Genomic DNA, 72,089 nt, shown 5'->3' with positions numbered 1-72,089 from the left:
CAGTACCAGTTTGGGTCTGATTTTTTGTATGTAGAGTGTGTGGGTTCTCATCCTGGTAGGGGTAGGCAAGCAACAGCCTGCTCTGGGCATGTATGTCGCCTATTGGGCTGAGCTGGAAATATGATTATACAAAAGTGTTGCATCTTACTGCATTTTTCAGCAGTGGCACTTGGTGGAAGAGCACTTCATGCCAGTACTGTGAAGTTCAAGTAGTTTTAAAGCAATTTTGCAACAGCTGGATCCAAGAAAGAGCCACTGTTAACATCATTGGTTTGCACTCGGGGTTTTTCATCAAAACAGGATACACACAGAAAAGCTTCCTTTTATGTACATATGTCCCCTAGGTGGAGAGAGGCAATCTGCAAAACCACAGTGTCATTGACTACAGGGTTGCGGTAGGCCACACAGACTCTGGGGAATTGGGTATGCTCTGATATATTTAGTGTTTTATTGTTTTCATAAGCTGCCATGAACAATAGGGCTATAAATATTTTGGACAGAATAAAGAAATCAATAAATATTTCCCCAATCTATCTGCTTCCCAGTGTGTGTGTTTGTGTGTGTCAAAGAAAGACAGACAGGCTGAGATGTAATAAGTGCACCAATGATACCCAGCTCTATTCAATTGCCTGTAAAAGATGTTCCTCTTTCAACAACCCTTCTAAATGGACAACTTTATACCAGTTGGCATCGGTCTTGGATTTGCATTGCTTTTATGTATGTGCTTTTGTTTTAGCTCTCTCTCTCTCCCTCTCTCTCTCTCTCTCTCTCTCTCTCTCTCTCTCTCTCTCTCTCATCTATCTCTCATCTATCTATCTATCTATCTATCTATCTATCTATCTATCTATCTATCATCTATCTATCTATATCATCTATCTATATCTATCTATCTATCTATCTATCTATCTATCTATCTATCTATCTATCTATCTATCTATCTATCATCTATATCTATCTATCTATCTATCTATCTATCTATCTATCTCTATCATCTATATCTATCTATCTATCTATCTATCTATCTATCTATCTATCTATCTATCTCTATCATCTATATCTATCTATCTATCTATCTATCTATCTATCTATCTATCTATCTATCTATCTATCTATCATCTATCATCTATCTATCTATCATCTATCTATCTATCTATCTATCTATCATCTATCTATCATCTATCTATCTATCTATCATCTATAATCTATCTATCATCTATCTATCTATCTATCTATCATCTATCTATCTATCTATCTATCTATCTATCTATCTATCTATCTATCTATCTATCATCTATATCTATCTATCTATCTATCTATCTATCTATCTATCTATCTATCTATCTATCATCTATCTATCTATCTATCTATCTATCTATCTATCTATCATCTATCTATCTATCTATCTATCATCTATCATCTATCTATCTATCTATCTATCTATCTATCTATCTATCTATCTATCTATCATCTATCTATCATCTATCATCTATCTATCTATCTATCATCTATCTATCTATCTATCATCTATCTATCAATCTATCATCTATCATCTATCATCTATCTATCTATCATCTATCTATCTATCTATCTATCATCATCATCTATCACTGTCTGTCTGTCTGTCTGTCTGTCATCTATCTATCCCATCCATCCATCCATCCATCCATCCATCCAATAGTTCTAACTGTTTTTATGTATGCAACTGTTTTATGTTTTTACACATCCTGCAATACATATTGCTTATTGCGGTTGCATCGAATTCACTCCCCCCCACCAAGTTTCACAAGCACCCGTACCAGAATATAATGACCTTTTTCCTAAGTGCAGACTCAAAGGCCTTGTTCAGATATAACCAAAGAACACAACTTCCTTTTAGGAGAATCTGCTGTAGCAGTCCATGGAACTGTGTGCTTTCTCTCCCCTTCACACAAGGGAAGAAGTAAAAAGCTTCTATTTTTGGGTCAGAACAAACTACCATTTCCTTTTACACCCAAATATGAGATGCTGTAGACCTGAAACCACATTGTTATAACCATCTATGTGAGCAAACCATAGTTTCCCACAACTCAATGTAACGGGAAACCATGGTTTAGAACAAATCACAAGCAGGAACTTTAAACTCCCCCCCCCCCGACACAATAAAAAGGTAGAATGGAGGAGGAGGAGTGCATGGACCTGAGGCTTATTACAACACCTTCTTGTGATAGGAAATCATAATTTTCTGTTATGTCTGAAGCAAGCCCAAGTGTTTTAGAGCAACAATATCAAGTATCTATCTGTGGTGCAGGACCTAAGACACAGAGAATCAGCAATTTGAATTCCATGTTATTTCATTGATATTACAATTAGCTAAGAGGAAATGTTCATAAAAAAGAGTCCTTTTATTTATTATGATTTCTTATTTTAGAAACCTAATTTGTTATGCTAAATACTGAAGAAGATGTAGCAAAAAAACCCAAACATTCCCATATAAGCAAAGAAGGACTTGTTGGGCATTTCTTAGAGTAAGGGAAGAAAGTGGAACAAAAATTGAATTATACAACAGTTTATTCAGCAGTAGGAAGAAAAATACTAAGCATGTCTGCTTGGCCTTGATAACATTTTAATAATTTAACAGTGCAAATTTCACCACAAGGAGAAGCTTTTGAGATGGATGATCGAAATGTAGGGGACCATAAATAAACTAGAAAATAAACACTAATTTGCCACAGTCAGAGAAGAATTTGGGCAGCACATACCAGTTTGGGCTGGATTTAGTTACACAGCCAATTTATCAGCCACTGTCAGTTTGCTTTGGGTTGAGCACTGGGACTTTCTGGTGCTCGAATTATTGGTACAGTTGTGGGTGAAAATGACAGAAAAGGAAGGCTGACATTACTGGAATCAGCACTGGACTGGTTAATCATTTATGCATTCTGTCATTGCAAAGAGAAAGGCAGCGTGGTAACCTATTGAGAATCAAATTTGCATAGTCGCTTGGACCATTCAAAATTGTAAATACTAGGGGTGAGGCAAATTGGGACACAACCCATCTCTCTTGGCTCCTTCCTGCTCCTGCTCCCTCCCTGGGCTCTTACCACTCCTCCACCTGCACCACCCTGCTGATGGGCCCTCACACACCTTCACCTGCTGCCGCCACCCACCTGTCTGCCACCTGCCACTGGCTGCTCACTGCTACTGCCATACTTCTGGAATCTGGCACTGCTCAATGATTTAACTTTATTGTAAAGCCTCAGTAATAGCCCCCCAAAATGCTACATACGGGAAAGCCTGAGAAAGGGAACACGGTCCATTCAACTCCCAGACCATTTAGCAGAACACCAACACTCACAGCAAAGAAACCTGAGTATTGTTGAGACTACGCTCTATGGCGCCGCCTCCTAGCTCACCCAACAGACCACCCACACAAGCACTTTCACACTAAAAGAATACCTGCTTATTATAGGGGGAGTCCCCTCTGCGTGCTGCCTTCTGGGAGCCATGGGCCAGCTGTAGAGCGGTAGATAGCTGCTCTCCCGAAGCGTGAGGCAAGCCATTAGCATGGGGGTTGGAGCGGCAACGCCCCCCAAAGCCTAGTGCTCTCCTGAAAAGGCAGGCAGCTGGAGCGAAGAGACAGCTGGGTGCGCAGCACAAAACCAAGCAGCTTGAGGAAATGAGCCAAGAGGAAGCTCTCCAGCTTGCGCCTCAGTTTAAATGGGGCCTGGCCACGCCCCCCAGCCATCAGATTGGCTGGCAGGAGAATGACATGGCTGGGAACCTCTGGGGGATGCAGAACGTTGTCCCCCACCCCCGGAGGGGATTGGGTGGCCACGTGGTCTACTGTAACTCCTCCCCACTGGGAAGTGGAGCAGATTTCTGGGATGTCCTGCTTAAAAAAGGACAGTTGTGTGGTATGGTTAAGAGAGTGCCCCTTGGCAGGGACTGCCATGAGGAGGGCTGCACTAAGGAAGAATGGTGGGAGCCACCCCTCCCCTTGATTGTGATCCTGATCCTGAATCAGGAGGACAGTATAGATTTGGAATAATGGTTTGCAGAGGGGCATAGTTCAGAAGACAAAAGCTGGGAAATACTGGATGGGGTACAACTAGGAGAAGAAGCACTGGAAGAGAGAGGGTTAACAGATTCACAATTGTTGGACAGCATTCCTCTTTTCTCCCCAAAGTCATGAAGAGCTCATAAAGTCTCAGAACAGTAAGCGCAGAGGGTACAAGCTCATATTATAAGAGGTAGGAGTGACGTAGATTAATAGGGACGGGGGGGGGAGTAACCCTTAATTGGGAGCACCGCCATTTCTAGGGAGACACATTCTTTTCCCTCTCACTGATTATTAAATAATCAAACTGGTAAGACGTGCCTTTTGTTTGATCTTATTTTCTGCCACAGGGCAGAAGTCAATTCCCCAAAGCCTGGCACCCCTCTTGGTTGTTCCATTGCCCTCAGAAGCTGAGGGGGTTGTGGCTAATGGGGAAGGCATGCTCTGTGGCAGCCCCTAAGTTGTGGAACACCTTCCCCACAGAGCTGTGCCTGGCATCTTCATTATGCAGCATTCAGGAAATGCTGGAGAGACACCTCTCAGCCCTGGCTTTTAGCATCCGAAATGTATATTTTAGGGACACAACCGATTTTTATGATTGTTTTCATCTATTTTCAGTATTGTGTTTTAATTGTTGTAACCTGCCCTGGGACCTCAGTGTGTAGGGCAGTTAATAAACTAAAGTAATAACACCACAAACAGCAAGGTAGACTGGATCCACCTTCTAGAATACTCCGGTATGTTGGCATCTTGCCCCTTCCTGGATTTTGTCCCTGGTTCCATCTATGTAGATTGTGAAAGAAAGGAAGAAATGTACTCTGGTGGTGCAGGAGGAAAGATGCTGGAGCCTGGATGGGGCGGGGGGGGGAGGGACTCTCAGTTTGAAGTGCACCCACCTATCCTTGGCCAGCTCAACCAGTTTCAATTCCCATTTTAGGAAACTGTCCGGAGCCAAGGGCAAGTATGCAGTCAGCTGGAGGGAAGAATCAAGTACTTTGCTGCTTCAGATTCGTTTAATTAGTATGCAGAGGGCACACTTGGATGCTTCTGAAATGAAAATGCCTGGGTGTCAAAATATTGAAAACTGCTGCAGGAGCTGAAGTTTAAATGCAAAGGCCTAAGGGTTCAAGCTATCCCACCCACATCCGAATGCAGATTTTGGATTAAGCTTCATAATGAAAATGACCTTTTTACTGCCAAACCCCCAGCTTTAATTTGATTGCAAAGGCATATTCTAAAATCTGAATTTTAATCAATTTCAGAACTAGTTAGTAGCTAAAGGGAGAAAGAAGGGGGCGGAGCGGGATGAGGGTCTGGAACCCTGTTCTTGTGGGATCGTGCTGTCCCCCAAACACATGTGCGACTCAGTGAGTGGTAATGTTTGATAAGTCAGTATTTTCAGTCTAACTCACCTGAACATTAGGATCACCATGTGCCATGCTTTAGAGAGGACTCTCCATCAAAATATGAAAAGCCAATTGGTTCAGGAAAGGGCAACCAAAATGGTCAAAGGGATGGAGCAATTGCCCTACCAGGAAAAAATTGAGCATTCAGGACTTTTTAGTTTAGAAGAAAAGGTGAGTTAAGAGGTAACATGATAGAAATTTATAAAATTATGCATGGCATAGAGGAAGCATATAAAGAAAAGTCCCCCCCCCCCATAACACTAGATATCATGGACACCCAGTGAAGCTGGTGACTGTGCTCTGCCAACAGAATCTGTGGCAGAAATGCTTCTGAATACCAGTTGCTGGAAGGCACAGGAAGAGGAAGAAGAAGAAGAAGAAGAAGAAGAAGAAGAAGAAGAAGAAGAAGAAGAAGAAGAAGAAGAAGAAGAAGAAGGGGAGTTTGGATTTGATATCCCACTTTATCATTACCCGAAGGAGTCTCAAAGTGGCTAACATTCTCCTTTCCCTTCCTCCCCCACAACAAACACTCTGTGAGGTGGGTGGGGCTGAGAGACTTCAAAGAAGTGTGACTGGCCCAAGGGCACCCAGCAGCTGCATGTGGAGGAGCGGGGAAGCAAACCCGGTTCCCCAGATTACGAGACTGCCGCTCTTAACCACTACACCACACTGGCAAGAGTGCTTTTGTGCCTGGGTCCTGCTCGAGGCTTCTCCACAGGCACTGTGAAAACAGGATGCTTGCTGGGATGGGCCACTGGCCTGATACAGCAGCTTCATTTTACGTTCTTAAGATAAACAAACCTTAAGTAGGGAGAGCAGCAGGGACCTTGAAGTTGCCCATAAGGAGTTAGCACCTGGTCAGGGTTAAGTAGGGAGAGCAGCAGGGACCTTGAGGTTGCCCATAAGGAGTTAGCACCTGGTCAGGGTCTTCCCCCTATGGTGAGATGTATTATACTTCTATTTAAATCACAGTAATTATGTCTAAATTTGCATTTGTACATAGAATCATAGAACTGAAAAGTTGGAAGGGACCCTGAGGGTCATCTTGTCCAACCCCCTGCAATGCAGCAATCTCAGCCAAAGCATCCACGACAGGTGGCCATCCAACCTCTGCTTAAAAGCCTCCAAGGAAGGAGAGTCCACCACCTTCTGAGATAGTTTGTTCACTGTTGAACAGCTCTTACTGTCAGAAAGTTCTTCCTGATGTTCAGTCAGAATCTCCTTTCTTATAATTTGAATCCGTTGGTTTGGGTCCTACCCTCTGGAGAAGGAGAAACCAAGCTTGCTCCATCTTCCATGAGATAGGCAGCCCTTCAGATATTTGAAGATGGCTATCGTATCTCCTCTCTGTCTCCTCTTTACCAGGCTAAACATACCCAACTGGAGAGATGAATCCAGTCAGTGTAGAGTAGACCATACTTATCTCAATAGAGCAATGGTGCGACTTGAACAGTTATAGGACAATAGGGAATAATATAACTGCTTAAATTAAATGGAATCAAGGCAGTAGAAACGTAAGCATTAGGACCCAGTAATAGGTATTAAAATGCTAAAATTCATTTAGGAATTATATTTCAAGCTCTGCATGGTAGGTCTTTGGCCTTGATGGGAGTGAGGAAACTGTCTTTATTTCTGTTTGTCCATAGATGGCAGCATTGCTCCATTAGAAGCTGCTACGGTCTGGATGGCTGTCATTGTTATCTTTGGCATGTCACTTAAGTGACCCTTACTGATTAAATTTGGGGAAAGGGTTCTTTTTTACACTTAGGTTTTTTTTTTTTACCTCTCAAATCCAAGACTGCTGTTGAGTTTCTGAAAACAGCAAGCGAGAGAGAGAGAGGGAGGGAGGAGGGCAGTGACTGCTCATTTATAGGGGGCATCAGAGTGTCTCGTTCCAGCAATTTCAACCTTTGAACACATACACACTTGGCGTGGAAGCAAAATGCACTGTTTATTGTGGATGCTGTGGAACAAAGGGAGGCAGGACTGAATAGCGCAGCTCCTCTGCTGCTGAGACAGAGGAAACTGGTTGGCAGCTCAGGGACACACAAACCAGTGAGAGGTTTGGGATTCCAGAGCAGACTTCTATCCTCATGATGATTAATATCAGCTGGATCCACTACATTTCCCTGAATAATGAGCAAAGCCAGCAATGAATGGAAAGAGAACACAAATGCAAAGAAATGTGTCCATTGCAATCCTATGCATGTTTATTTGGAACTCTATTCCCAGGTCAGCGTGCATTAGATTGCAACCTGAAGCAGGTGCAGAGCACTCAAAAATCTTCGATAAGATTATTAGAAACAGGGGCTGGAATCCAGAGGATGGCAAATAGAATGCTACAGATGAACAAGGCCTCCTAACTGCTATTAGGGGGATGCTTTCATTCAGAGTCTGAACTCCCCACAAGCTCCGTATGTGGGATAATAATATTCAGTAGAACATTCAGCAAAGCTCTAGATGTTTCACACAGCAGGTCTCCAGAAAAAGCAATACTTGGGGGCTTTCAGGGAACAGAGTATTGGAATCTGAACTGAAAGAATTGTGTCTCAAGTGATGCATTGGGTGGCTGTCACAAGTCCCTCCCTCTTAGTTTCTCCAGCTGTAAAACAGGAATTATATTGATGTGCCACAAAGGACTGTTGTTGTGAATGCTACAATACACATCCACACCATTTACCTGCACCTTTGAACATCGAGCAGCCTCCTCATGATGCAGTTTTGCTTTAAGTAGCCACTGATAGCTTTTTAAAGATGTTCAGCATCTTTTAGTAACAAAATGATGCATACACAGCACTGGAAAGATCCAAGACATAATAACATAAGAATAGCTTGCTGGATCAGGCTAAGGACCCCTCTAGTTCCAGCATCTTGTTCTCACAGCGGCCAACCAGATGCCTATAGGAAGCCCTGAAAGAGAACCTGAGCATCTTTCATCTCCTGCAGTCTCCAACAACTGGCATTCAGAAGCAGAGGAGTAGGAAGGTCAGGTGGTACCTGGTGCGGAAAATTTCTTTTCACCCCCCCCCCCATTGAGTTGTTTTTTTCCTTTTGCCTGCAAAAATGGTTTTAGGTTATTTTATATTTTCTTACAAAGGAATAATAATAATAATAATAATAATAATAATAATAATAATAATAAACTTTTATTTATATCCCGTCCTCCTCGGCCGAAGTCAGGCTCAGGGCGGCTAACATCAGATACATAACATTGGTATAAAATCAAACAATAATTAAATTACCTCCTAAAAACATGTCAAAATCAAATTGAAGTCTAATTAGATGGCTTTCCGCAGGGTTAGGGTTGGGAACAGTAAGTGCTTCACTGAATTGAAATTTCAGCCTTCATGACATAGGAAAACGGCCAAGTAAACAGCTATTTTCGTGGAGGAGGGTCAATATATTAACTGATATGCATGAAATTTCATGTATAGCTTTATAATCCATAGTGTAGTAAGATAAAACCTTTGGAGCAGGCATTTTCGAAAATAAGTTTTTTGATGAACCGCCCTAGTAGGGCAGTAATTGTTCCTTGATAATTTGTCACCCCCCTCCATGATGGAACCTGGGGCGGACTGCCCCCGTCCCCCTTCCTATGCCCCTGTTCAGAAGCATTACTGCCTCTGACAGTAGAAACAGAACATAGCCATCAGGGTTTAGCCATTGTCTTTCCCTCTTCTTCAGTCAGCTAAGTTCGTGGCCACCATTGTCTCCTATGGGAGCGAGTTCCATAGTTAATGTACTATGTGAAAACATAGTTTCTTTTGTCCTGACTCTTCCAACATTCAGCTTCAGGGGGTGTCTACAAGTTCTAGCATTATGAGAAAGTGAGACAAACATTTCTCTGCCCACTTTCTTCATGTCATTCTTTTATACACTTCCGTCAAGTCCTCTCTTACTCACCTCAAATGCTGCAGCCTTTGCTCACGGGGTCTTTTGCCCAAGCTGCATGTGCAGCAGTGAGAATATCTGCAACACTGTTGAGAATATCTGCAACACTGTTGATCAAAATGTCCCCTGAAATCTAGCACAGAGTTGCAAAAGGTTATGCACCGAAAAGAATCCACAAAAATCACCATGTTTTACAGGCCCTGTTCAAAACAGGAGGTTCTCCCCCGCCCCATTTTATCAATCTAGTTCAATTCCACCTAACCATCCAAATCCATTAATTACTGACCAACAATTAAAGGCTACATTAAGCTAGATCATTGCTTGGCATACCTATCACACCTATCTCCTCGTTTTCATTAACAAAGATTTGCCTAGCAGTCCATCCATAAAAATGTACATTATAAAGGAATCCTGATAATAGCACACTATTAGATTCATTAGCATTAAGAAAAGGGAAATCACATATGGCCGCTGCCTGATAATATTCACTATAGAAATCCATTTCGCAAGTTGGATGGGTTGCAACGAACGAGGCAGAGCACTGAATGACGGAACACGGAGGCTAAAAATAAATAATGAACAGCGTCCTCGTTCACCGAACAGCCTGCATGTGCAATCAGATCATTATAGCCACAGAACAGCATGCAATGCAGAAATGCCCAGAGGGCCTTTGCCACTGTTTGGAAGCCTTTTTGTAGCTAGGAAAATGCACATTGTAGAGTAAAATGCAGACATTTACCATTTACTAAGGAGTAAATTAACTGTAGTTGGCATGCAACCACCTGGGGAGCCTGGTGTCTGTAGTAGCCCCCAGTCTTTTCTCCATGCCCCTCATTCCCTGGATAAATTCTATTGTCCACAGGGAAAGATGCTACAACCACCTGGCTATGTGGCTGACAAGCAGAAGCACTTATTTTGCGCAACAGAAAATGAGCTTATGGAACACAATAGCACAGCATGAGCCAGTGTTGTGTAATGGTTAGAGTGTCAGACTAGGACCAGAGAGACCAGGGTTCAAATCCCCACAAAGCCATGAAGCTCACTGGGTGACCTTGGGCCAGTCATAGTCTCTCAGCCTAACCTACCTCCCAAGGTTCTGGTGAGGATAAAAATTCAGCTATTGCTAGACGTTTAACATCATTCCTAATAGTCAGGAAACAGGAAACAGGGAGAGAATGGAGAGGGCAATGGACTGACAATTGTCAGGAGGCCCTTGAAACCATAAAAGAAAAGCTAACAACTTCTCAGTTGCTGCCTGGAAGTGGCCATATATATTGCTAATTGATGCCATCTTGGCAGGGTTAAGTGTTGATTTAGACATAAGCGCAAGAATCCAGGTAATTGCCTCTGCTGGCAGAGAGGCTTGACTGACACGGAAAGGTGCTACTCTGTGCAAAAGCTCAAGTTCTTAGCCCTTAAAAATGGTAGCAAGCTGAAAACATCCCTTGACTTTTTATAGAGGGTAAGGTAGGAAGTTGCAACTGACAGTGCAGTTTGATGCCACTTCCCATGGGCAGTTTGTGACAGCACTGAGGAAAGACCTCATGATCCAGATGTCATGCAGACGCCCCAAACCCCCATAAACCAGATGTAGAAATACAGTTGCACTGGGACATCAGGAAAGACTTTCAGAGACGGACTCTCCAAACCCTGAACCAAATCTCAAAAGCTGCAGGTGTACCAGCTTTGACCCTTCCTGCACAATGATAACCTGGCCACAGCTATCAGGGTTCTAGGAACATGCCTTTGGGCTGCTTTCCCCTGGGCTTTAATTGAAGCATGGCAAGCCGGATGCAGAGTGTTTGATATTTTGTTTTAAAGCCTTTCATAGAATCGTAGGGTTGGAAGAGACCCGAGGGTCACCAGCAATGCAGGGATCTTTTGCCCAATGGGGGGTTCAAACCCACGACTCTGAGATCAAGAGTCTCATACTCTACTGACTGAGCCAACCCAGTGAGACTTAGACTCTAAAAAAAAAATGATTGCTTTAAAAGTGGAAAAGATTTCATAAAAAAAAAATTTAAACCAGCCTTTGGCAACCTGGTGCCCTCCAGATATTCTGGACTACAATCCCCACCAAGCCAAGATAGCATGGCCTTGTTAGAGGAAGGGAACTGTGGTCCCAAACATCTGGAAGTCACCAGGATGATGAAGGCAGGTGCAGGTGATGCTGTGGCAGATGTGAGATGCAGCAGCTCCCCAGGCTCCATCCATCAGTTTTGTGTTGTTTAAAGTGCTTGCTTTTGTTTGTCCTGAATTTACAGCTGATCAATTTCCCCAAGAGATCCCAAGTTATAGTAATATGGGAGAGTGAGAAAAGTGTGTCTCTGGCTGCATTCGCACAGCAAATTATTCCATTTCCCTGACATTTCCCTAACTGTTAATTTCCACAGCATATTTGAGCTTTCACCTGAAAGCTTCCAGAAAGCTAATGTAATATTGCACATATTTAGCACCCATTTCCGTGTTATCTGATTCGGTGGGGGGGGGGGAATATATTTGCGGATCCCTTAACTCAGAAAATCATGGGAGTAAAGTGACAAAATTTGAGGGCGGTATACCAGCATGTAGTTCTTTCCTGCTGTTTTTTTTGGGGGGGGGCATGGCGGAACAGAAGCACACATGTTTGGAAAGGCTGGGATAAGGTGACACTGTCCAGTGATGGAGTTTAGCACAGCAAGTTGGTATATCGGTAAAAAATGCACAATTTTATAACGCAACAGGCACTGCCATGTGAGAGGAATACTGAAAACTGTAACTGAAGCTCTAGCATTATAATGAGGAAAACTAAAACAATATCCCCCATGTCTGAATGCACCCTCCATCTATTTTCTCCCCACTATGCATCAATAACTTTATAAACCACTATTGTGTGTCCCCCCCACCGTAAGTCACCTTTTTCTCTAAGCACTCCCCAGCGCAGGTGTGTTTCTGTGCAGCTCTCATTCTTTGCAATGTGCTGCCACACAAAATGTCCCTGCTATGTTTGGACATATTCCTGCAATGTTTTGCTTGGGATAATAAGAGCGACAAAGCTAACATGTGAATGAGTCACCAAGAGGGTTTCTGGTGGCATATCCATGCATTATGCCTTCATTGCTGATCGTCCTGTTGCTGTTTTTATAAACTGCATAATTATATGTTTTTTTGTGAGGAGGAAATTGTCCTTGGTTGCATGCATCCCATCCCATAATGTACATTTAATAGCTTACCATCTATCACCCACTCTCTTCATTTATTTCCAAGACACATTCTGATTGTTTTGTTTACTGCTTACTGTATTTATTATTATTTTCATGGAAAATGTGATGTGATACATTTTGTATGAAGGTCACTGCTTAGATAGTCTCCATGGATATACTTTATCCAAGCAGCACTGATTTATAATGAACTCACACCAGCCTCATGCTGAGGGGCCCTTCCTCTTCCAGATGGGGGGCCCATTGTAATCTGACATTAGCAATGTGCTGAATAAATAACATAACCCACTGAAATACTTAGCAATCACCGCAGATGGGATAAAGGCCACTGCGTAGTTGCTCAGGCTTAACATTTCATCCAGAGGTTAATGCATTGCCAATAAGCAGGGACACAAATGGCAGTAGAGCGGTGCCGTCACAGGTGGCTCCAGATATGGCAATTGGCAGCGATTGCCTCCCATCCAGCAGTGTAAATATATTCAGGCAAAGCTCTGGAGATCCTAGATGCCAATAGCAAACTCGTTCTCCAAGAGGTGAACCTTAGGCGGGCAGAAATGACACCTCCACTCACCACAGGCAGGTATCAGCAGGCCTGTGCAAACCCCAAGATTTGCAGAAGTACAAAAAAAACCCTCCTTAAGAGGTGAACCCCCCTAAGTATTTTGCGAGACCCCAAAGCAGGTCAATGTGGACTGGGCATACTCAGTGGCCATGGAAAATAAGCAGGCTGTTGGAGGGGGCAGATAAAAAACCGGGGAGAGTGGTGAATGGAATGGGGTATCCAGAAAAAAAGGTATGGCTGGCTGGCTGGAACCTTGAGCTCCCTTTTCTGTTTGATTATGCCCCAAGTGAGCAAAGTGTGCATAGGGTCCCACTTCCTTCCACGAATCTGCACTGATTTGGGGACAAAGTCTTCCTCAAGGGCACCCAACCACTCTTGCAAGAGCAGGAGAAAACTGCCTAGCTTTTATGGAGCCCCCACTGCACCCCCTCCAGTTTGACAAATCAATTGCCCCCTTTTTCTCCACACAGAGCCAGAAAAAGAAAACATGTGTTAAAAAATTATTCGCCCCATCAGATCAGTTCAGTGGAATAATAGAAGAATAACCCCCAGGCATGTCTGGGGATGGAGAAAGGAAGAGTGGAGCACTTCCCCTCTCTCTCTTAGATGTTTTCTATTAGAACCTGTGTCAGTGTTGGGGATTGTCAGCCTGGGGCTCAGAATCTCTGAAATCAACTATGGATGCAGAGTCTGAAAAAGAGCTACCCCAACTAGTGCACACCCTGCTGTGGGATGAATTATCCTGGCTCTGTTACTTCTATGCATGCCTTTTAGCCCCTTGCAGAGCCATGCAAAATGGTACTTTCTCCTGTTGAAGTGGAGAAGCATCCCTGTTGCCACGGTAACAGGCCTAGGCTGTAGTTGCAGCTCCCTTGTCCCAGGCACCAGTCCAATGCCTAGCCTATGCCAATCCCAGCAATATCTGAAGAACACCTGATCACTGAGCAACTCAAAGAATGCTTCCCTTCTCACTCCCAATTTTGCTGCTCTGTCTTCTCACCCCTCCAGCCCCTTAAGTTTGCAAGCTCTGCCCTGGTCCCCCCTTCACACACACCCTAAATGGGACTGGCTGCTTCTCTACACAGGGATGTCTGGAAGGTTGTTGTACAGAAGCAGGCAGGTGAGTGGTGACTGGCTGTTGTTGCTACTGCTGCTCCTCCCCACTGCAGCTTGCTGGCATGGGGCTCGCTTCCTTCCATTCCATATCCAGGAGGTTACGTTTAAACTTTTTACAATACAGGAGGTAACAAAAGGAAGGAGGTGAGGCCTGAGAACAAGGGATGAATGTGCATAAGGTTTGGCTTAAGCTGAATATGTGAATAAGGGGTTAGAGAATAGGATTTCTAGAGAGAGAAAATGTATGACATTTTCAGATTTCTCTATAATCCTTTTGCCAAAAAACCCCTATTGTGGTTGTTTTTACATTAAGAAATGTAAAATTATGTATAATTATGGAATACCCCATTTTTGGACAACTTACCACAAAACGTAACCTTCAGTTGGATATTGTTTGTCATGAAAAATAAATTCCCCCCTACATATTAGTTTCTGCAAATATTACCTTTTGGTTGTTTAACCAGTCAATCTCTCTTTCACACCCACCCACCCAAACACACCCTTCATTTACTGTTATATACCGACTTCTCTCTCATTTCATGTTTGTTTGCTCTATGATTTGCTCCCTGCATTTTCTTTCTTTCTGAAATAACTTGCAATACATCCTTTAAGTTAATATTATGAAATTACAATCCTTTCTAAGCAAACAGGAAATCCAAACACATATTTTTAATCCCCTAAATGTATGCATACAGAATTGTTTCCATTTTGGAGAGGGGTATATATGTCTTAGGAAATAATATATGGATGTAGTTGCATGCTGAAGACAATTTTAAATAGGCAACAACCCCTGATGTTGGCGTTGATAATAAGCAAATCCTTTGTGGGGTGATAAAGTGCAGGGTAAGGCAAAACAGTGTAGAATAAGACCCAAGTGATTGGCAGGCTGGGATCAGGAAGCCCTGACCCAAGTCTCTTTCTGGCTCAGACCAAAATAGCTGCCTCGAGAGATGAAGTATCTCCTCCCTTAGCAGGTGCTTTGAAGTTATCAATGTGAACATTGTGGAGGAAAAGACATTAAGGAGGAGATAGATCTTATTATGGAATGGCCAAAATGCTCAGGATCGGCATAACAACTAAATCCCATGTGCTCACTAAAAGGTAAAGCATATGCTTGTTTTCTCCTGCTCCAGAGGCTAGGACCTGAACCAACATATCCAAGTTACAAGAAAGGAGATTCCGACTGAACAGCAGGAAGAACTTTCTGAAAGGAAGAGCTGTTTGGCAGTGGAACAGACTCCCTTGGGAGATTTTAGTCTCTCCTTCCTTGGATGTTTTTAAGCAGAGGTTGGGTGGCCATCTGTCATGGATGCTTTAGTTGAGAATCCTGAGCCACAGGAGGTTGGACTAGATCAGGCTTCCTCAACCTTGGGCTTCCAGATGTTTTTGGCCTACAACTCCCATGATCCCTAGCTAGCAGGACCAGTGGCCAGGAATGATGGGAACTGTAGTCTCAAAACATCTGGAGGCCCAAGGTTGAGGAAGCCTGGACTAGATGACCAACTCTACCATTCTATGATTCTATGAAATCAGTTGTAGATAAACAAGAAATATGCACTGACTCCGAGGAAGTAGGTGAGATAAGGCTGCCATAGCACTGCTGGAAAAAGATACCCGTCTCTCGCTCTTGCTCTCACCCCCACCCCAGCCTAGCCTGATTAAACAATCAAACCATTAAGAAACCAAACATATTGGTGCCCGTTGTCAGATAGGTGAGCTTGGTTGCCGGAAATGTTGCTGCTGTCTTGTGCATTGTTGGCATCCATCTGTCTTGAGAGAGAATGGAGTGCACCTCTGGGGGTGAAGTCGTTCTGCTGTGCTAATGGCACCAAAGTGACCTCCCATTGGCACAAGCATGGGCAGTGTGTATGGAGGACCTGGGCTGCCTGGACAACAAGACCCCCCTCTCAGCCTCACTGATGTGGCCGAAAGGAAAGCAGAGCAGTATGTTTGGTACCAGCTTGCAAGAGTTGGCAGGGGAAAGCTAGGAAATTATCAGCTCTGGCTTGGAGAGGTGATAATGATGGGTTAACTCCATGAGCATAGGAGAACCATGTGCAGCTCATCCCTGTACCTCTGGTTCCCTGGGGAAAGGTCCTTGTATTATAGACATTTGCTCAGAAAGACAGATGTAATGAATAGTTTCCAATAATAACCAGATAAAGTTCTTTTCACCATTCCTCTCCAAAACCTATCCTAGTTTGAAGTGTAATTTTGGACCTTATATACTGATAAACTATATGCAATTAATTACTGCATAAACATATGATAAAAATGACTCTTAATGCAGTACATTTCACTGATAATTTGGGCTCTGACATAGCTTCAGAAAATTATGCGCAACTTGTGATAATATATTCAAGGTGAATGCAAATCTAGCCAAGCTGTGTTGCTCTGCATGCAAGTAATAAACACAAGTACTGAAACCTACAACAACAGCAACAAAAACCCAGAACACAACTCCTCAAAGCAGAAGCTGTCAGCAGCTTGTTAGTAGGATGTTTGTCACCTATACAGAACATTTCTTAAGGATAGCATGAAAACAGAGAATAACAAGTCTGATATGGAAATGAGAACACCAGCATCAAAAATCCTTGCTCAGCAAACCTGAGCTCACTTGCAGCCTTGGATAAGTCTCTTAATTGAACTCACTTCCCTACCCCCTATGGATTGATATTTGTTCCAATTCAGTGGTAAACATGGCCAAGTGAGGATTTGAACCCTGGTCTCCCAGGTCTCTAATCATTACACCACACTGCTTCTCTGGGCACTAAACACCAACCACTGGGTGCTTTGTAACATGACTTGAACCTCTGTGATATATCAGGGGGTAAATTATTACCAAATACTGTATAATAAATTTCTATCATTGTGGCACATTCCAGTTACTAGTCATTGTTCCTTTATGCTGACTTTATAGCTATGAGTTGGGAGTTGTCTGAAATCATCTTGGCTTTTTGCTCCTGACCCTTTCCATTTAATTGGCTTCACACCAATACATATTAGCAAGAAAAGTGAAAACACAGAAGGTTCCAGATGTTTGGGGACTGCAACTCCCATCATCCCTGACCACTGGTCCTGTTAGCTAGAGGTGATGGGAATTGTAGCCCCAAAATATCTGGAGGGCTGAGTTTGCCTATGCCTGAATTAGATGAACTTCCCTGAACATTCCAGCACCCAGAAAAACATACATGCCCCAATCCACAGGCTCAGGTGTACATATTTAGATCACCACATGAGCAAGGATAGTCCCATTCCCTTCAGCTCCAGGCAGTGTCAGGGACTGGACTGAAGAGGAAGAGGAATGGTGGGGACCCCCCCCCCCATTCAGAGGCATACGAAGGGGGTGCGGTCCACCCCGGGTGTCATGACTGAGGGGGGTGACAAAACGGCAGGCGAGTGGGCAGCACACCTCACTCCCGGCAGCAGCAGCTCTTCTGACCCAGAGGCAGAGAGCAGCTCTCCTCAGTTGTGGGGAGGCACATCCAGCCACAGCAGCTCTGTTGCTGGGTCATGTCTGACCCGGCTGCAGAGGAGGACAGTGAGCAGCAGCTGCCCTGCCCCTCTCCTACACTGAACTGTGGCATGTGGGAGGGCACCCTCCATGCCACGCCCCCTTGGGAGCACACCTGCCCTGGGAAGAAGGCAGTCTCAAATTATAGCAGGGCTTTGAGGAAGATAACAGCTCAGGGGCAGGTGAACAGCAGAGTTATGAGGTTTAGAAGAAGGAGGAGGGGAGACAGAGCAGCTAGCGGACGTCACTGGACAGATAACTGACCCCCCCCCCTTTCCCAAAACATGGCATTCATTCAGGGTGCAAGAACAAAGGGCACAGAGACAATTGTCCACTGGAGAACGGCGTAGAGAGAGGTGTTGCTGCTAGAAGGGAAGGGGGAGGGGCTCAGTCATTGTGGAATGACTGGATTTCTTGTCTTTCACCGTGATGACTGAATAAAATCATAAGTAAGAGCTTCCTTGTTTTCTCCCTGCTTTTTGGTGCCACTGGAGGAGGGAGAGGATTCCTCAGGCTAGACAGGGAGCATTCCACGCTGTGTGCACTGAAACCAATAAGAACTATATGCAGAGTTGCACATATGCATCAAAATCCCAAGACACAAAGGCTTCACCATGTCATAATGAGTGTGTAGTTGTGAGCACAGCAATAATTCATCCGAGTGCTCTAGTGTCACTGGTGAGAGGCCGGATTGCAGTTCATGCCTTCCTGGGATCTTGTGAAACAGTGGGATGCTCTAGATTGGGGCAGGTGGAAGGTAGCCTCCCTACTGGCCTGTGACCTTTGCACAAAGAGGCTATCGAGCCTCACAAATTCTTGTATTATGACCTCGCCACTCAAACCTACCTAGATTTGGCTCCTGTGGTCTGCCTGTGTACTTCTAAAATATTTTCCCTCCTCCATTTTTCAACCACCTGCACAGATGTATTCCGCCACCGAGCCATTAAAATGGAGAAGGGATGCAATTGAAAAGATAGAACCACGAGGAAAGAAGTGAGCCGCGCTGAGGCATTCTGGACATGGAGAGTTGCCAGAAGCAATTAGCAGGCAGCATGAATCTTCCACGCTTGCTGACCGACCATGTGCAAATGGGGCCGCTTGTCCTGTGGGCTGCGGAGCGGCAGTTTAGCCTGTCAAGTTGCACTGAAGTTCTCTGATTGAAGGGGCTAGGACTGTGCTATTACAAAAACTACATTTAAGAAAAACACTCTTAATCCCTATTTTATGAGGCACTCATGAAAAAAGGCAGCTCATTCCTTTGTGGGGAAGTAGCAGCATCAGCAGTTAGCAAACAAAAACGCATTTGCAACCTCCCGGTTTTGAACAAAGTCAAATTGGAAGCAGCAAATAAAGGTGTTTATGAACTCCCGAGACCCTAGGTAAATATCTCAGGCTTTTACCAGGCCTGAAATAAAAACACAATGAGCTATTGATTTTTGTACCGTTTTGCTTCATTATTTTTTTTTACCCTATAAACAATGTAGTTTTCTTTCATAGTTCCTGTGAACCGGAACACTTGATCAATCCCGACAGGGGCACACCCAGTTCCAAAAGAATAACAAAGACTCATTATACTGAGCTTCATGTGCGTCCTTGATCCATTTCATAGACTTTGAACAATACCATGCTCTTAAGGTTTTCACAAAATGTATGTGATGTGCCCCCGTTAGCTGGGTTGGCTGGTGCATTAAATCCGTAGTAGTTGGGACCCATTAAATCAATCATATCTCTGGAGGTGCAGAGTGACATTTGGTTGGTTGCAGAAAAGCCTCTAAATATTTATGGGAAAGATATGCAAGTGACCCTCACGTTAAAAAGTGCCTATGGCTGAAATCACAGTGGGAAAATAATTGCACAGCAGTAGCAGGCAACTGTCAGGGAGAGACGTACTGGATTTGTCAGAACACAGAAACCAACAGGATGGACACTGAGGTGTGTGTGAATTGCATACAAGCACACACACACACACACACACACACACACTCATACTCACACACAAAAGCGATGTACATAGCAGACACTCCAAGTGTCCCTATTTTCCAGGGACAGTCCCAGATTTATGGAAGTTGTCCCAGTTTCTGATTTGATCCCAGAATGTCCCACTTTTCCTTTGTTGTTGTTTAGTCATTTAGTAGTGTCCGACTCTTCATGACCTTATGGACCAGGGCACGCCAGGCACTCCTGTCTTCCACTGCCTCCCGCAGTTCGGTCAAACTCATGTTGGGAGCTTCGAGAACACTGTCTAACCATCACATCTTCTGTCAACTCCTTCTCCTTGTGGTCTCAGTCTCTCCAAACATCAGGGTCTTTTCCAGGGCTGATTTCCTTAAGAATGGATAGGTTTGATCTTCTTGCAGTCCATGGGACTCTCGAGGGTCTCCTCCATAATTCAAAAGCATAAATTCTTCAGCGATCAGCCTTCTTTGTGGCGCAGCTCTCACGTTTCCTTAGAATGTCCCTATTTTCATCAAAAAAAGTGTTGGAGGGTATGGACTAGGACGTCCCTATTTTCATCAGAGAAATGTTGGAGGGTATGACATAATCCACCTCCAGATATGTGCAGATTTTGTGGGGATTGCTCAGTTTGGGGGATAGGGAAACCAGAAACTCTTCTCCTCCACTTTCTTTATACTTCCTGGCCAAATGATTTCTGTTCTTAGTGGTGTGTGGCAGAGCAGTACTTGGAACTAGCCCTTCCCACTCAGCCATAGTTAAAAACCAAGTGAGGTCACTTGATTTAGCTATCAACTTCAGGGATACTGAAGTAGATTGGGGCTTAAGCTGGGTTGCTGCCTTTTTCATGACAGAGGCTTTCTGCCTGCAAGAGCTTTATGACAACTGAAATTCGGCAGCTGTTGCTTTCACCATCAGTACCACAATAATACACATAAGCAGAGCTCTGTTGAATCAGACCAAAGGCCCATCTAGTCTGTTTTCCCACAGTGGCCAAGCAGATGCCAATGAGAAGGCAACAAGCAGGACATGAAAGTGACAATCAGCTTTTGTGACAGATGGGATGAATAAGGAACTGACTGGTTCAGATCATACACACATCAGCCAAGATAATGAAATAAAAGGTTAATTCAGGGCTTGATATCATTAATCATGGTTCCATGCGTGTTTGGAACTAAGTCTTTAGAGTAATTGTGCATAGAATTGCAGCCTCAATGGGATTAAAGTTGCATAATAACAAGGTAAATGTTCAGTATAGTCACTATGGGTCAGATTTAGCTCACAGCTTACAGAAAAAATAGTCTTTTGAATAGGATGCAAAGTGCTTTACCATCATTATATTAATCTTTTTTGCAACAACCTTGTGAGACAGACCCTTTAAAATTCCCATTTAATAGGTGTAGAATTGAGGGGTAGGAGATGGTGACTTGCTCCAGTCCATGACAGCCCAGTTAAGGGGAGTTAAGGCTGCAAGGGCGAGACGGTTGGATAGTGTTCTCAAAGCTACCAGCATGAGTTTGACCAAACTGTGGGAGGCAGTGGAAGACAGGAGTGCCTGGTGTGCTCTGGTCCATGGGGTCACAAAGAGTCGGATGACTAAACAACAACAAGGCTGCAATGCTGTACACTAGGGTGGCTAACCTTGGGCAGCTTGAGAGCTACATTCAAAATTGGGCAACCTACCCATGCTACCAAGCACACATCCACCCTTGCTCACGCATACATACATACTCACAGAACATGCAGATCACACACTTTCCCTCTCATTTACAGACATACAGAAACACACACAGAGAAACACACACATGTAATCATACACCAGTCATACACTATTGCAGTTCTGGTCTCATGCCAAATCACCCTAGCCCAACATTGTAATGAGGTGGTCTCTGAAGGGTAGAGATAACTATTGTCCTCTCCATCACCATAACGGGGAGGAAAATTGGGATCAAATTGATTAGCAGGCCTGATCTGGGAGCAAGCCCTTTTGAACACAAGGGAGTTTACTCATGAGCAGACATGTACAGAATTGCACTGTGAAAGATCACCTGGAAAGGAATCTAAGAGCACTGCCCTGAACTTTGCTGTTCCCCCATTGATAGCAGTGTATATGTGTCTTTAATAATGGTATATAGTGGCCTCTCCACAAGCCTCTGCCAGCTCCCAGCTTCATCCAGTTGGCTGAGATGCTACTGCCAGTGGTTCTCCCTTTGGCAGTAACCAATGGAAAGCCTTGATATCATGTTCTGGTCCATGACGTCATGAAGAGTCGGACACGACTAATTGACTAAACAGCAGCAACAACAAACCAGCAGCTATGGAACTGCTAGCTTCAAAGTCCTACAGGTCCTCATGCTTGGAGCTGCTACAGCATTTTCTTCTTTTAAACCACCACCACCTCCTGCCCTAGCTAGCATGAGCTGGGAAGGCTTGGGATGCAGCAGCACAGGGGCTGCCAAACTGTGGTCTGTGGGCCACAAGTGGTTTGTGAGCTTCATTCAGGTGGTCACACAGCATCTAGCACAGCACATGACAATTGCTGCAACAGGCAGAAAAATTACTAAGTGGTTCTCCAAGACCCTCAGCGATTTTCAAGGGGGTCTGTGGGGAGAATGTTGGGTTTGCAGTAGTGGATCCACCAGTTAATTACTTGCTGGACGGTGTTAGGATTGCTCTGCTAGTCTCAGAAGTACAAATGCAATGCTCCATCCATTAATGGATGCAAAAACTGTTTCGAACAAGTGCTCATTGGGAATCTGTGAGTTCTCAAGGCTCGTTATTGTTGAAATTAAGCCACTTTTGAAGATAACCCTTACAATTTACAACTTTCTGATTCTGCTTTAATTGTTCAATTTTTTAAAAAAGAAACATTAGCAACAGGCAGAACAAATAAAAAGAAGAACCTATCTACTACACAGCCATGAAATTGACTCTCTTGGTGCTCTTAACTCTGAAACCAGTGGGCTGATTTCCTTCAGACCTGACACCTGATAATGTGCACTGTGGTGAAACTAATAACTCACCTGAGAGGCAGCAAAGTTACGGCAGAAGAGTCAATTTGTTTTATTCATGGATATGCTCTCTCTTAAGGTTAATTTCTGTGTTGGGACTGTAACTCTTAATGTAATCACCTTTCATTGATTAGCAATTTCCTGCCTTTGCTCCAGCAACCCTTCCCAGGACATTTGGTCCCTGGGTTTGAGAGTACTGTGCCCCCTCAATGGTTGCCAGCCTTGAGAGTATGAATCTTCACACTGATAAAAGTAGAGGTGTTCTTTATAAACCAGGCAATTGGGAAAGATTGGAGATATTCAGGGCAGCTTCAGATGTTACAAAGAAGTGGCAACAGGAGAAGCATCGCTTCATCTTCCTGTGTTACATGAGACTTGGAAACTGATTCTTCTCCCTCTGTAGTGAGGAGCGTGTGGAGAGATGCATGTAGCATTCCTGTACCTCAGTGTAGGATAGAGGTTGCATGTTCTCTGTATACACATAAAAAAGTATTGTGGGAATGAGTAGGATACTTTTTAAAAACAACATTTTTTTATATATATTTTTTATACTTTAAATCTTATCCCCTGGGAACTCTTGTTGACTATAATTGTTGAAGTAACACTGAAATGGAAATAACTTTGAATGTGTATTGCTGAAGGTTTAACATGGAGAATTCCACTGGGCTATAGACTAAGGCTAAGAAGAGCTCTCTGAGCACCTAAATGGGTTGATAATAAACCATTTATGTTTTCTGCTCTCTCACATGGGGTTTAACTCTAGATCATGTGTGCAGGTTATTCCATTGCAAATCTCCATCTTAGGGAGTTGTCTTTGAGACTTTTTCTGGAAGCCACAGAGAACAAAGGATGGGATAATGAGGTCTCTCCTGGAGAGAAAACAGCTCCAGGCTAACGGAGTCTGTGTGGAGAAAGACAGACCTCTGATTTTAGCTCTGTTTGAGTAATTTCATTTTTATAAGAAGCTGAACCTGTTGTGGACATCCACATCATATTACATAACTAATTGGATGTATCACTATTGTTTTATGTTCTGTTTTGAAGAAAGTTCTGTTAGGAAAGCTTTGAAACCATAATATGGGTCTGGACAATTTTTATTCCAAGAGGAGTCAATTTGTATTCATCTAATTATTTGAAGCTGTGCAATATTAATATCTACAATAACTCTAGCTATCTACTTCTAATCCATTTTCCTCCTGACATTGATTTATTTATGATAACACCCAGACATCTTTTGAACTGTGGTACTAAAGCTTGTGGGATTATTCCGGCTGTGGATTATTTAACATTCCTGATCCCTCAGGTATATTTCCTGGGCTGAACATTTGGCCAAATGAACTCTGCCAAGCCCACAGTTTGTTTTACAGAGGGTCACTGGTGAATTTGGTTAAAATGCCTAGTTGTCTTTACTCGAACTGAGCAAACAACAAAACAAAACAAAACACAGACTACTACAAAACCCATAAAGCAGTGAACCTGTGAGTGAAATATGCAGGCACAAAAATTTCTGTAACTTTTATGTGAAATGAACTATTGAGGAGCAGGCTCACAAGTTGGGGTGGAATTCAAATGAGCAATTCAACAAGCAGGTGGATTATTATGTGTGTACTATTATTAGTGTGTACAAATGGGGATTTGAATTCTTTCTGGGAGGTTTCATATCCCTCATTCTATATAAATGAAATGTTGCTATATTAGGAAAACTGCTGAACAATTAGAATCACTAGGAATATTATCTAACCTGCCTTTTCACTGGCTCCAGATAGTATGAACCTATATTCAGAACTTTTAAAAATGTCAGTATTATCACATTGCTTTCTATAAACTGGGGACATTTTATTACAAGGGGAATTGGAGGCATAAACTGACTGGTCAAACAAATGCATCATCATAACTTCATTATTAGGGTATGGAAGATGCAATGCTAGTTTCAGTCAATGTGTGTGAACTTTTTGATTTAAGAGAGCAACTATCCTGCTGTTCACAGCAGAACTGTGTGGTGAAGGCCTGGAGCATCCAGCGTTCAAAGCTAAATTATGGCATTGTAATGTAAAGAGATATCTCAAAAAATATCCTAGCTGCTTCTTTATTTAAAAAAATTAACATAAAAAATAATCAGTGTACATGGCAGGAGGGATACTAGCTTTCTTCAATTTAGCTGGAATATTTTCTTAAGGCAATAAATTTGAGCTGCTCTGGATTGAAACACCCCCCCCCCCCAAAAAAAAAAGATAAATGAAATGAATAATCTGGTATGAATAAAAGCAGATTGGCCTGAGTCACTCTTTCTGGGTGTCCAGAACTGAGAACACTTAATGATGGTGCATGTTTTGTATGAGCAGCCCGACAGATAAATGCAACCAAAGGGTTTGCAAATGAGATGATCAATGAGGCTGCAAGTATTGCAAACTGACTGTGAGGCTTTTTGCATTTCGTTGTTGTTTTAATTTTTTTCTGCCTCGGCCAAATGGCCGGTCATCCATTCTGATAGCCTGCACCAGAGCTTCAAGGGATGGGAGTTGAAAAGTAATGATGGGCATTACTGTGCTATAATTGCAGCCACAGCAAATGGGTTGTGAAATAAAAGGCATTTGATAGTAAGGCCATCCAAAAGGGATTCATTGGAATGCATTCTTGTTTCTACTGCACTGAGTTCGCATTTCTTAAACTGGAGTGTTATTAGCATAATTTTGATCTGACACCAGAGCGATCTATACTCCTCATCAGATCAGTGAGCAGTGCTCCGTTTCTGAAGAAGAGGAAGAGAAAAGGAATAGGGGCTGACATAGAGCCAGTCTGTGGCCACCTTGAGGTTGATGGACTCAATCAGCATGGCCAGTGGTCAAGGATGATGGGATCTACAATCCAATGACTTCTGCAGGGTCACTGTAGGAAGCTGCCTTCTACTGTCAGATCCAGGAATGGCTGCCATGGTGGGGCACAGCCACTCTCTTGATACTGGCACCACTGCAGCTTACCTGAATGGTGCTGGGGTGGGGCAGAGCAGCAGCAAGGTCAGGGCTACATGGAGTGTCTCTGTTAGTGCATCTACATGACCCCAACCCTGCAACCATCCCATAACCTAGCATCATCCAGGTAGGATGCAATGACATCAATGTTGGATGGGTAGTTCTGTGACTTCACCACACCATGCCAGCCATTACCAGGTAGAGCGGTGGTCAGTTCAGTACTGTGGATAATGACTAGCACTGGTTCTCCAGGGTCCTACCTGAGGATGCCAGGGATTAAACCTTTTGCATGCAAAGTAGATGCTCTGGCACTCAGTAATGGACCTTCCCACTTTGCAAAAAGGTGGAACATTTTGACATTTTAACTTGCAACAACCCAGGATTCCTTTTAAGTTTCTGGTTGTTTTCCTGCTATAGGTGATAAAAAGTCTGGCTTTTGATGAACTGCTGTTTGAATTTTTTCACAGTAGGTGAGGAATATGCCGATTCCCTTGTTTTCTGTATAATTTTACGTCCTGTGGTATTCTTAGTTTCATAGTAAACACCAGAAATTCCTTTATTTTAATTTGGAAGGGAGTTTAGGAAGCTTGTTATGTGTTTCTTCATCATAAGTGACTGAAGGAATTCATGACCAAGTTGTAGACATAAAAAGTGAACTAGAAAAATTGCTGGCAGTTCTGCACCCCTAAATCAAGACAGCACAATATGCCTGTTTAAAATTTGAGGACAGCAAACTCCTAAAAATTACCATTTTTGAATGATTATGTACATTGATGAACATTTTGGTTTGTTGTTATAAAAACCTACAAATTTGTTCTGTCCTGAGGTCATCATGGGGCTCAACAATGAATGTGCATACCACAGGCAATAATCATGCTACAATGTGATCTTCAAATCCATGAAAACCTATAATCTTCACAAGCCTAAAAATCCAGATGTTAGTTGACGTCTTCTCCATCCATATTGAGGTGGAGCAGAGTATAATCTCTGACTTGTGCAACTATACTGGAAGAGAAGTAAAGAGCTGAATGTGTTTGGGGATGGATGTCATCAGGTCTGTTCCCTGAGGTGAACATTGATTTACACTAAGCCTGTCCCTTCTGATATATGAGATACACTCCTTTCTAAAAGCTATCCTGCATGTTGAGATCGCTCAGTTTGGGACAGCTGCCCAGCCTCAGCAGAAGCCCCCAATTTCTTAATATCAGCTGAAGACATGGATGGAAAGAGCCCTCCTGGCTCTTGCTTGTGAGCTGATGAGTGGATGCTATAAATATTCTCCGATTCTACCTGCAGCAGAAGTGTACGGTGTCTATAGATGCTTGTTCCTGGACAAGTTGACAGCTTACTTCTGGATTTTGCTCATCTGCTGCGAGGGGAGTTGCGGTGATGTCCCTGCCTGGCCCCAATGCAAGTCCTAGTTGCTAGACTTTGAAAGCTATATCCCTTGTCTGTGACTAATGCCTGTTTGAACTAGATTTAAGTTTGACCTGCGCTATATAAAGGGCAGCAGTTATATCTCCGGAGCACCACATCAAAGTCACTCATCCATATCAACAATTTTCTCCATGCCAAAGCACTTCCCAGGGCAGAAAAGGGGATAAGCAGTGATTTCAGTTTTCAAGAAAAATAATCTTGCTGTGCTTAATAGAAGCTGCTGCATGGGATCTATCTCTTGGCAAAATCCCACTGCCCCAGAGTAATCTGCATCACATCCCTATGATTCAACAGCTTTAAATCTCATAACCTTCTGCTGCCAACAGCCCCATAACAATTGCCTCAGTCATTGTTTTCAGTAGGAAAATGCACATGTAAGTGGTTTTAAGGGTCATATTATTTATTTATTTATTATTATTTTATTAATCATCATCATAATCATTTCTTTACCAGCATGATCACAGTAGGTGTTTTCATATACCGTACTGTTTAGCATGCAAAATATTGTTGCAATTTGCCAGCTTGATTTTAATTGTGTTCCTGTCACGAGCAGAGCAAATTAGATCAACACTGTTGCTGTTAATCATTGCTACTATTTAACATTCTTATTTGAAGGCAAATTCACAAATATGCATGTTTGCCCTCCAAAAACTTGAACCTGGGTGACCTGCCTACAAATTACCTTCAATTCAGCGTGTGCCGTAAAATTGTTTGCAATCTTGCTTTTTTTTTTTTAACTTGGTAACTTTTGTTATCCTCAATATTATCATAATTAGACTTGCATTACCAGGACAACAATGTATTTTGCAACCTTAATTGCTCTTATGTGAGGCAAAACAAAGCAAAGACTAAAGATTAAATATCGAGTCACCACTGAACACAGGCAGGAGAGAGAGAAAATAGAGGTTTTCTTATAGCATCAATTAATGTAGCGCTGGAGTTTCATGTGGGTACATCAATGACTGGTCCGGTGCAAACATAGGTGCCAAAATCCCATGAGCTCCCACATTAGCAATGTATTGTCAATGACTTGGAGAGAATGCCTCTGTCTGTACTTATGGAGAAGGGGAGCAGAGGTACTGTAGCGGTCTTGTGTTCCTCCATACATTTTTCATTTGTATATCATGAGTTTCTTCCAACACAGGACCCAAGGCAGCTCACAACATGAATTAAAACAGATGCAGTTAAGAACACATCAAACAACATAACTATTTTTGTTGTTGTTTAGTCGTGTCCGACTCTTCGTGACCCCATGGACCAGAGCACGCCAGGCACTCCTGTCTTCCACTGCCTCCTGCAGTTTGGTCCAACTCATGCTGGTAGCTTCAATAACACTATCCAACCATCTTGTCCTCTGTGGTCCCCTTCTCCTTGTGCCCTCCATCTTTCCCAACATCAGGGTCTTTTCCAGGGAGTCTTCTCTTCTCATGAGGTGGCCAAAGTATTGGAGCCTCAGCTTCAGGATCTGTCCTTCCAGTGAGCACTCAGGGCTGATTTCCTTAAGAATGGATAGGTTTGATCTTCTTGCAGTCCATGGGATTCTCAAGAGTCTCCTTCAGCACCATAATTCAAAAGCATCAATTCTTTGGCGATCAGCCTTCTTTATGGTCCAGCTCTCACTTCCATAACTATTACCTGGTTTCATTTTTTTGCAACCATTTCCCTCTCACTGCAATCAATGGGAGGGAAAGGAGACGGAGAAATTTAGACATGCTCCTATAGTTCTGGGAGCATGTCAGTGAAATGGACCATTTGTTTCCTTCAAAGCCATTTTCCAGTCTTCACTCCTGCATGCCCCCCATTTTGCCCACAGCGTGCCACCCCTTTGGCCCTATAGATGTGGCAGCTCCATCATTGGTTGGGCCAGGACATCAGAGGCTTCAAGCCACAGCAGGAAAGGGGAATCTGACTTGATATCTCTCCCCCCCAAAAAAAACTAGAGCTCTGTCTCCAGTGTCAGATGGGGGTATTTGATCTGTCCTCTGCCTCCTGGGATGCCCTCTCTTGGCGGCATCCCTAGGGCGGCAGCAGAAAAATCTCGGCCCAGCTCTGATCTCCAGTACCTACACTAGTCTTTTGAAAGTAGAGATTTGATGTCTATTTTAAACTTCTCTCCCACCTGAATCAAGTACACAAGTTCTAGCAGCACTGATGAGATCCCAGGAGCCTCGGAATTCTAAGGTATTCTCTTGGCCCTCCACTGACTGGTTATCTAAAAATTAGATGCTAGCACTAGGGCATCTACAGTTTGCTATTTGGGCTTAATGGCGATATCTGCAATAACCAAAAATTGCTGAACATCATATATCACAAAGTTAAATTTGAAGCCTAGAAACTACAACAAAACTGGGTTCATGAAAAAAATCCACCATGCCCATATTCCTGACTTAGACAGAGCTATCCATTCCTCCTAAGAAAAACAATCTATTTATTTTATTATTGAGGAGGGAGCATAGCAACACAACCTACTGTTACCCTCCCTAAGCTAACTTCCCTTCCATTTTTATCTGATCCCTGCTTTTCCTTAACACCCCTTCCCCAAATATATGGAAATAAAAATAATATACCCTCCAAGGTAATATACCAGTCAGAAGGCATTAACTCTTAGGGAGTTGTCCTTTCTTTAAAGCAAATCACTTCATGACAGCACCTGCCATTGATGCCAGAATGCAGAGTTCCAAGTTAGAGCCCTGCTTCTTAAAATCATCTCTCGTTCTCAGATGAGAGGCACATTTTGAACACTCTGCAAACCAACAACAGTGCTTGAGAACGTCACATGCGCCCCATTGTTGAAGCAACGTCCTGCTTTTTTAAGAGCTCTTGCAGAGCCTGTCCTGCCACTTGGAGCTTATACCGATTACCTCCTTCCCACATCTGGATTATTCTTGTTGAAGCAATTCCCCTCAGGGCTTTTTTCTCCTGGTATCCTGTAGGTTCGCAATCCGTCAACAGAATAGAGATTCTGGAAGCTCTATGCATGCATAATGAGACTTACCACTGGCCTGGAGTTTGCAGAGAATACAAGATGTTGCAAAAACAGTCATCTTTGTGCATGTGCATCTATCTGTTGCTATAGCCCTTCACTTTTTGAAGGAAATTAGAAAATATGCATGTGCATGGAATGGTGATGCTTTCACCCTTTAGGGCTTATTCACATATCTGTTTGCCCCACAATTTCATCCAGGGAAACCCAATCTTTAGTGCTGAAACCTGGTTTTCAGGTTTCCTGCAGATTGCCATTTGTTCTGATTTAGCAGTAAAGAGTGGGTTTTCTAAGGGACATGGATGGCACTGTGGTTTAAACCACAGAGCCTAGGGCTTGCCGATCAGAAGGTCAGCGGTTCGAATCCCAGCGATGGGGTGAGCTCCCATTGCTCGGTCCCTGCTCCTGCCAACCTAGCAGTTCAAGAGCACATCAAAGTGCAAGTAGATAAATAGGTACCGCTCCGGCAGGAAGATAAACAGCGTTTCCATGCGCTGCTCTGGTTTGCCAGAAGCAGCTTAGTCATGCTAGCCACATGACCCGGAAGCTGTACGTCGGCTCCCTTGGCCAATAAAGCGAGATGAGCGCCGCAACCCCAAAGTCGGCCACGACTGGACCTAATGGTCAGGGGTCCCTTTACCTTTACCTAGTGGGTTTTCTGGGGGAAAGTGGCACATGGATGCACACCTTCCTGTTAACCATGTGCCACAGCAGTGATTCCAAGCAAACAGCAGAATAGTTGCTTTATTAAACAGGGAATGTACAGGACTAGCTTTGAGGGGCAGCTCATGCAGAACTAAACTGGCAGAGGGCTGAAATTCTCTCTCTCCCCCCTCAATCCCACCCACTGTAATAATACAAGCAATAGGTGCAGTTCCTTTTAACCCTTTACCACCTTATACCATGGATAGAACCACCTGGTTGTACCAAATTATTCCCAATAGTTATTGTATCCAAATAGTTATGCCTATCTTTACAACAACCATCTCCCCCAAAATTTTATGTGCCTCAAAGTATCTGAACAAAGACAAAAGGTGTACGTTAAGAAAGTAACAATAGCGTTTGAGAAGTATGAAAGGAAACATTAGAGAACACGTTTCTCACTTTCTCTGAGAGAATAACCCCGCTGCTTCATGAATATTTTAGAAACAGGAAGGTTGGCTCTGACCTGTTGTTGTATAAATTTGCACAGTTCTTCCCTTTAGAGATATTGCATTTTCTTCTTAGAAAACAAAAACGAGGAAAAATTACTTATAAGGCTTCTGAAACCTTGCCTCTTGCTTTTCAGTATTGGCTCATTTGGACTGCAAATGATATATGCGACTGCATAATGAAGATAGTTTGCTTCCCTCATCTTACAAGATTTCCAGACTTGAATGATATTGGTCTAGAAAAGAAGCAGTGTCATAAATATTGCACATTTGTTGCTACAGAAGCACAGCCCCAAACTGCTACTGCCTAAGTAAAAAGCAGCAGAATATATATATATATATATATACCCTCTCATTTTATCAATATCTTAGTTTTTCAGTGTTGCAAGCCTTCTCCCTTCCAAGCTGTTCTCTCAGGAATGAAAGGAATTGAATTTTTAAGAGCATCACAGGGCAGATGTGAAATTGAAGAGCAATGTTTAAGTAAGGACCTGAGACATTACTGTACTTTCACAGCTAGTTTCCATTATGTTGGTCTCCTGTAAATACCAGCAGTGATGGCACCACAATTCAGAATTGCATTGCTGGTGGAAGCAGACTCCTCCAATTCTGAAAAGGAGACCAAGCCCTTCCAAAGTTCAGGTCTGGTTTGTAATGGCTTGCTCACCTCCAGCAAACAGCACTGGCTTCCCTGCTTTTTGGAAGCATCCATTTGTGAGCCTGGGAAATAGAGTTTCCTATGCCCCCTGGCTTAATCAATTTCCTAGGCTCTGCAGTGGCAATGGAAAGCTATGTGAGAATCTAGACCTCAAAGATCAGACCTCTGCTGCTACTGAAGCGTCTCCCTGCCCTGCCTCCCCATGTCAGGAGTGCATGCAGGAGCCAGGCTCTGCGACCGGTAGGGCTTTGCAGGACCGGGGCTTTCCTAAGTTTGTTCTGAAGAGGCAAGGCACGGCCGCACAGGTGAGGCCAATTGGTAACTCACAGCACCTGGTGGCAAGAGCTGGGAAGGGATATAAGGTCAGCATTTCCCTTCAGCTCTTTGCCACAGCAACACGCTTCCTGCCTTGCTGTGTTTGGCTTCTTGACTCCTTGCTTCCTGACCCTCGGACCCTTGGTTTCTTGACTCCCGGCTCTCTGACTTTCAGACCCTTGGCTTCTGGACTCCTGGCTTCCGGACTCCCGTTCCTGCTCCCACCCTGCCATCTTGCCCCCAGTCCTGATGTCCTCAGATGGGACTTTGACCACCTGTAAACCGGACCGTGACACCCCACATAAGGGTGCATTTCAGAAGGAGAATTTGTGAGGAGCTCCCTAGGCTTTAGGGGAAAATGTTGTTTTCTCTAGGAAGACTTAGAGTCTGAGCAGCATTCTCATTAAAAGTTCAGAAAAATCAGGCTAGTTATGGAGTATGGGGCTGAGGTGGCCACAGGTTTTCCCTTCCCTACAAACGATTAGTAGTGGACCAATTGCTGACGGCCAATGATGACAAAACAAAATGGGTATGATGAGATTGCAGGGTGAGTGGCCTTATGCAGAATTTGATGGACTATTAATACAATTGCCTTGATGGCGGTGTGATCTATGTTTCTTGCAACATTGTTCAAGCAAATCTTACCATGTTTGGGTGAAAGTGAGTTGAGTGGAGGCTGGGAACGTGGTAAAGCAGAGAGCGGGGAGAGGGAGAGAGATGCATACCAAACTCTACTGTATGCTGATAAACCACATCTTCAAGATGGTAATTTGTGTGAATTGACCCTGAGAATAATCTGGGTGAGCCAGCTGTGCTATTACAGATGATCCTAGCATGCAGTTCTAGTGAGCCACTTAGTGGCATGACACGCTGCAGCTACAGTGGCATTCTGCATGCAGAAAACAGGGCAGGTAGATTCTGCTGGGCTGCATGCCAGCTGCAATATCAGTGAAATAGCTTGCTTTCATAGAGGGTGTCGTCAGGTTTCAAAGCAGCTTATTTTCATGTCAAGCTACACTCCATTGAAGGAACCAGGGAGGCAGTTAAATTACATCCACTGCTTTCATGGGAGATAAACTGAAGCTAATTCTATAGCTGTTAATGGACCACGTGAAGTCCTGTTCTGCCCCTGTATGTTTTTATGAGATATGCTAGACTGATGGGTACCAAGGAAAGGGCTTTTTTATCCCCACACCTACAGAACTCCCTCCCACTGGAAATTAATGCAACTCACAAGAAGGTGTTTTTTGTCTTTAAAAAATACATTTTAATTTCAGTCTGCATTTTATTAACGGTGTTGCTTGGATAAATTTGTGCCATTTGTTTGGTGAAATTTGATAATGGCATATGTTTTGCTTTACTCTAGACTTTGTGCAATGCCTTGTGAAGGCTATTGTGCTGGGAAAGACTGGCCTAGAAATCTTGTAATAAATTAAAATAAATAATTGTAATGCCCTAATAATCACCAAAAATATATAGCAATTTATTCAGTGAATTTTGCCGTTATATCTTGCAAATTGTCTCCAAGAAAAGCACTCGGGTTTCATGTTTCCTCCAAGACCATTTTCCATACATTTATATTTCCCTAGAGTAAGATAGCTATACAGCTTGCTGGGAATGTTTGAAATTCCCACTTCAAGATACTTCTTTTGGGTTGAATGAATAAACAGGTCCCATTGTATCGCATCTTTCACCTCCCCAATTGAATTACAATATTTGCTGAATAGCATACTGCTGAGCTCTAGACCTGAGCAAAAACAAATAAAACTGTATTTTTACTTTGTCTCTTCTCGCTTTCTGGTCAATTTTTAAATTGCTGATGGAAAATCTCTTGCCAGTCTTTCACGAGAAAACATTTTGGCCTGAAACACATTGGAGCTGTGGTGTAACACATGTAACACATAGTAATTTAAGCTGCTATTAGCAGCTACAACATCAACATCTGTTGACCAAACAGAATGTTATGTCAGTGTTGTTTAGCCCTAAGCTCCAAACTGCTCGAAAATGCTTCTGTTAATCCCTGCATCAGCACTTACCCACCCATGAGGCAAGATGAGGCGACTGCCTCAGGCAGGAGCCGCAGTTCCCAGTGCCAGGAGTGAAGGAAGGCTCACTGGCACCTGGTACGGGGTGTCAGGGGTGGGGCAAACTGCCCGGCAGTGCATGCGCATGCACCGTACGTACAGCTCATGCATGGTGCCTTTATGTATGATGCATGCACACGCTCCGCCAGGGGGTTTGCCTACAACACCGCTTGAGTGCTGTACGGACGGCAGCGGGATCCTCTGCTTGTGGCTGCAGCTCTGAGAGAGCTGGAGCTGCAGAGCTGTGTGCAGCCGATGGCTAGTGGGTAGGCTTGCCTTGGGAGTCATCGCAGGTGGGGGCACCCCCCCCCCGCCCACGACTCCCAGGCCTACAGCGAGCCGGGGAAAGGGGTGAGCTGCAAAGCAGTGTGCAGCAGTTCCTTCACAACTTTGCCGGTGGCGCTGTAGGCTTGGGAGTCATGGGGGGGGGCGGAATGTCACCCCCATCAGGATGGCACCCGGAGTGTGCCACACCTGCCACACCCACCTTGCCCCACCTCTGCCCAGTATCAATGTTTCTTCCCCCCTTGTTCCTGATGTAGATCTTCCCTCACCCCTTCTTCCCTGGTGAGGAAGGGAGCACCATTTTGGGGTCGACTTCAGGTGCCAAAATGTATTGGGCCAGACCTGTCCTGTGACTGTTGCAGACCTCTGGAGTGTCTGTGTGGTGTCTCCTGATGCTGTGCTGCCTGGGGCAACCTCTACCCAGGCTGCGTCAGGCCGCATGGTGTCTCCTGATGTTGTGCGGGGTGGGCAACTTCCTCCTAGGCTGTGCCAGTCCGTATGACATCTCCCGGTGCTGCGCAGCCCGGGGCAACCTCCAGAAAGGCCACATCAGGCTGTGTGGCTTCTCTAAAAGGCTTCAGCAAGCAAAGAGCTACTGTGCTACTGCATTCTGTAGCACCAGACTTCCCCACCATTTCCTTTTAGCTTAACAGTGCAGGTACCAAAGAGAGTGGTGAATATAGCAGGATGGAGTGCACCACACTGGGACAGAAAAGAATGGATTGTGAAATTTTCAATTTACCAGCTTTCACAGCCAAGGGATTAGAGTAATAGCATGAACGGCACTGGTATCTTGTGACCAAAGGAGAAGCATGGCGGTGATGTTTAGGTTGGTAGAGGGCCTTCTTGGTGGTGGTGCCCACCCTGTGGAAACCCTCCCATCAGATGTCAAGGAAATAAACAACTATCTGACTTTTAGAAGATATCTGAAGACAGCCCTGTTTAGGGAAGTTTTCCAATGTTTGATTCTACTTTTAATATTCTGCTGGGAGCCGCCCAGAGTGGCTGGGAAAACCCAGCCAGATGGGTGTGGTATGTATAAATAAATAAATAGGAGGAGGAAGAGGAAGAGGAGGAGGATTACAGGGTGGAGGAGCTGTTATGACAAATGAAAGGATTTCAGAAGGCCAACGGGTGGTTTTCACAAGGGGTATTCAGGTCCAAATGGATCTGGCAAATGGAGGCATTGGTGGTGCTGATAATACTGGCAAAAGAAAATACCCAAGTAAATTCCCTGCCCTTTTGTCTATTTATATGATCTGGTGCACAAGAAACACAGATTCCCAAATCTTACAGTGTTAACTCAGAAGTAAATCCTACTGAACTCAATACAGTTGTACCTTGGTTCTCGAATGCCTTGTGACTCGAAGGATTTTGGCTCCTGAATGCTGCAAACCCAGAAGTGACTGTTCTGGTTTGCAAACGTTCTTTGGAACCCGAACGTCCGATGCAGCATCCGCGGATTCCGATTGAGTGCAGGAAGCTCCTGCAGCCAATCGGAAGCTGCGCCTTGGTTTTCAAATGTTTTCAGAAGTCGAACGGACTTCCAAAATGGATTCTGTTCGAGAACCAAGGTACGACTGTATGACCTTAGAGCAACAGAGTAGAAAATATGTGGAAGGGTACCAAATTAGGACAGGGTGTGATCTTCCTTTCTTACCTCACCCTCAACATTTGTGATGGCCCTTTGGCCTTGGTTGGAGCAGTGAGTTTCCAGGTCATTAGAGCCTCATGCCTTTGATACAAGAATTTAAGCACCAGGAGCTGAAGCATTCAAATGTTCACCCATTATAAAATACCTTTGCAGTCTTTCAAACAACCTTTTTGCTGAGGAAATGAATATTAAAATGGCACACAGAGAGAAACAGATTGAAATTCTGCTCTAGTCATATTTTTGCAAATCTACAGACAATGTAAATTCCTTTAGAGCACAAAATGGAATGCCTTATTCAGACTGGTGCAAAATAGCTGTGGGTTTTTTTTTATTTTTTATTAAATACAATACATGGTAATCCAGACAAATCCATTTCACAACTAATGACTCCTCTATGTCCCTCTAATCCCTGTAGGGAGAAAATCATATTCAGGAAGTTTATTAGAAACATCTGTTGAAGATACCACTAATCCCCTATTCTGAAATCAGTGGCTGGATGTAAATGAAACAGCCTTGCTTGTATTAAATGTGTAAAAAAAAATTAAAAAAATTAAACAGCATCTTGCTTAAAGTGCCTTTTTTCATATGGGCACATTGCTCAGATCCTGCTGGTTCCCCCCCCCCTTTGTGGGGTGGGGGTTCTTTATTCTTGTTTTGCTTCTTGAGACTACAGCTGCTGCAAGCAAATTATCCACTTTAATCTCAGACTTCAGAATCCACACCACACGCCTGGCTTCTACTGATTTTACATCAAGTTTTAACACATGGCACTACAAAAGGAGAGGAAATAAGTTGATTATGCAGAGAGCACCCCCCACTCCCATAAAGTCCCCCACTTGTGTAAATCAGCAATATCAAATTAACTTTATCCTCAAATTTCCTCCCCTAGCAATCCGAATTGCCATCACCTTAAGTATATCTGCATACCCTGGCAAGTATTGCCCATAAGGGAAGGAAACAGATGATTTAGCAGAAATAACAAGCAGGGATGTGTCTCCTGAGTGCTGAGTCATTGATTCCTCCTCCTGCCTATATAATCTGTTCCTTGTACTACTGTGGAAATTGACATCTTTTAAGACAGTTTGAAGCAGCATCTGACAATTGCATTCTATTTATTGCTAGAGCTGAGAGGTAAGCTAATAAAAAATAAATAAATGTGAATTAAAGGACAATTATTTTAATGGTACTGTTTACAGATATAAAGGATTTCTAATGAAAGCCTATGATAATAACGAGGCTAGCAGACTCTTATAATACCAGTACTAAACAGCCATTTTCTTTTTCTGTTTTCTTTATATAAAAACCCCCCACTGCAAATAATCCAATGTAAGTTATAAAGCATTCATATGTTATATTAGTAAGTTCAAAAATTCATGACTGGTGCCTATTCAATGTATGGGATTTCCCTTGCCCCATTTATTAAAGATGGATGAAGAATAGAAAGACTGCTTTAGTTTTTAAGCCTGTTGCTGAGATTCCTGCACTGGAGCAGAAGGTTCTTGGATTGTAAGGTCCCAGTATAAGATCCTGGTTCTGCTGTAGTTAGCAGCTTCGTGTATTGCAAGACAGCTAGGGTGAAATGCTTGCTTTATAACCGTTTGGACACTGATCTGGCACTTTAGAAACCATCTGCCTTGATCCAAAATGCTTCAGAGACTTCCCAGTTCAACTCGTAATCTGGGGCAAAGCCCCTCTGGGGAAAAAACAAGGCTTTGTCCCCCCCCCCCCCAATGCTTATTGGGGGAAAAAAATCTGGCTGCAGAAATAGATGGAATTTGTAGACATAGTGGCCTTTCTAGAGTAAATAATGCCTGCCATCTTACATTTAAATAGGTCCAGAGATTGTTTGTGCTAGGCTCCTTAAAACTATTTTGGCGGTGCTATTTAAAAGGGAAACATTTCTCACTACAGTGGTACCTTGGGTTGCAGACACTTCAGGTTACAGTCGCTTCAGGTTACAGACTCTGCTAATCCAGAAATAGTACCTCGGGTTAAGAACTCTGCTTCAGGATGAGAACAGAAATCATGTGGTGGCAGCGCAGCAGCAGCAGGAGGAGGCCCCATTAGCTAAAGTGGTACCTCAGGTTAAGAACAGTTTCAGGTTAAGAATGGACCTCCAGAACGAATTAAGTTCTTAACCCGAGATACCACTGTATTTTGTTCTTTTACTTTGGGGTAGAATTTGATGAAATTTGCAGTCATGGTAGATCCTTCTGGGGAGATGAATCTAGCGGCAATGATTATCCAGTAAAGCAGCCATAACCATTTTGGGATGGGAAAAAATGAAATCAGTTTATCTTCTCTAGTGTTTTGTGGGCAATTGGTCTGAAAATAGACAGGTATGACAGAGATGTTTCTAGGTAAAAAAAGAAGAAGGCACTTTTGAATTTGATTTGGGGAGGAGACTTAAAGGGGTTTGCTTTCCTCCTTGTGATTTATTTGTTAGTTTGCAAGCTCCATTTCAATGGCATTGAATAGGTAGTATTGCACAGAAGGAAGCACACAAAGTGTTATGATTTGAGGAGTGGGCTCATGTGAGCTTTGGGAACTTCCATTTTATGGATCTATACTCTCCTCACTATAGGCACCCCCCTAAGCTGCTTTGACCACTTGTTATGGGGGGTGGGGGAGAGCTCGAGAGTTAGAGGGGGCCTTCTCACTGTGAATCTGCCCTGCCTCTTGTCATTCCCTCACTCTTTCCTAAGCAAGAGGGACTGGAGTTGTCCACATGAGGCGGCTGCTGCTGGTGTAATGCCCAGGAACCTTTCCTCTGCTCAGTTGTTTCCTACAACGCAGGCAAACAGTATTGCTGGGTTGCTACCTCAAAGTGACCCTAGGCTATGCTGTGCTGCTTGCTTCCACTACTACCACAGAAGCCCTGTCCCCTTTTCCACACCACCATTCTACCCATAAAATTCAGTGACTGGACTCCCTTTTTGTTCCTCCAGGCTCCATCACTTCACAAGTTTTAATGTAAGTCTGTCACCTTTTGATTCAGAGTGGGACAAAAGAACAGCAGATGCTTGCAGCTGAAAGTTATCCCTCAAAAGAAACTAAGGAAAATGTTTAGATCTAGGACACATCACTGATTTGCCTTGTTTCTGTAATGTGCATTTTACAAATTCCAGTCTGTTTCTGACTTGCTCCACTTTGATGTGTGTTTCAGGTTTCAGGCCACTCTGTATAACAATGATGCTCTCTGCTTGCCTGTTCACCATAATGAGGAATCTAAGGCTATAACTTTTCCCCTGGGCTGGGGGGGGGTGGTGAATCAGCAACCAGCCCACAGAGAACTCTGGGAATAGTAGCCCTGGAAGTGGAATAAAGGTCTCCTAGCAACGATCAGCATCCAGAACAAACCACAGCTCCCAGAATTCTTTGGGGGAAGCCATGACTGCTTTACGAAACGTCATAGAATCATAGAATTATAGAGTTGGAAGAGACCACAAGGGCCATCGAGTCCAACCCCCTGCCAAGCAGGAAACACCATCAGAGCACTCCTGACATATGGTTGTCAAGCCTCTGCTTAAAGACCTCCAAAGAAGGAGACTCCACCACTCTCCTTGGCAGCAAATTCCACTGTCGAACAGCTCTTACTGTCAGGAAGTTCTTCCTAATGTTTAGGTGGAATCTTCTTTCTTGTAGTTTGGATCCATTGCTCCGTGTCCGCTTCTCTGGAGCAGCAGAAAACAACCTTTTTCCCTCCTCTATGTGACATCCTTTTATATATTTGAACATGGCTATCATATCACCCCTTAACCTCCTCTTCTCCAGGCTAAACATGCCCAGCTCCCTTAGCCGTTCCTCATAAGGCATCGTTTCCAGGCCTTTGACCATTTTGGTTGCCCTCCTCTGGACACGTTCCAGTTTGTCAGTGTCCTTCTTGAACTGTGGTGCCCAGAACTGGACACAGTACTCCAAGTCGTAGTGTTGTTGGTGTCAGTGTGGCCTCAGTAAGACTAGCAAAAGTTTTTTTACTGGGAGGGATTGCAGATGCCTATTTGAGTTAATTCTTTTACCAACAGAACGTAAGTAACACTCATGCATCACACCTGGCAACCAAATACTAGAAATGAGAAGGAATGTACACCATAGCTATACCAACAGGTGAGTGTGAGTGATGTGGAAGAAGTTAGTGTACTGAACACTCCACATCCACAAACTTGTAAGATCAATGCCGGTTGTTTCTTTTGAGCAGTGGGAGATATTATATAGAGCTTTCTGAAATTTTGCATTTAACAAAAGCATTGAGACTCCTCAATTGATTAATTTTAGGATGTTCCTTGTTCACTTGAATTCATTGGTGGACATAAGCATGCGAGAGAATGTTAAAACAAAACCTAAAACATTAAAAACAAGACCCGAACTGTAACTTCTCTCTCTTTGCATCCGGAATCTCTTATATCAGTTATATAAATAAAGACTTTCATCTTTGGCTTTTATTCTGATAGAAGAGACTTTGAAAATACTTGTGAGATAAATGAAAGAACTTCAGTAGAGAAATTAATCTCAGCAAAATACATATATTTGTCACATCTTTGAAAGAGTATTTATCTATTCAAATGTCATTTGATTGCTTTGAAAATGTTCTCTCTAGCAAACTTTAAGAGCCTTACTCCTAAGCAAAGCAGAGCTGGACTTGAGCTAGGAATGCGAGGTAGTGTGCTAGCCAGTGAGGGGGGGGGGGATGACCCTCTACCTTAGGGCTATTCTTGGCCTCCCTTGCTTGGGGACCAGTATAGAAAACCTTTATCCATGTTGTGCTTCTATTTATTGGGAGTTTTTATGTGGAGAAGCATCAAAAAACATTCCCCCATCTACTGCCTGAAGTGATACAGTTCATTCTGCCATTTTGGCACTCCGCTCTCCAGCTTCCACCTGGTTTTACTGCATGTAATACTTTGCCTGAGAATCAGCTGCAGGAGGGGGTATCCTAAATGAATGTGGCTACCAAAAGGCATTGAGGATTCTTGTTGGATTGTTTCTTTTTTTTAACTCCAGGGTGTATCTTTTTTCTATTAACTTGCTGCTTGCATTTTTACACAAGAGTTTGAAACTATGATAGCAGCATAAGTCTTCAGCTTCTAAATTCTCTTCTGCCCCTGACATAAGCATAATATTGTTAATCATTAGCTCCCCTTATAGGAAATATTAATCCCTGCTAATAAAATATTGATCAATACATTTTCTTGATGAATTCTTCAAATTAGCATTCTTCAGCTCATCAAAAATGCTGCTGCTTAGAATTCGCTGCAGCATAAAGCATATATTAATCCATTTTTTTCCCTTCAGGCTGTGTGAAGCCCCTTTAATGTCAGCCTCTGACTCCTCTTCACTTACCAGGCACATTGAAATCCTCCACTGGAATTTTCTGCAACTCACTGAGATTTGCACAACTTCTGTTGGTAACTGTAACTGTTTCTCCCACCTCACAACCAAGGCCTTCGTGTTATGAAGGGCAGATGTTGCTCTTTAGCACTGGCATATTAATAATTCTTTAGCCAATCCATGGATTCATCAGATTCTTTTTTCTTTACTTTCTCTCATTTATAATTGGCACTGCTGCAGGTACAATTGCTGTGCTATTAAGGCAGACCCACACAGCAACACCAGGTAATTAACAGCCTGGCTCACACATCAGTGCAAGCCTGAGTGCCTGGATTTAAGCTGATGGACAAACTCATCTGATGCATATTATATACTGCATATACAGTCATACCTCGGGTTACAGAAGCTCCAGGTTGCCTTTTTTCAGGTTACAGACCTGCTGAAATCCAGAAGTACCCGAATGGGTTACTCCCGGGTTTTGGTGGCCACGCATGCACAGAAGCGCCAAATCGCAACCCGCACATACGCAGACGCGGTGTTGCAGGTTGTGAATGCTGCGGGTTGTGACCATGCCTCCCGCACGGATCACTTTCGCAATCCGAGCATCCACTGTATTATATACTGAGATGCAAGGGTAAACATGTCTTATTCCCAAGGAAGTAGGCATAGCATTACAGCCAGATCCTGTACTGCAGTGACTGGTTAGGGTGTTAGCTAGGGGAATCCACTGGTGGTTCCATGGCTATTGAATCAATATCCTACAGTTATATTGAATGGCTGGGGGGCAGCTAGTACCAGGTGTATTCACAGTTGCTGTCTGAACAGTCGCCCCTGCTGATGTCAGCAACTTTTGGTTGCATGGGGTTGACTCAGCATCCCCCACAAAGAAGCACCTTCCTTGCCACTTATCAGAGTGCATAGGTGAGGTTGACAATCACCCATTCTGAATTGCATCACATGGCTGCAGGCAATTTCACTTAGTGCTCTGTTTCATGGGCAACTGCTGATGCTGCATGTATTCACTTGGATATAAGTCCGGCTGAATTCCACAGGGCATCCTCTGATGTGCACCTAGAATGATGGCCATGCAATGTGATCCTTGACCAGTGTGTTGCAGCTGGAATTGGAAGATGCCTCTCATGGTCAGATCATATTGAAGTGTAGGTGTACAGTATCATGGGTCTGAGAAGTATCACACTCTATCCTTGCAAAGGAACCATAAATGGTTATGTGTGTCTTTTCCTCTTGGCTAAAAACAAGCAGTTGGAGACCATTCATAAGAACCCTGCTAGATTCATAAGAACTCAAAGGACCGTCTAGTTCAGCATCCTTTTCTCACAGTGGCCAACCAGTTCCTAATGGGAAATTTGCAAGCAGGGCATGAAGGCAATAAAGCTCTGATGCTGTTCCCCAGCAACTGGTCTTCAGAGACATATTGCCTCTGATAACTGGAGTTAGTCATCATGACTAGCACTCCATAAATCCCCTTTATCCATCAGTTCATAATCATAGAATTGTAGAGTTGGAAAGGACCCTGAGGATCGTCTAGTCCAGCCTTTCTCAACCTGTGGGCCCCCAAATGTTGTTGAACTACAACTCCCATCACCCCTAGCTAGCAAGGCCAGAGCTCAAGGATGATGGGAGTTGTAGTCCAACAACATCTGGGGACCCACAGGTCAAGAACCGCTGATCTAGTCCAACCAACCCCCTGCAATGCAGGAATATGAAGCTATCCTATACAGGGATCAAACATGCAACCTTGCCAATGATCACACTCTAACCAATGGAGGTATCCAGGTTATAGTGAATTCCAGGAAAGAGGGCCAGGGAGGAACTACTTATTTCAGGGGTAGCCAACATGGTGCCCTCGAGATGTTGCTGAATCTACAATTCCTAGCAGCTCCAGACAGCATGGCCGGTGGTAAGGGAGGATGGGAACTGCGGTTTTGTTAAACATCTGGAGGACACTCTATTGGCTACTCCCGGCCTAGACCAACTGTAAGGACAAAAAATGGTCCAAAGGTGTCGCATGTTGAATCCAGAAAGTTTAAATATTAATCAGTAACAAAAGATCATGCCTAAGAATCAAGTAACAGCCAGCATTATCACACTTCCCTCCACCTGCCATTTGATTCTACTCGGTTTTTCTTTTGAATATGGAATTTTATGTGTAGAATATGCTCAGTTAGGTGTATAATACGACCCAACTGTGCAGAAATGTCATGCATGCAAAATCTATGCAAAGTCCCTACTACGCTGGTGCCTGAATCAATTTAAAGAAGATGCTCCATCAAATAGGATAAAGGCAGATTAAGCACATACAAATGAAACAGTGTGAGGGCATGGGGCTTATCAGAATTTGTTGGCATGCGTGCGGAATACAAATGGAGAAAAAAATTGTGTTTGGTCTTATACAAAACTCATTTAGTGACTACATCTGAAGAGGTCAGAGGTAACTACAGAAATATACAAAGTGGAGCGTTCTGCTGAAAAGGTCATGAACAAACTGGAGAGAAGCATGTCACAGACAATCCCATCTTCACTTACAACACACCTGGCCTTGATGGCATTGGAAGGTCTGGGCATTCAAGGTCTCTCCAGTCTTGCAATTTGTCCATGACAACTTGTCTAAATCAAAATTGGTTTTATTATAGATCATATAAAGTGACCAGTACAATCTGCACGTTAGCTCCCTGTGCCATTTAATGTCCAGCCAAGTATTATTACACCCCTCTTTGCCCCTTATTTTGTTGTGCTTTGGATGTTTGAATTGACAGTTTCTTTTAGCTTTGAAGCCCACAGCAGGGATGGGAAAATCTGTCCATTTCAGTTTCTGTTCCTCATTACTTCACATCTCCACATTTTTGCATCAGTTTGAATTTTTTTTTTAAAAAAAAAAAGGTCATGGGAAAATTTGTGCATTTTAGTTCAAGTTTTCTCCACATTTTGTAGGCAATTTTACTTGATAGAGTTTGCATGCAATCTTCCCTAATATAATCCATTTTGTATTTTATTTTCACTGAATCCTTGCATTTTTATACACACTTTCCCCTAACACAACACATTTATGTACACACAGCTTGGTTGGAGAGCTTCACTGCAAAATTCAGAGAAGTGCAATTTTTGAAGCTCCTGTATTGTTTTGGGAAGTGTGAATTAGGTAGGTAGGTCCACATAAAAATGCAAACCAAACCACATTTCTCCCTCATCTGAACTCTATAGCAGTGTGCTTGAGGTTAAGCTAGCCCTGCCACACAAATGTTCCTATCTACCAGCCACAACATGCTCAAACTAAAGTAAGCACATATCTAGGAAGTGAGAATTGAAAAAGTAATCTCCATAACACTGCAACACAAATCTCTTCACTTTGTTTCAGGGTGTTATACCATGGTCTCTCTCCCACCCCGGTGTTGGGGATAAGCAGTGTCCAGTGCACAGCGGAATGATGAGAAGTATATGCCAACATGCTCTATACTACTTTATTTACAGCTGGTAAGTTACAGAAAAACATTTTCCCTCTGCCGGAGCAGAGAAAGCGTCATCTCTCCACTAAAGCACGGAGAGAATCTCAAACTGAAACTGCAAAGAACAGTGAAAAAACAGGAAACCAGTGTACGTCACATCCAGTCTCCCGTTCCCGTGGGAAAACCTCCAACAGTACATCCTGTGGAATGTAAACATTGTCTTGTGACAAGCACTTCGCTGTTCAGTGAGGAAGCAGAAACCAACATCCTCCCCCTTTCTGTGAACATCACTGGACAGCGTGTTCGTACAATATCAGTACAAACCCAACTTCTGCACATAGGTACAGTGTTGATCCCTTGATACAATCTTGGACAATACATCAGCAGGAATTTCATTGCCTGGCATATAGGACACCGTTACGAGTCCCTTCTGAATACGTTCCCTAGCATGTTGCAACTTCAATTGCAAGTGCTTCGTGCTTTGCTTACAACCTTCAGAATTCAGCAAAGCCAAACATGCTTTGTTGTCCTGGTATGCCTGGATTGGACATTTGACAGGAATTTTCATGTCTTTGCACAATTGTAACAACCATTCACAATCTTTAAGTGAATAAGACAGTGCATTCAGTTCAGCTTCACAAGTACTTAAGCTAACTGTTGTTTGCTTCTTGCACGACCAATCAAATAGACCCTGATTGTACTTATAGCAAACTCCAGACGTACTTTTCCTGTCTGTAGTGTCACTTCCAAAACTTGCATCTGCAAATATCTCAAGACCACCAGACTTCTGATTGTTGAATCTCAGTCTGTAATGCATAGTGCCTTTCAAATACCGCGCTATGCGTTTCAGAGCTTTCCAATCCTTAACAGTAGGATTGTTGACTTGTCTGCTTAGCAAATTACAGCTTACAGCAATGTCTGGTCTTGAACATCTGGCAATGAAGTTTAGCTTGCCTAGCACACTTCTGTACAGTGTAGTGTCAGAAAATGCTTCTTCAGTGTCATCTACCTGATAACCTGTTATCATCGGTGTGTCCACAGGGTTAGCATCCATCAGGTTTAGCTTGCTTAACACATCAGCAATTTTCCGTGACTGGTGTACTAGAATGTTACCATCTTGATCTCTCTCTATTTCCAAAAGAATAAAAGATCATCAACATAAAACAAACAATACAGTTTCTTTTGCCCCTCCTCTTTGACAAATACACATGGATCAGCTTTCCCTTGCTTAAAACCTAGAGAAAACAATACTTCAGTGAGTTTTGTGTGCCAACACCGTGCACTTTGTTTGAGACCATAAAGGGACTTTTTCAGAGCACAAACAAATCCCTGTTTTACCTGTACGCCATCAGGTGGAAGCATATAAAGTGATTCACCTAGAGATCCGTACAGAAAAGCTGTATTCACATCATGGTGACTAATGTGTAGATTTTCCTCTGCAGCTAGCTTGAGCATAAGCCTAATGCTCTCATACCTCACTGTGGGTGAGTAGGTCTCGTGATAGTCTTCACCTGGTACCTGTGCAAAACCTCTGGCTACCAACCTGGCTTTGTGTCTGACTATCTTGCCATTTTGATCAGTCTTCGCTTTGAAGACCCATTTGCTTCCAAGCAATTTCATTCCTGGAACTACTGGAACAAGCTCCCATGTTTTGTTCCTTTCCAAGGAATCAAGCTCAGCCTTCATGGCATTTAACCATGGCTCAGCTTCCTTTGAATCCAAATCCTGGATTTCTTGGAAACTTGAAGGTTCAAAAACCTTCTTGGAGCTTTTAACAGCTGTTACTGCTATCTTAGCAAACTCATCAGCAAATCTCTTTGGAGGTCTGCCTTTTATGGCTCTCTGTGACCTGCGAATTAGCCTTAAGTCTTCAACACTCTCCTCTTCCTTCTTAGGAGAAAAGTGACCTATTGTGAACAATGGTTCCTCCAATTCTTGATCAGAGCTTTCAGAGGGTCGCATAGAGGCTTTCGCACTCTTGAAATCCTCTGAATCATCTGATTCAGTTTCAGACTCAGAATCAGAACCTTCATCAGTGGGTGTGGGTTGTTGCGGTTGCTTTTGACTATCCCCAGTCTCATCACTGTCATCAGGATAACATTGGAAAATTCCCACATTTTCCCCCCACTTGGCATTGTACTCAACACTTCTTGTGAGCTTAATTTCCTTAGAGTCAGTCATCATTATTCTGTAAGACCCTTTCTGATAACCTAGAAAGATACCATGCAATCCACGCTTGTCTAACTTGGAGTTTTGTGGTGAGCGAACCCACATGTCAGAACCAAAAATTTTCATGTGTTTGATGTATGGCTTCTTGCCAAACATCTTCTCATAGGGGGTACAACCAATCGCTGAAGATAACCTGCGATTATAACTGTAAGTGAAACATGAGAGAGCTTCGGCCCAATAACTCTCTGGAAGATTTGCATCATGCAGCAAGGTTTTTAACCCTTGAAGCAAAGTTTGATTTGCTCGTTCCGCAAGTCCATTCTGCCATGGCGAGCGAGGACTAGACAAATCGTGTTGAATTCCTTTCTCAGCCAGAAAAGCTTCAAACTGCTGAGAAGTGAATTCACCCCCCCCGGTCAGTGAAAAGAATCTCTATCTTCTTACCATGCACATTTCCCAACCAAGCACAGAATTCCTTGAACCTAGGAAAAGCCTCTGATTTCTGCTTGAGATTGTACACAAAAATATACCTGGAAAATGCATCAATAAGAACCATGAAGTACCTATTTCCACCCAAAGAGGGCGCTAGTGGTCCAACCAAATCAGCATGAACAATTTGGTATGGTTCTGTAGCTTGCCTACTAGACACCTTACCTTTCGCAGCCATTTTTACCTTGTTTGCTGCGCATGCCTTGCACTTCATGTGGTACCTGCAGGGTTTAATAGTCATACCTTCAACCAAGGCAGGCATTTTAGATACTGCTTCAAAATGCAAATGTCCAAATTTTCGATGAAAATCGTGAATACATTCTGCATGCAAACTTTTGTTAGAACCTGCAATGCAACAAGTGTCATCCTGCACAACATCATCATAATACAAAAGAAACAAACGATCAACAAATTCAGCATACAATTGATAATCATTTTTCTTGGTGATGATGCATCTATTGTTTTTAAAGGAAACGTCAATCTTCTTCTCAATCAGCTGTCCAACGCTGAGCAGATTATGTTTTGCATCCGGCACATAAAGAACATCCTGTATCGATAAGTCCAAACTGTGAAGAACAACAGTTCCGTAGCCTTTACTGGGGATAGTGTGGTCATCCGCCTGGTGAATCGCACCTTCCTGCGGTGTAAAAGACACGAACAGTCGCTTATCGTTGCACATGTGGTGCGTTGCGGCCGAATCAACAACGAAGAAAGATCTAGACGTCTTCTGGACCTCTGCAACCTCTGCAACCTCTGCAACCTTTGGAGCGAAGCGTGAGACCATTGCCTTGTGCTGCGTTGTCCTGGACACCGGACCTTTGCCTTTGCCTCGGCCTTTTCCACGCGATGAGCTTTCGCTGCGCTGCTCTGTCTTGGCCTTGGGATATTTGCATTCCCTCTTCATATGGCCTAGACGTCCACACGAGTAGCATTTCACTGCCTTCAAAGCTTTGGCGCCATCTGGTGGTTCCACTGCACTATGGGATGACGACTGTGAAGTCTCCCCCTTGTTGATGCAGCTATCACCCCGCCGATCTGCTTCATTCTGAATCATGGCAGTATCACAAGCTACTGTGAGTTGAGCATTTGGCTGATCAGTGGTATCAAATTCCCCACTTGCTTCATCCAGCCTTCTGCAGCTAGCCATCATGACCTTGGCATTTGCTGCTTTAAATCAGACTGCTTTAATCCAAAGGCAAATCAAAACAGCCTCTGCTTGTGAGCCTGAGCCTCTTTGCTTATCTGCAGCTGCTTCAAACTGCATTCCCAAAGGCAAGTTCAATAGCGAAAGTCCCCAAGTGCTTTCTCTATGTGGCCCTTTAATTCTTGCTGCGTCACTGAATTCTGCAGCTGCTTTGAAACAACAGCATTTGTAAAAGTTACTTTCACTTTCCCAGCCATCCAAGCCACTACGCTTGTGCCGTGGAAAACGGCTTTAAAAGTTCAAAGTCCAGCCATAAAGCCATTAATTAGAAGCTGGCAGGCTTCCCGGAGCAGTAGCACATACCTTCATCAATCATCTTGACGTGCAGAGCAGATACCGTGCGTTCCGTCTCTCTGCCGCTGTTCCGATGCTCCATTGTTCCTTTGCCAGGAGCCCGACTTCTGAAGTCCATCCTCAAAACACTGCATTTTTCTGGGCCCGAAACCAAATGTTGGGGATAAGCAGTGTCCAGTGCACAGCGGAATGATGAGAAGTATATGCCAACATGCTCTATACTACTTTATTTACAGCTGGTAAGTTACAGAAAAACATTTTCCCTCTGCCGGAGCAGAGAAAGCGTCATCTCTCCACTAAAGCACGGAGAGAATCTCAAACTGAAACTGCAAAGAACAGTGAAAAAACAGGAAACCAGTGTACGTCACATCCAGTCTCCCGTTCCCGTGGGAAAACCTCCAACAGTACATCCTGTGGAATGTAAACATTGTCTTGTGACAAGCACTTCGCTGTTCAGTGAGGAAGCAGAAACCAACACCCGGTATATCAAAATGCATATCTATTTTCCACCTAGCAGTTGGAAAGCCCGTCAAAGTGCAAGTAGATAAATAGGTACCGCTGCGGTGGGAAGGTAAACAGCATTTCTGTGCGCTCTGGTTTCCGTCACAGTGTTCTGTTGTGCCAGTAGTGGTTTAGTCATGCTGGCCACATGACCTAGAAATCTGTCTGATAAGTAGATAAATAGGTACCGCTGCGGTGGGAAGGTAAACAGCATTTCTGTGTGCTGCTCTGGTTCCCCAGAAGTGGCTTAATAGTCATTCTGGCACATGAACTGGAAGCTGTCTGTGGACAAATGCTGGCTCCCTCAGCCTATAGAGCAAGATAAGCGCGCAACTCCAGAGTCGTCTGCGACAGGACCTAACAGTCAGTTTACCTTTACTAATTTTATGAATTGACACCTAAAAGATAACTATCAAATCAGAACCCCAGATCTCCCAACCACCATACCCAGCAAAATTTTCTCTCAGGCTTGGAGTACCTCATATCAATCTACCCTGTTGAAGATGCAGAATCATAAAGGATGAGGGCTGGACTCTCTCATACCCACCAGCATTTCTCTGACGAAAATAGGGATGTCCTAAGGAAAAGCAGGATATTCCAGGATCAAATCAGAAACCTGGATGGCTTCTGTAAATCCAGGACTGTTCCTGGAAAAAAGGGGCACTTGGATAGTCTGCTCTCTGGATCCAGTTGTAACTGGAGCATGACTCCAAAAAGTCCTAGCTGAATCTCTTTGTGTTATTCTCCTCAGCATATGTTTCTGTTGCCTCCTTTTCCTGAAGTTAACACTGCAGGGGTAAAGGGTGAAAATGAAGAGTTGCGCTAGGCCTAGACACAGCTATGAGCATGTGCAACCACATTTAGAGATGCTGGAAACTATAGGAAATGTAGTTTCTGTGGCTCCCAAAATTTCTGGACTCTATTCTGAGTGTGTGAAGCATTTCATGTCTCCATTTGTGATGATCCTGAAAATACTTTATGGGCAAAAAGTGCTACATAAATGAGAAAATGAAGCCTTTTTGAACATTACGTTTGCCTCAGTATCAAGGGGAGTCATTTAGGCAAAAATGTCCTGGTAGAATGGCCTATCATATTATTCAGGAAAGAGTTGTGCACACAAGTGATCAGGTATCCAGTATCCAACTTACAAACTCCCTCCTCCACACACTGAAAAAGTTTAAAATTTCATGAAGCCATCTTCAACTTAATTCTTCATTGAGGTCCATTGGAGTTAAAAGGAGAAAACAGGATTCTGATACATTTTACCTCCCAGCAGAAAGCGAAGAAGAATAACTAAGAGCTGGAGATAGCTGAGTTGCAGAATTTGTAAATAATGAAAACCAAACACAGGGATTCTCTGCTAACTTGATTTTTATTCCTCGCTAGGCAATGCATAATGCCGTAACATTTTTCAGCATACATTGAAAAACACTTCACTGTTTTAGAGCACAGGTATTTAGGAATAGGATATTTCACTGCTGAATGTGAACAAAAGCAAAATGAGGTAATCTTTAAGGCTGCAGTTTGTTACTTACCTTGGAGTAAGCTGCATCAAACTCAGTGGCTCATACTTCTGAGTAGACATTTATAGAAATGCCCTGTTAGCAACATAAACCTGAAGATGTATTTTGCAAATTGCCACAAGCAAGATGTCACTAGAAAAAAATAGAAAGGCTTTTTGTTAAAGAAGTGTGACAGCTGAAGGTCCTTTGGGTTTAGGTGTTGTTGTTTTTAAATCACTCCCTGTTTAAATTTTAAAAATATATATTAAAAAAAGATTGCATTGCTCAAGTAGTTTGTTCAAGCCTCTTGGAATAGCTTGAGTTACATCCTGTGTTTCAAAAATGTGGATCTATCTATGATCTCAAGGGAGAGATGCCACAGAAAAGCTGGAGAAATCGGAGACCATGGACAAATAGCAAGCTGTGATGTCTGATAAGTATCTGCACAGGGTTCTGAAGTCGTCCAACCCCCTGGCAGGTGCAGAGACTAACCAATATATCTGTACCATCCGTCTCTAGAAGAGAGAGGTAGAAGTTTGTTTGGGTTGTCTGTCTTGTATCCAGCAAGCACAGAACTAAAACAAATAGCAGGTTTTTGTCTATGTTTTGGGTGATGGAGGGAGCAGAGACCACCCCTCTCTCCCTACATCTCCAGCTGTAGCCAATCAGTTTTGTTATGGAAATTGCAGGTATATGGCCCAGGATGGGGTGATGGATGTCTCTTTATTGAACCAATAATTAGTGTGATGGGTTCACTTTCAGCCCTGGAATGTCAAGGGCATCAGCTTTTGGAAGATGACTCATTCTTCCTCTAAGGCTAAGCTAAGAGTGAATCTTAAGGCCTCTGTGTAAAAGAAAGTAGAACATGAAGAAGACACAAAGTACCCAAATCCATATAAACATTGTATTTTAGCATCAAATAAATTTAGAAAGATGTATTCTGTGGGAAAACACATTCAAAATAGCTATTTAAATATAAATCCTGTATGGATTTTTAATTTTTTTAAAAAATGCAGGTATGAGATGGAATACTTAGAACAAAAGAAGAGCCTGCTGGATCCGGCCAATGGCCCATCTAGTCCAGCATCCTGTTCTGACAGTTGCCAATCAGATGCTCTATTGGGAAACCCCTAAGGAGGACCCAAGCACAGTAGTCCTCTCCCTTCCTCTCTTCTGAATAAAGACATGTAAAACTATGTTTGTTTGAAATGCATTTGCGTTTTCTTTGTTGTAAGCTATACTGAGCATGATTCTTTTATGTGGAAAAGAAGCATACAAATAAAATTGGGAGGGGAGGAACCTGGAAGTGACATGTCCAGAAATCCACTGATAACCAGCACCTCCTTCTCTCCCCCCCCCCCGTCATTGCCTGAGAATGGAAGAGGTTGCGCCATTTCCATCTTACCTGCAGGGCATGCCCGCCGCACCGTCTGCCCTCTGCTCATGCCTCTGGCCTCTCACTACTGATACCATCCACTCCTCCTATTAGGGGGGAAATGGCCCACCATTTGTGCCTGCAATGGAAGCAGAGTGACTCTATCTCAAGCATCAAGCTGTGGAGTGCTTTGCTTCTGAGTGGAGGAAAGGGCAGTGACCAAGCCAGCTAGCCAATGGTGAAGAACGATAATATATTTGTATGGTTTGCTGATATGCTACATATACACATACATGGAAAAAGAGACTGTCATGGCACTGGGAACATGCCTTAACCTGTTTCTTTGGTCTGTGGTGGCCGTTAGGCTAAGAAAGAATGACTTGCCTGCTGACTGTAGGTGAGCATGGACTTGAATCTGCAGTTATTTACACCCCAAGAAAAGCAGCTTGCCATGTAGGGTAAAGTCACTGTGCTGGTTTCCTGGCAGGTGAGTTGCTGCTGCTTAAAGGGAGGGAGGAAAGTGAGGCATTGGGGAGTTTGGTGCTGGTCCAACACAGGAGCAAGAGCACCAGGTAGGCTCTGCTGCTGTGTTTGCACCAGAAGCACCAATTATGCAGGGTTGTGGGTGCTCCCACTCCCACAACATTTCTCATGACAGGGCTGGGCACCCACAACTTTTGTGTTGGGGCCATGCATGCTGTGGCAGCATGCACATCCAACGTCAGCACACCCACTGACGTGCTCGTCTAATGTCAGATGCCCACATGCCCATGGCATGTGCAGCCCCAGCCACCCACGGTTTTGGGACCAAGCTGGTGGGCCTGGTTTGCACCACGCAGATCTCCCCTCCACTTCACCTCTCCTAGTAAGCAACAGTGACTCACCTACCAGGAAGCTAGCATAGCAGCTCTGCCCCACCTGGTGAACCACTTCTGTGCCCAATCACAGCATTCTGTAGCTGTACCACTATAGCAGCTTTTAAGAGCCCTAGAAGGGTCAAGAAGTGAGCACTGCCTTGAGGTCTTGTTCGTAGCTTTTCTCCTCTGGGTGTGCTTGAGCACCTATTTATCCAGCCACGAAATGGGATGTTGCTGAATTCCTGAAGCCGTAATGGGTCCATGGAGAATCAAACAGTTGCATTTAAACCTTTTGGCATGTAGGTGAATTGTTTCATTTTTCTCATCCACATCATCATTTCCTCCTCCATTCTCCTTCCTTAAATAGTCATTTAAAATGAGAAAAATATAAGTGGAGACCTCTGACCTCTGTGTTTAGTTAATGATGTATTGGCTCTCATGCCCTTAAGGAAACAGAAACCTTCAGCATGATGGCTCCTCATTGTTGCAAAGCTCAGGGCAAGGCATTCTTGTTTAGCCAAGAGAAGCCCACAGTGCCTCCATTCATTTCTGTAATGGCTTGGTTGACCTTCATGAAAAGAAAGTTACATTACGGATATAAGCCATTTTAGCAAGAGAGCGATAATAATAGTATTTGATCTCCTTTAGAAGCTATCCTGCATTACCATATCTGCAATTTACTCAGGATCTTTCTGCAGATGAAGACATGTGTGTGTTTTGTGGGAGAAGGGGAGAGGGATAGAAGGAAGTGGTCCTACCCTGCAATTCCATTCATTTTTTGCAAGTTACATTTGCAAGGTGCCCAAGATGGAGCTAATAAAGTCCAGTAGAAAGGATGATAGCATTTGGAGGAAAAGAGTGTTCCTTAGCTGCTTGTGAGAATCATCTCATCATTTTGGTTCTATCTAGAGTGATGAATTGTTCACACAGAGTCTTCTTCCATTTTATAAATAGGCACCCAGGGTATACAGGATCTTTCTGTTCTATGAATTCCACCACCCATGTGCTGTCAGCTTTGCTCCTTAGAGTAGCAGCACCCAGCATATACTCTCTCCCTGCCCCACCCAGCCTTCCCATGAAGGAGACAAGCTAGATGGGATCACTGGAGACCATTTGTGAAGTGGAGCCCAGCAGTATGAATTTTCCCTTTTCCTTGGGTCCTACTTTCCTTGAAGGCGCTTTCTAGCCAACTGGAGTTCCAACCATCTGACAAAGACAGAGACAAACTTCTGTCATTCTCCTCGGATTCATAAGTGGTTGAGAGACAGAGAGAAAATGGACTACTTTAAAGTGAGACACAGCCCTAGCACTACCTAGCAACAGCACTGGCTCCACCCAGTATCAGCTCCTGCAGAAATGTGGGGAAATGAATTTAAGAGTGGAAAAATGAAAAACTGAAATAACTGAATTTCACATAGCCTTCCATCCCTATGCTGCCCTTAACTTTTATCTTGCATTGGGAATTAATTATAGAATAATACATGAATGCATGGCTTTCTCTGTCTCTTGCCAATTCTTTTTTCTCATTTACAAGTTACAATATATACACTGAACTGCATGAATTCTGATAGAATACTTGGCACTTTTAAAAAGTGTTTGCATGACTCCTCATGGATGAAAACATTACCTTGGAATTTCGTTCCCATGCAACTTTGCTGATGCCAGATCATGAAATAGAGGCTTCCTGCAGGGATAAAACAACCTGCTGACATCATTCTCTAGATAAATTGTGTGGTTGACCAAATCTGATGTAATATCTTTCCAGTTCTATATGATTATAGAATAATTTTGCATGCTATACCCGGAGCAGAAAAGATCATATAGGAGAAATAAGATGATCTTTCCCCTCTGACAATTCTTTGTCTGTTCTGACTATAAGAATCTGCACTGAATTTTCATGAGGCATATTTGTGCCCAAACTGGGGGTGCGTAAAAAATGTTGGTGAAAATCCCCTACTTGCATTATTTCTTAGTTTTCTGCAGCTATTTCCCCCAATCTGCCTTTTGGTGAGGGAGAAGAAAATGCCTAGAGAACATGTTGACATTCCCTCTCATTGGGACATACATCTTAATGTACATCTCATTGTTCCTTTCAGTGGGATGAACATCCCAGTGTTGGCCAGTGTGCTCTTGGTTACCCCAGCACTGAGGGTTCATCAACAGCGGCTTACTCCCTCTTTCCTTAAAACCCTAATGGACAGTTTCACATAATTTGAACACATGACATTTCTCCACACCTAGTCTGATCATCTAGCTTCATATTGTCCACACTGACTGAATACTCCAGGAACTGAACCTAGAGCATATGATCTATCACTGAGTTATAGCCTCTCCCCCAAATGAGGGTCAATTAATATTCATTACCACAACTGACTGTTCCTGCTATGCAGAGTTAGAATCATGTGAACATACAGTATATGGCTGTCATCTGCTGAGTCAAATTATTGTTTGATGTATCCCATTGTTGCTTCTTCCACCTGGCAGATCTCAAACAGAGGTTTTAGCCTTGTTGAGACTCTTTAACTTGAAAACACTGGAGATTAAACCTTAGTCACATAAAACATATCTTCTGCTATTGTGCTATTGCCTTTCCAATCCACATCTTTCAGGGATCAGAGACAGTACACAACAGTGAAAGCCGTGAAACAGGGTTGCACCATTTAGAACAGTGTCACAGCAGCTGGGAAGAGGCACGGCAGTCATTGCAGTGGAGTAGTATTGGGTTCCTACTAGCCGCCTTAAGCTTATGACTACTTTAAGCAATAGTGTTTTCCTCATCCTCAAGCAATGTTTGCTAACTTATCTTGAACTGCCTCAATACGTTTTGCTGCAATAGTGGCTGGCAAGGATGGATAGCAGCATGCATCTAGCCTCCCAGCAGCAGTGTCACTGCAGCTTGCTGGAAGGCAGAGACAAGGCAATGCGGAGTGCTATGTGGATGTACCAGGCAAAGGTCTGGGTTGTTTTCACTGTTGTGTGGCGCAGCACTGACCTCCTCACTATCTTGCCCCTCTCCTTCCTGGTAAGCCACAGCAACATCAGTGCTGGGAGGTCTTGTGCACATCCCCAGCCCACCCCTCTGGCCACTACTCTTTTGCTGCCTGAGGTGGAACAGCATGTTCCTTCCCATCCTCCAGGCACACAGAACCCAAGATTTGCTAAGTTATTTTGGCAGCCAAGGCAAACATTTGTACAAGCACCTCTCTCTGGGGATAAAAATTCAATAACAAATGAAGAATTTGCTACCTTTTCACAATGCCCCAAACCAGCTCCCCAAGGCATCTGCTTTACTCCACTAAATGGTAGGACCGGCTTGGCTTGTAGGAGCCATTTTGGAATGCCCTGCTCTGTTGTGAGGGCTGAAGAAATTTGCTGAGCCTGGGAAGAGAGAAAATATTTGAAGCAACACATTAATTCTCATTCTCCCCCCACCTTTTTTTGTCTGTTCTAGAAACAAAAGGGAGAATGAAGAGAGTCTGTTTAATTTGTGAATTTCACAGCTTCAGCTTCGCGAGACGGCGTTCCCCACTCCCACTCCCCACAACAACAGGCATGGAAAGAGCTCTGAGTATTAACAGTGGCTGATCAATAACTAATCCGCAGTGTCCCAGTTACCAGCTTGATAGAGAAAATTCACGGTGCTTAAGTAATTCTAACTAATCTTAATGAATGCTGCCATACTCGCATGCCTGCTGAGCACTGTGAAATTTATAGAAAAATGTCATTTTGCTGCTCTGTATATTTTTCTCTCACTCATCAAAGCAGCATAAAAAATGCCCTTAGAAATCTGCTATCTTTGGCTGCCAGATGAGGGCTTCAGAAGGCAAGCACTCATTTTTGTGTGTGTCATAAGCAGAGAAGATTATGAATACATTATCAAGTTAACATTTTTTAAAAAATAAAAATAAAAATCAAAACACCTAATTTTACATTCTTACTTATTCATTCCATGCCCATAACCACCTCAGCCCTCTGTCACCTCCTGCCCATTCCTTTCTGAATAAAGAGCGTAATGCCAAACTACGGACCTGCTACAGACAAGACCTGTTGACACATGTTTGTACTCTATTTTTTATTATACACTTTTGCTTTGAAAACAGCTGAGAAAAGAGCAATCTGGTATTTCCAAAATGGCTTATTTATGTATTTGGTGCTTTCAGTTGGGACTAGCATCTGCTTGCTACTTTTCTTAGCGAACGGTTGGAGAAATGTAATTGTAAACACGATCAGTTTCCTGGGAAGCCAGAAGAGAAAATGCTGAGGGTGGGGGGAGAGAGAGAGACCCTGCTGGAAAGAGTAATGTGCCTCATGGCCTACATTATATTAAATCAAATGACAAGAGGGGCACCTACCCCAGGTGCAACCTAGACAGAAGTGCAAAATAGGCTTTGAGGTTCATGTGATCTTATTTATTTGATATCTTTTTAGACCATTCAAATGCATAAAAGGTAATCGTGTAACATCACAGCACACATGCACACACACTCAGAAGCCAATAAAATGCCGAATATTAAAACCAGCCGCATTGCCCATATATTCTATCATTTCCCACATTCTTTCTGTTCAGCATCCATAGCTATTATACTCTTGATGTAATCCAGCTGTTTCCACCTATGCTTTGAGACCGAGGTTCCAATTATTTGTTTGAGGGAGCTATTCTTTTAACATTTGTGCTTCAGGATGGAGGGGGCTTCTGCCCTTCCCACTGCTGCAGAAAAGGTAGGAAGGTGTGGCCGTCACGAGAACCCCTGGCAGGAGGCACCTTCCACACACACCTGACTCCTGCGCACATGTCGGGTGGCAGTCAAATGAGAACTATCACAAAAGGCTTGGTATGGACACAGTGTGGCTGGCACAGCTGGAATGTATGCCAGCTGCACAGTGAGCCCATGGCAAGCGACCTGTGTTCCTAAAGACTAAACAAACCTATTGGTGTTTTCAGGACACAAGCTGGATTTTGACAAAGCAGGTCAGGAATGTTTGTCAGGAATTAATACGGAGTGACTAAATGCTGCTTCTCTAGATCTTCCTGTTTTCTGCTCAGGAAGCTGAGGAGTGGGCCTGACACAGAGGGAAAGTGTGTAACAATTAATTAACTTCAATTTCTCAGTCTTCCCCAGGCAAGAACAAGATTCAGCTTTCCCCTAGTTGTCGCAGGCTCCTCTCCCTGGATTTTGTGTCTCTGAAACTCTTATTACTCTTGGTGACACCTCACTTCAAAAGCGTTCTCCTTTCTCCCTGGATGCCTTCAGGGCCCAACTTTGGTGGTACAAAATATGAGCAGGATTATTTTCTTCAGTAATCACTGTAGTTCATAACTAGGCAGGCTGGGGTTTTATTAATTTTAACGGCGTTGTTCCCCTTATGAAATATTCATCCCACAGGATTTCTGCACACATGAAGATTTTGAAGAAATTGATCTGCAGTGCAGTCGCTCTCTTAAAAGAACCATGGCTTCATTATCTCTCCATTTCAGTGATACTGTATAGGCAAGTGGGAGCTGATTAAGTGTGCAATCAATCTTGGGAAACCAGATAGATCTGTTTTTAATTGTGAACTAATAACTTACTTCCTCGGAGAGTGAATTCCAGGGAACATCAGCCACTATTGTGTTCTGTGGCTTTATAAGCTCAGGCTGTGCCCATGGAATAGAGAGCAAAGCCCCAAGCAGCACTATTGAAGCTCAGTCCTGAACATGGTGCTGTATGAGTTTTGCACTTGAATAAGTTAAGCCTTTGTGAATGGTTTGGAACAGGGACCCTTCTTTCCTTCCTTTCCTAAAACATATGCTGCAGCCCATTATGGAATGCATGAAAGGAGTAGACTCCTCCCTTTAAAGATGGTGTACCCCTCAAATGTCCTGGGAAAACCAGGACACCCTGTTTCTTCACGCAAGAGCACAGCAGCCATTTGGGGCACTGCAATGCTTTTTTCAGGGCCGTGATCTCATGCAGTCCTGCGACGACGTCCCAGTTTTTCACTTTGACCTATAAAGGAGGGTATAGGAAGAAGAGTTTGGATTTGATATCCCACTTTATCACTACCCGAAGAAGTCTCAAAGCGGCTAATATTCTCCTTTTCCCTTCCTCCCCCACAACAAACACTCTGTGAGGTGAGTGGGGCTGAGAGACTTCAGAGAAATGTGACTAGCCCAAGGTCACCCAGCAGCTGCATGTGGAGAAGCGGAGACACAAACCCGGTTCCCCAGATTACGAGTCTACCGCTCTTAACCACTACACCACACTGGCTCTCAGGAAAGTGGCTTAAGGCAGAAAGAGAGGTACAAGCAGAAACTCAGCCTTTAATTATGGGGGAACAGTTAGGGTGTCCTTGGAGAAATCTGTAAGCTGTATTCTCTGATTCACTTCCATTTTAGCTTATCATGTCCATTGCAGCCTTCTAAAATAGCTAAATGGTTAGTGGGGAAGACTCACGTTTGAAGCTATGGGTTAACCCTAGCTATGTGTACTTTGCCCTCCTTAACTGCTGCAAAGCCACAACATTGTATTGTTGACCATAGTGGCTACAATCCAGCACATGCTTTGGAAAGGTCTGGTGTACAGTGCTAGAGCATCTGCCTCACATGCAAAAGGCCCAGGTTGAATCCTCAGCATTTCCAAGAAGGGATGGGAATGTCTCCTGTCTAAAACACCGGAGAACGTCTGCCTGTAAGTCTAAACAAGACCGAGTTAAATGGACCAACTATCTGACTTGGTAGGTGGCGACTTCTGTGCTTATGGATTTCAGCGGACTGTATTGTAGACCGTATGACTGGCTATAGCTTCTTTGTTTTCTACACCGGTGTCTAGCATTTTTATTTCTTATATTAACTGAATGTGACAGTTTATATCCTGGCTTTCTCTTTCAACAAAAATGTTTGAAGCAACTAACAATAAAACAAAGAAATAGCAAAAGATACAATAAAAAAGGAAAAATAACAATAAACTAAGATGTAGTAAAAAAAAAAAAGTAGATGGGGTTAAAAGTAGCAGATATCAACAGGTGATAAAAAACCAATCCACTAGCACATTAAAACCACGAAAAAGAAAAACTCAGAAAAGTCTTCATCAAATGGTAGAATGTCATCAGAAAGTCTTAGATGGTGGAACGCAGCAGAAAAGAGGCAGTGGGAGCTCTACTAGGCAGGAACAGAGTATGTCAGCCAAAAAGGCTGTCTCCCACATCCCCACCACAGGAGTCTCAGATAATGATGGGGTGCAAAGAAGAGCCTCACCAGAAGATCTTAGTATCTGGGCAGGTTCCTATGGGAGAAGGTGGTCATTAAAGGAACCTGGTCCTAAGCTAAGGTAGAGATGGAGAACCTGTGCCCTTCCAGGTTTTGAAGAACTTCAACTCCCATCATTCTCAGCTAGAAAAACCAATGGTAAGGGATGATGAGACTTGTAGTCCAACAACATCAGGAGGGCTCTTGTTTAGGGATTTTTACAGCATTTTGAATTGGGCTAAAAAATGATCTGGGGCTCAGTGCAGCTGCTGCAGCAAGGGAGTCCCAATATAACCTGATCCTGTTAAGAACCTGGCTGCCACATTCTGAATCAGCTGAGTGTTCTTCAAAGGCAGCCCCACAAAAACTGTGTTAAGGGTAGCCCAAATAAGATGTCACTGAGCAATGTCTGATCAATAATACAGCTTGTAATATTTGTGCCATAATTAGTGCCTTTAATATTCTTCAGTCAAGGGCAGTTCTAAGGCCTTGCTTGTGCAATAGGTACACAACAGTGTGGCTGCATACACACCATACATTTAAATCACATCCACGCCTTTAAAGCACTTTGTGAGAACTATGGTTTACCCCTTACAAAGCTACAATTCTCAGCACTCATAAATATTACAGTTCCAGGATGCTAAGATGCATGCTGGGTTTGATCCAGACTTCGCCATGGTTAGAGAAGACCTATTGAAATCAATGGTACTAAGGTTGTTCATAAATCTCACTCTCTGTTCTGAGCTTCACAAAATTTGAATTCAGTGCCATATGAATACAGACCTTCTTTCCTTCTCACCTACAATCAGTTTTTGGCAGTTTGAATTATATGTTTATCATGGATATTCCATCTAATAGATGTTATTCCTGTCCTATGTATATTTCTTATTGATGATCACCATGTATCATAACAGAAAATAAGTCCTCGAGGCTAGACTGGAAAAATTATTTGCTTCTCTTATCTCAATAGTCAGGTATTTTCTTCTGTAGCCTATCTCCTTCTAATTCTAGAGTTTATTTTCATGGTCAGATTTTGCTATAGCACCTGTCATTTATTCTTTATAAATATGTATTGAACCACAGACAACTGTGGTGAATGATTGCTCCAGCAATTTTTTTGTTTTTGTTTTTGTTTTCTGGGAAACTCTTTATCTAAATCTGGGACAGAAATAGTACCAAGTTCACCATTTAATATAGAAAAAGCTATTCTGCTTTAGGGATGACACAGAGTAAATGGTTCTTCCAGGATTCACTCACCTAGGACTTGTTTCATGAAAAACAATGCACTCCATGAAATCTCTCTGATCATGTATTCTGGCAAATTATATTATCAATTGTGCATTGCACGTGCATGGATAAATACATAATCTTTCTCTACAGGTCTCCCTGGCTTTCACATTTTCCACAGGTTCAAAAGAGTACAAGAATCTCTTTGCTTTATCAAAATTCCTGCTATGCAGAACCGGTGCTGTTTTTCTAGAAAAAAGAGGTGCTGGAACTCACCATGAATGCTTCCATTGCTCTCTTATAAAGGCAATGGCGCACACCTGAGGGGTGCCAGAACTGAGTTCTCATGAGTTACGGCTGAAAAAAAGCCCTGCTCAGAACAAAGGTGTCTGAGAATTCTGTTGAAAACAGAAGCAGGAGTGAAAATCGTCAGTGTTTTTGCTTATTTGTCTCATGTACAGAATGGATACCAATCCAGCTAGCACATCCAATGAATGCAAGTAAATATAGATAAGTTATTTTCCCACTGTGCAGCTCCCTGGAAGACTCACCAAAACCTGAATGTATTTTGCAAAATATTAGCAAGCCACTTAATTTTTCTGACAGCTGGAGTCAAGGGCAGCTGGTAATCGTGGGGGGAGTGAAGGTTTGTGTTTCTTTATGTTTTATCTCTTTCAATGATTTTAACTGGCTGTTCCATATGCCGTTATACATTATTTTGTTTATTACACACAAGTAGATTCAAACCCCTCTGAGATCTGTTCTATATTTCTGTTTGCCTTGGAGATGCCCTTTGGGTGGCTCGCACCATTTTACTGAACAGTGAACTGGATTAGCTGAAGCAAAGATTACATGGCAGGGCAAGGAGAAGGGAAAATAAATTGCAGAAGAACCAGATGTGATCGTGCTAGTGGAAAGTAAACCGAAGATCTGCTCCCAAACTGTGAGATCTTGCTGTTCCAATCTTATCAATTAGGCAGAATTAAAAGTGTCACATATCAGCTAGGATTTGCCTGCTCTGTGTTGAGCATCTTTTTCTCAGGCCTACTGTGTTCATCTCTGTTTGTCTTACTGTTACAGTACTCAATGTTTTCCTGCATCTGTGAAAGCCCTTCTTAAGATATTAAGTGGGTGGGTGTATTTGCTGGTCTTGGCATCGAAAATGAGTACTGTATGGGCATATAGCTTCAATTTAAGGTTAGGGTTGTTATTGCTTGATATATAGCATCATCTATTTCTCTTCCACTGCCACCCCTTCCTACATCTGCATGGATGAATGATTGGGCATTTACAAGGTGCTGAACAGCCATCCTCCCTTTGGGAAGAGGTGTATGCCATTGTGAATAATAATTCTTTTTCACCCCAGGCGGTCTCCTCTCTGTTTGAGCCCTGCTTGTCAGGCAGTTTGAAATTTTATATACACACAAGACATCCAGAATCGAGCCAGTGGAGTTGTAATGGTTCTTGGCCCTGCCCACAAACCAAGCATGAAAAAGAAGGCACTTCTCACAAACAGTGGAAAAACACTGGTGACAGCTTCTTCCACAGCAATCAACTGCTTTGCTGGCTAATGGAAGACAGAGGTGTCGCCCTGCCTAACCAGCCCCCTGAGACATCACAGCGCATGGGACTTGGGAGCAGCCTCAGAGGCAGAGGAGAAAGAAAGGTCGGAGTATGAGGAGAAGTTTCTGTGGCAGAATAAAAAAATTGTGGGTGGGTGGTTATCGTTATAGGGTTTTGTTGTTATGCTATGTAGATTGTGTTTTTATACTGTAAACTGCAAAGGGTCATTTGCTATAAGAGGCTATGTACAAGGGTGAGGTACGTAATCGATCTCCACATAAGAAATCTGACCCAGATTTCAAACTTCTTGCAGAGTTTGAAACAGGATGGAGCATGTAACCTGTAGTTAACACTTCCCAATACAGTGGTACCTCGGTTTCCAAGTGTCTTGGAAGCCGAATGTTTCGGTTTTTGAATGCCGAAAACCCGGAAGTAAATGCTTCAGTTTTCGAATGCGCCTCAGAAGTCGAACGGCTTCCGCTGTGTGTTTTTCCATTTTCTCCATTGACTTTGCTGACTGCCCTTTGCGCCTCTGTTGTCGAACATTTTGGAAGTCGAACGGTGTTCCGGAATGGATTACGTTCGAAAACTGAGGTACCACTGTATCCTTGTACAGGGCTTCCCAAGAATCAACTGGTGGTGGGCATTTGCAGGTACTGACAACAACCAGGTGATTGCTGGCACTTGGGAAGACTTGTGCACACTTCTTTTGGCCCTGTAGTTTGATTTCAACCCACTCAGACAAAAAAAGGGGGCACCGGACTTCATTGTGATGGTCAGTGACAGATTAGACCCCATGGGGGCCCCTAGGCAGTCAAAATCTTGGGGGCCCCTCACAAATAATCTCCTAACACATTTTTGTAATTTCCTTTCCAGATCAAATCCATTCTCGCGGAACCCCTAAAAGGTGTGGGGCCCATAGGCCTGTGCCTAATCTGCCCTGATGTAAGAGGTTTGAAGAAAACTGGCTCAGAGCAACTGTTGTAATTTGCTTTTACACAGGCAAACGTTTTTACTGTTTTTATGTATGTAACTGTTTTAGAGTCGATGTTATATTGTATATTGCTTTGGGGTGCCACATGGGAAGCGATTCATAAATGAAATAACAACTTGAAAACCAGAAAGAAAACAAAAAAAGAGACAAAATGTCAAAAAGGTACAGGAAGTTGAAACATATATTGAAAAATACAGTCGCACGTCAAATTTCATCAAATTTTTTCTTCGGGGGCAAGAGTATTCCATTGTGTTCTGCTGTCATCGTCACTCACTCAGTACTTGTTTTCTCAGAGAGTAGAGTAGAATGGTTTTGTTTTTTTTGCTGCTGAAGAATGTGATAAGATGAACTGCATTGGGGAATCCATTTCACCACTCTTAGTGTTTCATTTTCATTTTCATTTTTCTTGGTGCTGCTCCTTTTTCTAGGTATGGACAAGAAATTTGTGCATTCTGCATTTTAAAGCCAACCAGCCTATTCCAATAGTCCCAGAATGATATGCACATCAAAACACAACTCCCAATTGGATCACACATTTCTTGGAATTTTAAGAAGAGGTTTTGTGTTTTGTTTCATATTTCAAAAGAATGCACACAAATGTGTGTGTGTGTGTGTGTGTGTAGGAAGTGCATTGAAAAAAAATACCAAAATCTGCATTTTAAGAGAATGCATATACACAACTCCAGCACTTTTTTTTTAATTAAAAAAATTGCCTTTTAATCTGCACCGGTTAGGATGGAATAAGTTTTCCCCTGTTTCCTAACTGTAGAACCTGCTCTTGGAGGTGAGGAAAACTATCCCTAGCCTGTTGTTTTAAGGGTTGCACAGCCTAACTTTTTAATTAATAGAATAAATGAGCAATGAAGTAGTTTACATTTAATGATTGGCTCTGAGCCATTAACTTATGAGGATGATGTGGCAATGATCTGAATATTGTGAGGAAATGTTCTCTTCCGAGTTCTCAAAATTTGGGTGGATTTAAATTGTAAAGCCTTTTCATGATCAGTATTGTGGGATCATCACTCAGAACTCACTCTGTATGTACACACACACAAACACACACAATATTATACAGTGGTACCTCTGGTTAAGTACTTAATTCGTTCCGGAGGTCCGTACTTCACCTGAAACTGTTCTTAACCTGAAGCACCACTTTAGCTAATGGGGCCTCCTGCAGCTGCCGCGCCGCAGGAGCCCAATTTCTGTTCTCATCCTGAAGCAAAGTTCTTAACCTGAAGTACTATTTCTGGGTTAGTGGAGTCTGTAACCTGAAGCGTATGTAACCCGAGGTACCACTATATATTATTATTATATTATATTATATTATATTATATTATATTATATTATATTATATTATATTATATTATATTATATTATATTAGCCTCTCTGTAGATATAGATATAATTCATAGAATCCCTTGACCTGGACACTATACTTCTGTTGATGCAGCCTAGAATAGCATTAGCTCTTTTTTGCCGCTGCAAATTGTGTTGCACATAATTGCACACTGCTTCAACAGCTTCTGGTTTGGAAGTTACCAATCTGTTAAATAAATAGGAAATAAAACAAATTTCAACCATAGCTCTGACAGCTGGTGGCATTTGACACTCTCAAGGTTACATTTAATAGACATGGAGGGCAAATAGTAGATGCAGTATATGTTTGGGCATAATAAGCAGATATATACCATTTATTTGGCTCTTGCCCCCGAATTAAGATCTGCTGGACCAATATGATGAAGGAACTTGAAATGATAAGTTGCAAGTTCCCAACAAATTTATTAGTAATTTTGTTTGGTTAAATGACAGATTTGGTATTGCCAGAGGAATCAGAACCATTCAATTGTTAACAGCTCCACAGATGACAACGTGTTCCAACCAACATGGGACACTATATTCAACATGTTTGAGAAAAATCTCAAACTCCTTCCCTGAGTCGTAAGAATATGAGCAATAGTAAATATGGTTGAATTAAATAATGCAATTAGAGTGTGGGGAGGCAGGCAATTTAATAACTTATTTACTGAAAAACTGAGTGTATTTGTTATGCAGTGTTATGAACTTGTAAACCACTGAGAAGTCACCTTGGGATTTAAGCAATATAGAAATAAGGAAATAACACTGGTGTATTAAGTCACATGAGAATATTCACCCATACAGGAGCTGCTGGGGGTGTGGGGGTTAGAACTGCGGCAACAGCCCCCTGGCTGCGGTGTCGCTGCTGTTTACTGAGAGCATGAGAGGTGAGCCAATGATGTGTCCAGGACAGGAAAGGCATACTTTGCTGATGCATCCACATTGCCCCAACCTCACTGCCACTAAGCACATCTGGGAGGCGCTTGCTACAGCTTGACCCCATTGGATAAGCCCTTTGCTGCAACCTTATATACTGGGCTAGAATCTGGGCTGGAATGCATATTCCATATTTGGCATGGAACAACAGATAAAGGTATTCTTTTAAATTCTTCTTCATTTTTTTAAATAATAAGTTAATAAAAATAATATTAATATTTGCACAACTTGGTTATTTGGTGGAACTTGTGTTCTTGTTCTTGTTTCTCTTTGCTATACATGTTATCTGAAAAAAAATATTCTGCAGCATTCTTTGTATGCGATGGTTTTGTAATTATTCTTCAAAGGCTTGCAGATGTTATCCCATTACATGAAATGGATTCTTCCCACTAACCTGATTCGCCAGCCATCAGGATTTAGTGAGAACAATGTGCAACCAGAATCCCAAAACCTTTAGTTTAGATCAATCCTCCTTCTGTGAGTTGAATGCTTTGAGATGATTCCATTTTCTGAGTGAAGGCTATTTATCTGATTGATTTATTGTATGGGTGGATATGAAAGCTGAGAAAGGGAGTGATGTTCTATAAAAGAGTTGCAATAATTCTGCAGTGATTATTATAAATTATACCCACACAATATGTCCCATTCCAAGCCTGATTGAGTCTTCTCGGTGTATTTATTTTTCCTTGGATGTAGCCCCAAAGATTCCAAAAGATTCATTTCAGGTTAAACAAAAAATCTAAATCATTCTATTTCAGTGCTGGGATAGTGCAATAAAATTAATGCATATCACTATACTCTCATATACCCAGAAATGACAGATATATAGGTATGAAATAATTTATTAGATGAATCTTGCAACCTTCTGGGATAAATTATTCAGGGCCTTTTTCTCCATGATTTGCCCTTTTTACTGAGTGGGGACTAATAATTCACAAATATATTAAATAATAAATTTGACAATTTTTGCAAAATGTTCAAGTAATATTGCCTTTCTTTTCTTTGGGAATAATTTCTGGAAGTAGTTAAATATAGATAATACAACTGTTAGGGTGTTTCAAAATCTATAGAGAACTGTGATCTGAGTAAAACCATAAACCAGCATGATATATCCATCATACCAAAGGTCACTTGTGCTAGACTAATTTACTTTAAGTCTTTAGCTCTCTCTCTCTCTCTCTCTCTCTCTCTCTCTCTCTCTCTCTCTCTCTCTCTCTCTGTGTGTGTGTGTGTGTGTGTAAAATCATTCACACACATGCAATACACACAGAGATTGGGGTACCAGTATATAGGGAGGGGAGCAGTCTCTGGTGGGGGACATATTGTGCTCCTTCTAGGGTAGTTTTCCACCTTTGGTCCTCACCCTGCATTCAGTTCCCACCTGTGGCCAGAGGTACCAACTTGAATAAAATATGGGAGCAGGGCAGGTAAGCCCTGAGCCACATAACTGATCACATCATACGGCACATACACACACTGTTTGAATGGCAATGCCCATCAACTTGGGGGAGGGGCCCAAATATTTTATTGTGGCCCCCAAAGGGACCTCAGTTCCTAGGAGGTAGCTCCTAAAAGCTGTCAGCATGTGACAGCAGCCACACCCTGATAAACAGTTTTGATTGGCTGGCTAAGCCAGGTGAGGGTAGCCAATTGGAACTTCCTCTGCCTATGAAAACAGGCGCTGGCGGATTGAGCAGACAAGGCCAATAGTTGGTCCAACAGTCAAGAAAGTGGTTTCTGCATGATCTGTAGTGGGAAGTGGGGGGCAGATGGGGCTCATCAACCTGGGCAGGTAGCCCATCTAGGAGAAGGAAGACTCTTATCCTAAACCTCTGCTGCCTTCTCCATATCTTCTCCATATCTTCTCCATTCAAGAGAGCCAGCATGGTGTAGTGGTTAAGAGCGGTAGACTCGTAATCTGGGGAACCGGGTTCGAGTCTCCGCTCCTCCACATGCAGCCCCACTCACCTCACAGAGTGTTTGTTGTGGGGGAGGAAGGGAAAGGAGAATGTTAGCCGCTTTGAGACTCCTTAAAGGGAGTGAAAGGCGGGATATCAAATCCAAACTCTTCAAGAGCTAGAAGGCAGGTGACTGATAAGTAGGGCTGTACAGCAACACACCCACAGCCAGTCCACCATAACCCTTGAATGACAGTAATTTGCCTTGTGGGACCTCCCATCCCATCTCTGTCTCTGTAACAATTCAAGCAGGTGGGGTTAAGGATTTTCAAAACCCTTAAAAACCCTTTTAAAATGTCAGGGGTTCATGGCACCACAAAGGATCTGATCTTCCTTCTGTTACATGGTATCTGATCGGATCCTGCACAGTGCTGGCTGCTATTACTTCGTAAGTAACTTCCCTGGACACATTTTCTCATGCCTGTTCAAAATTGTGAACTTTTAACTTTAGTTCATTGCAGTAGCTAATGCATTAAAAGTTTATGCTCGCTATTTCTTCTTTTATGCATTTCTCCTTCCTTCCTTCCTTCCTTCCTTCCTTCCTTCCTTCCTTCCTTCCTTCCTTCCTTGGTACAGCCATTAGAGTCATTTTCTACTTTGCTTACTAGTGTGCAAATTACCTGTAAGGCTGCTTTTTGACAAATAATGTACTTTCATGTCTGCCATTCATGGTTAAGTGTGAAATAACAATTAGTGTTTTTAATTAAAAATAATTTAAGCTATTTTAATGGAAGGGGGGAATGAAATCCATTACAGAACTGATATGTGGCTTGAGGGTGTTTTTAGTAATGTTCTTGATCAGAGGAAGCCAAGCTGGAATGATGTAATATTTTATTCTTTATTCCTCTGGGATTGCCTTTACTACATTTTTGAAGTTTATGGCTGCACATGCCTGTCACTATACATATGTTTTATAGCTGTTTTATTTAAAAGAACAATCTCTGCTCTTTTGAATACCTGCCTTCAATTTTCACTTGAAAGAGGCTGCTTGGTTTGGCAGTAAAACAAGACCATGGGGGTTCTTCAGGCAGTTTACCCTTCTTCTCTATAACTTGGCCTCCTGCCATCACTGAATGTGGATGTTTGTGATGCAGTGATGTAAAACATTGGTGCCTAAAATTATCTTTGGCCATGATTAGGCACACAATTCATTTCAGACTCAAGTGCTTTCAATACAGATATCAGGGACTAGGTTGTTTATTAATGCCCTCTAATAAATAGTGCACCATAATTAGCTTTTTATTATAACGGTATTTCCAGACAAAAAATAAAAGATAAAAAAGATGGCAGAAAGCAGAATTCATACTTCTTCCAGGTGTATCATACTACTTAATTTTTCCTTCCATTTCAGTTCCTGTTGCATATTTTTAATAGTTCAAATATATGATTGAATTGAATATTTAATTATTTCAGTCTAACAGTCATTGCACCAAATACATTGTCCAAAGATACCCCACTGCAGTGAACATATGTGCTGCTTCAGGGCTGCTCAGTGTCTATTTGTTCCTTTTGGCTATTGCTTTGTGTTGAAGTCATTTTCCTCCTCCTTTGCTCTCACCCATACCATACTTGCCCACAGGCATCAGTGCCACTGGCTGTGATGATGACCCATGTGATTTTGACCACAGGCATCCATGAAGTCATTGCATCAAAAGGGACCGTGATGATGTCGCTGAGAAAGTCACATTGGCCTAGCCAATCAGATTAACAACACTGTGGGCAAACTGAGATTGAATATGGCAAGGGCAAATTGAAAGAAGGAAAACTATGCTTTGAAAAACAGCTTCTGAATAAGCTGATTATGTTCCTGATGAGTGGCAAAAATATCTGATAAAGAAGACGCATTATGACACACCTGAAAACATGTAAAAAGTGAGACAGTTAACTTTATCTCAGCCTTAGCACATCACAGGCATACATACCACCGAAAGTTTGGATTTTCAGGAGCTTTGTGCCTTCAGTAATAAACTTGGTTTTGTTTCTCATTGAACAACGGTGATTTACTGCAAGTCACATGCAGGCATTGTCATTTTAAACTGTTTTCCCCTAACTGATTTCTCCTTGCTGTATTAATTGAAAAGAGTGAAATTCGTTTTTTGAAAAATGTTACCTGCTGCATCCAAGCATTTTGAATAGTGAGGACACTCAAACTTTGGAATGAACAGTAGGGGGCAGAAAAGAGCTTCTCTTGCAGCAAAGGCAAACCTTACAGCAGCCTGCCTGATAATTTAGCTCCTTACAAAACCAGCTGAGTAAAACAGAAAATTGTTAGCAGAAAGTGGAAAGGTTATCTTCGAACAATAGAGATGGTCTCCGATCCTGGTTTCCCCACTTGCTTTATTTTTTAAAGGCAAAACCAGGCTCAACCAACTGACCATCCCCAAATTTATGAGCAAAATAGTTCCAGACAAAGCCCAATGGGGTCCATCAATACCATTCCAAGCAATGCTATGCTAAATTATTGTAGCAACACAAAACATTTGTCTATCCTTGTAAACAGAGGTACTCAACAACAAAGGAGCAAATCACTTTTCAGCACAGCCGAATGCTATGAAATACCTGGCAATGTGTTTTTGCTTAGAACAGGGGAGCTCTATATCATATTTTGTTTTCTGTCATAAAGGCTTTCTTCCAGCCCTTTCCATCATTACAGTGAGTCCAAGGCTGAATTACCATATGGTGGCAGTGCAGTACTACAGGGACAAAGCGGGGAATAAGCCTTAGACCAGAGATGGTCTACAGACCTTTCATCAACTACCCTTGCCTTGGAATTATATAAATATGGTTACCATGAGCTGATATTTTACTGGCTTGTCTGGTTTTGTTTGCTTTTAACACTTAGATTTTCCAGGGTTAAGATGAGTAACTGACCTAAAGTGATCTCACCCTTGAACTGCCACTCAGTTATGAAACTCATTCCACTTTGGCCAGGCACTATCTCTCATTCTAGCCTACCTCAGAAGTAGCCTTCCTTGATGCAAGGATAAAATGGCAGAAAGGGAGAACCATGTGCTCCTTGGAGGAAAAGTGGGATACAACTTTAGTAAATAAATAAATGAGAGCACAAGCAATTATTTATTTATTTTTTTGCTCTTGAGGAAGCACCCAAAATCAGATTTAGTCTGAGTATCATCTGCCACATCCAAGAGATCATCAATGTCCCTAGCGATAGAGTTTGCTTGGGAGGTGTGGATGTGGTGCCAGCATATAAGCCAATGAAACTGATCAGAGCAGGAAGAGAAGGCTCTTTCATGTTAGGGAAAGAGGAAGAGAAGGCTCTTTCTTCTGCCCAGTACAGAAGCTGAGTAAGCTGTTGGAACATGAATGGAGTGATCTTCCATGCTGTGCAGGAAGGAGTTGAAGAATGGCAAAGAAGGGGCATAGAAAACTGTGTGTGAGAGAGAGAGACAGAAGGGGGGAATAAA

The 72,089-nt window shown here is 42.9% G+C and overlaps 1 protein-coding gene across 7 annotated transcripts; it reads left to right on the top strand.

Moving 5' to 3' along the window:
• Positions 1 to 40,149: 40,149 nt before the first annotated feature.
• On the top strand, positions 40,150 to 57,178 carry LOC309369626 (uncharacterized protein). Of its 7 annotated transcripts, XM_081910644.1 has the most exons (5): positions 40,150 to 40,329; positions 41,515 to 41,627; positions 41,791 to 41,835; positions 44,630 to 44,710; positions 52,190 to 52,368. In XM_081910644.1, exons 1-5 carry the CDS (start codon positions 40,295 to 40,297, stop codon positions 52,207 to 52,209), a joined length of 294 nt encoding a protein of 97 aa, XP_081766770.1. In that variant the 5' UTR covers positions 40,150 to 40,294; the 3' UTR covers positions 52,210 to 52,368. The 7 variants fall into 7 exon arrangements, 2 of the variants coding, with proteins under 2 accessions (XP_081766770.1, XP_081766769.1); XR_014168194.1 differs by lacking the exon at positions 44,630 to 44,710 and having other exon boundaries at positions 40,150 to 40,250; XM_081910643.1 differs by lacking the exons at positions 44,630 to 44,710; positions 52,190 to 52,368 and adding an exon at positions 56,857 to 57,178.
• The last annotated feature ends 14,911 nt before the right edge of the window (positions 57,179 to 72,089 follow it).

The sequence above is a fragment of the Podarcis melisellensis genome (genome assembly GCF_964234715.1).
Source record: "Podarcis melisellensis genome assembly, chromosome: 5".
Taxonomy (NCBI): domain Eukaryota; kingdom Metazoa; phylum Chordata; class Lepidosauria; order Squamata; family Lacertidae; genus Podarcis; species Podarcis melisellensis.
Note: the sequence above shows the minus strand (reverse complement) of the source record. Positions and strands in the feature narration are given on the sequence as shown.

Excerpts from the sequence above, each read along its gene's own strand:
- LOC309369626 (XM_081910643.1), top strand. The coding sequence starts at position 40,295 with ATGAGAAGGAATGTACACCATAGCTATACCAACAG. Across the intron at positions 40,330-41,514 it reads CACCATAGCTATACCAACAG|GCTGTGTGAAGCCCCTTTAA; the intron begins GTGAGTGTGAGT and ends TTTTCCCTTCAG. Across the intron at positions 41,628-41,790 it reads GATTTGCACAACTTCTGTTG|GTACAATTGCTGTGCTATTA; the intron begins GTAACTGTAACT and ends GCACTGCTGCAG.